Here is a 61,569-nt window from a genome sequence, read left to right on the forward strand (position 1 = left end):
AAAACAGTGGCTGTTTAAAACCACAAGGATTCCTGTTGCCTGCTGTCCAGACAACTCACTTAGCCATCACAGCTCTAACTTCACTCACTGACTAACAAAACTAAAAGGCTGGCTCATTTCATAACAATCAATTCTAAAAGTACTTGCACATTTTGCTTCATAACTTTCTTTCTAGGAAGGCTAGAGGCTTACATTTCTTTTCTTTTTAAAAAAAATGAAAGTTCATAGTCTGAGGGCCCTACACGGGGGTGCTAATCATAGGAACCAACTCCTAGGGGCTGAGATCCCTTCGTCACCCCTTAAAATATTTGATACACACACACAGAGACACACACACACACCCCCAAGTTAATGGGTATTGCCATTCAAATGCTGTGTGCATGCCACGACTTGTGATCAGTTATGGGGGACAGGGCTTACTTGCCCTCCCAATATTTTATTCAAGTTGGCACCCCTAGTGCTAATGAAGGCCTTTGCAGGCAGTGTGTATAAGGTTACTTTTATATCAAGCATTATTGAATTCATCTCAATCAATGGGACTTGCCCAATAGAAATGCATGGCAAATTGTGCCCTTGATTTATAATTCTAAACACACTAAGTGATGAGTAGTACCACTGAACGCAGATATCCCTAAGTAAAAATGTCTAGCATTGTTCTGTCAAGGGAAGGGTTAATTAGGAGTTATAAATAAGAAACTACTCTGTTTCCTTTACATATCTGAGGCTAAGACATGTTTAAGATGTTGCAGTAATTACATATATTTTGCACTATTGTCAGTTGTCAGATGTTTATGAGTCATGTTATTTCTTATCTGTTTTTTAATCCCAGGGGTCTTTGAATAATGCAATTTCAAAACTCCCATTTTTTCGGAAATCTCTGTAGTCAGCCTGAAAAAATGTATGGGGGAGGTAACTTCAGCAGAAAAGACAGCAGGAATATATTAGATTAGCCACTCGTCGTCCTTTGGGAGCACTTCAAAACTATTTTGGTCTATCTGTCTATCTTCTTTATTTAGCCAAATGGAATTAGTATCTACTTTCAGATTTTTAAAGGGCCTCCCTCCCTCCCTCCTTCCCCTCCGCCTCTCTCTCCATCTTTAGCAGAATTTTTTTTTAATGTAGAGATTTAAGAAAAAATTTAAAAAAAATTAAAATGGAGCACTAATACTGTAACTATAAAGGTCTCTACATTTTAATAATAAGAATGATGTAACTCTTAATTTACACACCAAGCATATCTTGTCTTGCATATATTAAAAAAAAAAAGTCCAGTGAATTCCGCTGAGATAATGTCATTAACCACCAGTATAAATAGTCTGGGTTGTATGTTGTAATACGATAATGTGAAAGCCCAAAGGAAATCATTCCCAGGCTACATCAGAAAAGGTACTAAATAAGCAGCTGGGACAGACAATGACAGTGTGAATTAAGCAAGCAAAGCTTTAAAGTGTGTTGCTTAATATAGAACAGCTTTAAAGACGAGATTTTTAAAAAAAGGAAAAAAAGAAAATGACTATTCATGTTTTACTGTCATATGAGTTGACCCAGGAGAATCCATGTGTATCAAAAGAGCAATAGATCCACAAACCTCATGGGTTGCTGTTCTAGGCGAATGCAAGTCATGCAATTGTGCTGTTAACAAAGTTTTATGGTCCAGAATTGTGATTTTTCTGCAGAGGTCAGGAATTCATATACTTTTGAATTTGCGCAGCAATGGTGTGGTGCTGTGATATGCTATGCTATGCTATGCTATTATTTTTTGCAGTCTTAGCTACACATGCCCCCATATGTTACCAACTTCCATAGAATTAAAGAGTTGGAAGGGACCCTGAGAATTATCCTGTCCAACCCCCTGCAATGCAGGAATATGCAGCTGTCCCTTACAGGAATCCAACCTGCAACCCTGGCATTATCAGCACCACACTCTAACCAACTGAGGCTGGATCTAGACACATCAAAGAAGTGCTTCAGTTAAATGCGTCATAAACTTTGTATGAGAAATTGGGTTGGCAAAAACAGAACTCCACAGCACCATCTGGTGTCACAGTGTTATAATGCATATACAACACATATAAAGCACTTTTTCTTTGCCTATGTAGCTAAGTCCTGGAGCTATCCCTCTAGAACTTAGAAGTAAATGGTTTCAAATAGCACTCCTGCAAATCTTGGGGCTCCCCCAATCCTGTTGATACCTCTCTCTTTTGCGTGGCTGTTGTCATCTTGGCTACAGAATGACTTGCTCTTGGATAATGAGTTTGCTATCAGTATACAGCATGACTAGTGGAAGTGCATTTTATTTTCTACTTTTATTTGTATTCTAAAATGGGTATTAAAAGAGAACATCTCTCAGCACCCTTAGTAAACTACAGTGGTACCTCGGGTTACATACGCTTCAGGTTACACATGCTTCAGGTTACACACCCCACTAACCCAGAAATAGTGCTTCAGGTTAAGAACTTTGCTTCAGGATAAGAACAGAAATTGAGCTCCGGTGGCGCGGCGGCAGCAGGAGGCCCCATTAGCTAAAGTGGTACTTCAGGTTAAGAAAAGTTTCAGGTTAAGAACGGACCTCCAGAATGAATTAAGTACATAACCAGAGGTACCACTGTACATCTTACCAGGATTTGGGAAACCCAGTGCTGTTGAAAGTGGTGTGATACTGTATGATGCAAGTGGGAGCCATAGACATGAGAGACGGGTTAGCTGCTATATACATTTTACCCGAACCTTAAAAAAAATTAAAAGGTGATGTTTCCCAGGAATTGAAAAGAGGAAGTTAAACCTCAGCATGCTAAATAATTACATTGCCACGAGGTTGCTGGAAACACGAGGAAGCTTTTGCTACACCCAACAAACCCCATACGTCATGTTTACCTTTCAAAAACCCTTCCAACTTTTAAAATTATTATTTCCTATCCTTGACATACCTGCGTCAGGTCTTGGGTTGGGCAGAAGCGTAATTACTTGAACACAGGTGTACCGTGATGTTGCAAACTTTTGTGCTGAAATTTCTCAGCTTCCCAAGTTATTTTCTATGCCATAAGAATGTTTCAAGGCTGGGAGTGTTTTAAGCGATCCAAAACACAGTAGTGAGCTGAAAGAGATTGGTTTGTTCTTGACAACAGCAGTAAAACCAGGCAGTTTTGTTTCCAACTCCGCATTAAAAAGTGATGAGGGAACATTCTTTCAAAGGTTTCTTGTGGAATACTGAACTGAATGTGGAACCAGCTCTTGCTTACCGTTCTGCTTTTGAGGATTTCTTTTCTTTTAAAAAAAGAGAAAGGTATAAAACTCTCAGATGAAAAGAAAAAGACACCAGCAACTGGGATTAAACAGAACATGTTCATTAAGGGAACATATCATTCAAATTATCAGCAAAGACCAGTGTTGGTGGATGTCATGGGCTGTCTGGATGCAGAAGAGTGGCAGGAGGCACCAACTGAGGAACCCCCGGGGGAAGAAGGATCAGAGCCTGGGGACTGGTGGTGGGACAACAATGATTGGCCAGAGGAAGAACAAGGAGCAGACTGGGAGGAGGAGGTGTTGGAAGCAGAAGAGGTAACAGAGTTTAATGAGCAGGAAGAGGCTGTGGCAGAGAGCAGTTCAGACTCCGAGGCTGAAGCAGAGGCTGGAGAGGACGTTGGCCAAGAGGCAGAGTTGAGACAGGCTGCTGAAGAATCCAGGAAGCCTCTCCCTCCTGCTGCGACCTGCTCCTCTCCCCCCATGTCTCTTAGAACATGCAGATAAATGAAAAGCACAGAGATTGGTTGTGCACAGACACGGTTTGTGACTGTTAAACCTTGGAGAGGAGGAGCCTTAGAGAGTGGTGGGAAGGCGGACAACTTCAGTCCTCACAACTGCCTCATTGGGGCAAAACCTACAGGGAAGAGTTGCTGGGACCACTAGGCCTGCACTGTTTTGGTTTCTTTGAACTGACACCGTGTTTGTATTGCTGACCTACACTTGACTCAGGATTCTGACAATGGGTATAAATTTTTAGCCTCTCCCCACAGGATCTTCAGAGAGATAGCCAAATGCAAAATGACCCCATCCCTGGTCCCACTATTCCCCTTGGAGAGAGAAGCAATCTTCTCTGCTTAGACTATTGTTTTAGAATGCCAATTCATCCTACAATAATTTCACCTTTCATTCGCTTTCTTTGGCAGGGATTTATATATTATTTTGTCACTGCTTGTACATACTGCCAGCGATTCACAATGACATCATGGTGAACACTGGGGATGAACCATAGCTTGGTGGTAAAGCACATTTTTTTCATGCAGAAGGTCCGTGGTTTAATCTCTGGCATCCCCAGGTAGGACTTTCACAGCATACAGAAGCAATCTACATATACATTTGATATTTTTTTTAAAAAAATTAAGCCAGTCCCCTCCATACTAAAGGAGAAGCATTATTATTTTGCTTGAAAACTAGGCTTCCCCCAAAAAAATCCCCATGCCGTTTAAAATTGGGAAGAAAAAGACTGATGGAAACATTGTGTCAAGCACAAAGACTTCAGACCAAGACAAAAACAAAAAAGCCACAGAAGACAATAGTCACTTCTTTTCACTCTGAAAGAGGAGAATTAATCAAAATGTTTCTTAAAGCCAGATAAAATCTTACTTTAAAATGACGTGCTGAGTTTTAAAAATACTTAGAAAGCATTTTATCCTGATTTGGCTGCGAACGCCTGAACAGAAAACTAACAGAAAGTCCACTTGCCAGTAAGGTTTATCTCCTGCTTCAAATTAGTATTCATGTCATTTTACAAAGCACACATTCGTATCTCCATTTTTCAGCTGTACTGCATGACAATAACAAACACACAGAGAGAAATGTTAAACAAATGCACTCCTACAGCAACAGACACCCTAACCAAACATTGCAGCCATTGGCAACTATAGAAAAATCTCTCTCACTTGCTTGCACACACACACACACACACACACACACACACACACTATAGGAAAATTCAGGCAATGACCTGTTGATTTTATTGTTCAAACCAGGGATGGGGAACTTGTGGTCCTCCAAATGTTGTTGAACCACAACTCCCATCACTCCTGACCATAGGCCATGTTGGCTGGAGCTGATGGGAGTTGGAGTCCAACAACATCTAGAGGATTGTATCTTGGAGTCCCTGTTGCCCATTCCTGACTTAAAAGACTACCGCCATACTGCAGTCAGACTGTGCTTGAATGGTTGCTTTGCATCTGTCGCAGTCGTATCAGTTGTGTTAAATGACCAGTGTGCCTAACCCAAAGAGAATTCCTGTCAAGTGTGGACTAGCCCTTCTGCTAACCAGCTGATCCTTCGGCAGGCAAGAAGGCTGAAGGTCAGCCTTCGAGATTTCATCTGAGGGGTGGCTACATGCTGACCTTTATTAAAAGAGGCCCCCGCAGCAGCAGGGCTGAATCTGGCAGCAGCTGTGGATCACAGGTCAAGTCATTGTGGAGGGATAGGAAGAACAGAAAATGAAAAGCCAGGCTCTGAGAATCACAATTTTATTCTAGCTGAAGGAATGGTGTGCATATTATAAACCAGCTGGCACGAAAACTGTTACCTTCAACTGTGTGCACTCTCGTACCTGAAGGCCAGTTCACTTTTCCCACGAAGAATTTCACTGTCATCTCACCCCACTCCATTCCTTACAACAAGCAAATGTGGTGCCCTAAGGAACCACGGCTGCTTTTCATGAACACAGGACAGGACAAAAGCAGCAGTACAGCAGGCAGGTTAATGGAACAGGAGTTGTTGTTTTTTCAATTGCGGTTTAAGAAAGGTATCATGTGGAGATTCTGTGAGGATTGTTTTCCCTGTACATTGGGTGTGGGGAACCTTCTTCAGCCTGAGGACCACATTCACTCCTAGGCAACCTTCCAGGAGCCATATGACAAAAGTGGACAGAACACAATGTAAATGTGACTTTTTGATTTCCGCATACACTCACACAGCCCTCTATCATATATCCAAGACAAGCAGGAGGCATTATCAAGGACACGTTCCAACTAGGCCAAAACAATCTGGATGCAAAGGAGAGCCGGTGTGTCCTGAGGAGAGTTTCTAGGTCCTAACAGAAGCCAGTGGGTGCATTCAGCCCCTGGTGCTGAGGTTCTCCACTCCTGCTCTACATTAACTAATCCAGACAAAAAGATTAATAAGGCATAAATACGACATTATGAGTTCTGGATCCCACCATCACCAATATCCAGGAAATGTACTTATTCAGCACTGCCTATGGGGCAGTCACAGCAGAGAACAGCACGTAGTGCAATACTAGATAATTTATAAATTGATGATAATGCAGTGATTACATTCAGCCAATAGAAAAAGGGAAAACATCCTAATACTTTAAGGGTGGAATTTTCCATGGGTAATCACTGTCACGACCCGTACCTTTAAGGAAACTGCTAGCAGAACTTGCATAACTGTGTCAATAGACCAACATCCAGGGAGTTTTAAATAATGTCTTTTGAATAGTTACCTTAGTTACTATATTAAGTTTCAAGGGCAGCAAATTTAGAAGAAGACAGAATACTCAGGCATTTAACATTCACTGTGAAAATGCAGGTTTGAAAATCAGCAGAAGATTGAACAGACTATTTCTCCACTGTAAGTAAAGAGATTTTTGTCACTCTTATAATTCAGCACCAGTCCCTTTTGAAATGTTTATTTTCAGAGATTAATGTTTTCCTCCCCTTTAGTGTCTGCTTTCTGCTTGTCACTCAAGATAATATTATTGAACAAATGTGCCAGTACTTCCTACAGTATTATGGTTTGGTAAAATTTCACATCCCAGCAGAGCATTTGAGGACAAGAAAGTCTCTTCTATTTTCATTTGAAATACAGCCACGATACAAAACATTGCTCTCTGAATTAGTCTTTTGTTTTACCACTATTATTATTAGGAGGTGCTGAAAGCAAACAACACTGAATGAATAGGAAGGCTTATGATTTCTAGTCTAGAGGGGCTGGCAGATATTTGATCCATTTTAGTCAAAGGGGGACTCATGGATGACTGCAAAGATGGGGAAATAATGCAGTGAACTAGTTCATGCTCATTGTATATATTCACTAGAAACAATGGTTGATCCCTTATAGTACTACTTAGAGATTCTTACTGTATGATTAAGCAGTACAGAAATTTTATACAAACACACATTCTATACTGAGAATTATTTAACAGCTTGTTGGAATAAAATCTAACCCACCAACTGGAAGGGTGCTAAAAGCCTATAAAGGTAAAGGTAAAGGGACCCCTGACCATTAGGTCCAGTCGTGGCCGACTCTGGGGTTGCGGCGCACATCTCGCTTTATTGGCCAAGGGAGCCGGCGTACAGCTTCTGGGTCATGTGGCCAGCATGACTAAGCCGCTTCTGGCGAACCAGAGCAGCCCACGGAAACACCGTTTACCTTCCCACCAGAGTGGTACCTATTTATCTACTTGCACTTTGATGTGCTTTTGAACTGCTAGGTTGGCAGGAAAAGCCTATACGGCATTGTTAATTGTATAGACACCTCTCTAGTCTCCTGACTTGTATAAGGACCACACACATACTATACATTTAAAGCACACTGAACGCAAAGATGCAATTTAAATGTATGGTGTGGCTATGGCCTAGGTTACTGCAGGACTGGCCCTACCGTTAAGCAGCCTCAGGCAGCCAATGTTGAGTGTCATGAAAAAGTAGCAAATTGTTCATAATTTAGTTTATTATTACTATCTGTATTTTGACTTGGGTGCAAAACATGGCTAGCCTTGGGTATCTTGACATGGGTAGGGGTATCATCTCCTGGTCTGCTTCAGGCAGCAAAACGTATTGGGATGACCCTAGTTTACTGGTTCCCTAGGTTACTCATGACTATTTGCACATTCGCATTGGTTTAAATTGGTTCATTAAGTGATTGCAATGGTGGCAATGGTGGCAATTTCCATCTGAAATCACTTCTGTGTTCTAGCCCTGTACATTAACATCATTGGCACATGGCGCTCTTTGGCATCATACACAACAATGGCCTCAGTGTGGTTTCCTGTGTCATTTCTAGGAACAAAGGCATATGTGTCTGACATTGCCTCACTGAATGAAATCTGGTCCATTCTTTCCAGCCCAGGAATCTGCAGGAAACCAAAACATTACATTCAGGAAGACCAAAGACAATTGCTTACAGAGAGCAATGGTGCCATTTGTGAACAAGCGCAGACCCACCAAGTATCCCTATTTTCCAGTGACGTCCCAGATTTACAGAAGCCGTCCTGGTTTCTGATTTGATCCTAGAATGTCCCCCTTTTCCTTAGGACATCCCTATTTTCATTGGAGAAATGTTGGGGGGCATGGTAGGATGTCTCTATTTTATCGGAGAAATGTTGGAGGGCATGGAGTTAGCCAACCCCCGAGCCATCTGGAAGCAGCCTTGTATAGGGAAGTTTTAAAATGTTTAATGTTTTATTATGTTGGAAGTCACCCAGAGTAGCAACCCAGTCAGATGGGTGGGGTAGGAACAGTAAGATTCTTATTCTTATTGAATAGGATGTCCCTTTTTTCATCTGATAATGTTGAAGGGTATGCAAGTGTTGGTGACAACAACTGACCGATCATCTATGCCAGGGCAAATTCAGGACCAAAGTATGCATTATGTGGGAGTTCCATGATGGAAATCCCTGCGCTGAACAGTGGGTTGCAGATCATTTCCAAGGTCCCGACCAATTCCAAAATTCTAGGATTCTGTGAACTTTTATTTGAATGCAGCCACAAGTGGTGGAGGCATCAAATTTGATCTGTGTGGTGGCATTAGGTTTCACCTGTATAAAAGCTTCCTAGAAATACCTAGAAATACTTCCTAGAAATAAGTGAGAATGATGTCAAATCAATTTTTATGTTGTTGTTGTTGTTTTAATTGCCTTTTAACCACCATTTCAAGGCAATTTACACATAAGATCATTATAAACGCTTTGAAACACATAAACAACAAATACAATTAAAACTAAACTAAAGCCTAACAAGTGCACACTTGTGGGAAAGACCCATTTAGCCAGCTAGGGATGCCTGTCAGAACAAAAACATCTTCAGTTGTTTCCGGAAGTCCAAATTAGTTGGTGCCTGTTGTACCCTGACAGGAATGCTATTCCACAGAATGCGTCTTCGAAAAAGAAAAAGAAAAAGCATGCCATTGGTCATCTATACATCTGCATTGACTGGTATTTTCTTTTGCCTTTTAATCCTGCCTCCATCTGTACACTTTTGTGAAAGCAAAAACAAAAAAATGATTGGAACAGCAAATGCATATAATTCCCAAAAGATTAGGATAAAAGCAATCTAATAGAAGTTTGCAAAAATTGGCTCAGACTACGAAATCAAAGGAAGATGGGTAGGAAGAACAAATAAATTGTTTCGTACTTTAAATGCTTTTTTTTCCCAGAGTAGTATTCATTACCTTTGCCAAATATTTTATCTGCAGCATGGGACTTTCATGTTATATTAAATAAGAGGCAGGCAAAATCATGTTAAACTCAAAACTGAGATTTGTCCTCTTTTACTGAATATCTCCACAATACTCAACCTAGTGTGACACTAATCCTGCATCTTAGCATTCAACGTACTACTACCCAACTTCTGGCAAGTCATTTACACGGCATTGCTATGCATGCCTACTCATTAAGTCCCATTGTATTCAGTGGGGCTTATTCCTATTCAAGAAGTTACAGTGTTAAGTATTACATATGTGGCTGCCTTATACGAACTTTGGTTAATCTCCCTCAGCATTGTCTACACCGATTGGTAGCAGTTCTCCAGACTTTCAAACAGGAGTGCTTCCCAGTCCCAACTGGAGATAATGTGGGTTGTTTCTGGGATATTCTGCATATAAACATGTGCTCTGTGACTGAGCTATTGCCCCCATGCCATCACATGCTCTCATCAAAAGCTCTTGTCTGAATGATGCACACACCAGTGTTTCCTAAATAAGAACAGACTGTCAGGCCTCGGGGAATCCCTTCCCTCCCATGGGGGCAGCCCAGAATCAGAGAAACCATAATAGAGTTCTTACCAAGCAATTTATTCAATAATTCACAGAGAATGATGAAGGAATGCAACCTTCCTAATAATGGTGTTGCTCCAAGTAAAGTCCCATCCCTCTATGTCCCCCTTATTCGATGTCATTCCTGCATCAGTTGATCTGAGCTTTCTGTCTCTGAGCTCTCTGTTCTAATACCCTCAATGCCCACCTGGTCAGGGGGGGTCAGGAATGCTTTCGAAGGACACTGAGTCTGTCAGCTGCCTCTCCTCCAGCTTCCTGTTGTTCCTCTTCCAGTATTTCCCAGCTTCTCCTCTCTGCAGCCTCTGAACTATGACCTTCTGCAAACCACTGTTCTAAATCTATACTGTTCTCCTGTTCTCAGGAAGGTTCAAGAGAAGGGGAGACAGCGCCCACCATTCCTCCTCAGTCTGACCCCTGGCACTGACTTGGTGAATCAAGCTGATAGGCATCAGCATTAAACATTCAGCATTGTTTCCAAAAGTAACCAAATAAATGTCTGCGGAAGACTCTTAAGCAGGGCATGAAGGCAGCCCCAGACTGGCTTTCCTGATGTCTGTCCCCTCTATTACTCAGAGATATGTGCCCAGCTCTGAACACTGAGCTTCTACAATAGTCATTCATTAATCTGCCTTTCATTAATTTCTATAGGTAAAGGTAAAAGGACCCCTGACCATTAGGTCCAGTAGCGGACAACTCTGGGGTTGCGGCGCTCATCTCGTTTTATTGGCCGAGAGAGCCGGCGTACAGCTTCCGGGTCATGTGGCCAGCATGACTAAGCCACTTCTGGTGAACCAGAGCAGTGCACGGAAATGCCATTTACCTTCCCACCGGAGCAGTACCTAATTATCTACTTGGACTTCATGCTTTCGAACTGCTAGGTTGGCAGGAGCAGGGACCGAGCAATGGGAGCTCATCCCGTCGCGGGATTCGAACCACCGACCTTCTGATCGGCAAGCCCTAGGCTCCGTGGTTTAACCCACAGTGCCACACATGTCCCTTATTAATTTCTATAGTCCTTCTTTAAAACCGTCTAAACTGATGGTTATTATCACTCTGGTTTTGTCCACTCCACATGCAATTTTATGAACCAGGGATTGTACACACAGATCTGCCCCCCCCCCCCGAAAGCTACAAGACTCCTCCACTTGTCTGGGGGATCTGTGGGCAATTTGCCCACCTGGATAATACTACTTCTACCTATCAGGTTGAGCTCTGCTCCAGCTCGTCACAATTTCCCACATCCCCTGTCAACATGTCCAAACACTTAATGACGATCATTGCTCAGAGCCCACCCAGTTTCCTCCCCTCCCCTTCAAGAGCCAATCAGATTCCAGAGGCCTCTGCTTAACCCTGCAACAAAGGTGACTCATCCAACTTACAAAAAGGTTCAACAAGGGGGAGATGAACACTGAGCTGCCTGCAAGATTGGCTGTGGAGAGTGTTGCTTACAGGTCAACTCTTTCAGGAGAGGGAAAGGAATATGGCATATTCCCATTATCCTGCTCTGCCCCTATTCAGAGCATCACTGCAGCTATGTCATCACTCAAAATAGATACTATTATAATCACTATGGTCTGATAGGCTCAATCCGTATGCTGGAATTCAAGCATTTGGCTCTTCAGCTGGAACTCTCAAATGACATATGGACAATGTGAAGGACAATTTTCCAGGGGAGTGTTTTCAGTCACTATATGGGGCTTCATTTAAGTTGGTTTGAAGTGAGATGTCATATATTAAAAGGTTCCATCATGATGACACACACACACACACACACACCGTAAAATGTAGGATCGCTTCTATGTACATAGAATTGGCCAGCATGACAACCAAAATTAGAGACCAGGGAGAAACACAGCTAAGGGAGGAATGGGAACCATTTATAAATTATCTAAAGAGTCATAATAACCAAATGAATCTACAAGTAGGAATTGACATATAAGCAGAGTAGTTACAAACTAGGATAATCAACAGAATGATAACAGGTGGTAATTTGTTGTTGAGGATACACAGCATAAAAAGGAAAAATAGGAAGCCACAGTGGAGTGGGGTGGGAAGCCTAAAGGGAATAGATGGGGGAAATATGTAGAATATGTATGTATTGAAACTCTGGAAAACCATTTTTTTAATAAAAAAAATATGTAGGATTGCTTACCCCATATCCTGACGTCATTGCGACTTGCATTTCCCCAAACTACATCATTTGTTGTTGGAGACGTGATGTAGTCATGTCAAGTCATTGGGTAACTGGCCCGACAGATTAGGACCTGTAGACCCACAGATGTTGTTGGATTGCAACCCCCATCTCCCGCTGCCAGTATGAACAATGGTCAGGGATCATGAGAGTTGCAGTCCAACAGCATAAGAAGAGCCACGCATTGCCCATACCTGTCTTAGGGGAATGTCTGCAAAGGCATGCCATTTTCACAGTACAGTGGTACCTCGGGTTACATACGCTTCAGGTTACATACGCTTCAGGTTACAGACTCCGCTAACCCAGAAATAGTGCTTCAGGTTAAGAACTTTGCTTCAGGATGAGAACAGAAATCGTGCTCCGGCAGCATGGTAGCAGCAGGAGGCCCCATTAGCTAAAGTGGTGCTTCAGGTTAAGAACAGTTTCAGGTTAAGTATGGACCTCCGGAACGAATTAAATACTTAACCCGAGGTACCACTGTAGTCTAACACTATCTTAAATTCTCTTGTTGCCTTTCTTCCCACGCAGTCAAACCCTTGAAATAATCCAAAACAGTATACAAAATAATGTTTAGTAGAAAATAAAGCAAGCAATGTATTTTTGATTTTGATTTTGATTTTTAGCAGGGGGAGGGTAGAATATCTCTGCTCTGATTACATAGCAGAACCCAAAAGCATGCACATGGACACACATGTGTACCTCTGCCTCAAACACTGCAATATCAAAGGATAGAGCAAATCCAGTTTCGTTAGAAATGAATCCAGTAAATCCTTCTCCCAGATGCATGATGAATCCTGTTCCCATGGAGCGTAACTTGGCTCTGACTGACTGATGCAAATTAAAGGAGATCAAACAAACATTCTCATTGCCTATCAAAATTAAACTATCTATTTCCATGGCCTGAGAGTTATGGATATCTCAAAGGCATGCAACTGTTGTCATAGCACATGCTCCGCAGGCAAAGAATGGGAGAGGAGGCCAAAGCTAGCTTCCTCCAGGACTCCAGAAACACGTCAAGGGCCAAGCATCACAGTCTTTCAGGGGTGTTGTTCTTGAAGGATTTAAGCAAACTTTCCAATACATTTCTTGAGCATGAAAGAAAATACAAGGCGGGCAAGCTCTGCCAGGGCATGTGGCTTTTGATCCATAAAAGCATTGATTTAGCAAATGTATAACACTTTGACTGTACCCATGGACTGCAAGAAGATCAAACCTATCCATTCTGAAAGAAATCAGCCCTGAGTGCTCACTAGAAGGACAGATCGTGAAGCTAAGGCTCCAATACTTTGGCCACCTCATGAGAAGAGCAGACTCCCTGGAAAAAACCCTGATGTTGGGAAAGATGGAGGGCACAAGGAGAAGGGGACGACGGAGGACGAGATGGTTGGACAGTGTTCTCGAAGCTACCAGCATGAGTTTGACCAAACTGCGGGAGGCAATGGAAGACAGGAGTGCCTGGCGTGCTCTCGTCCATGGGGTCACGAAGAGTCAGACACGACTGGACAACTAAACAACAACATAACACTTTGATCTCCTTACCTACCACATACAAGTCTAGGCTGAAGCATGTACAAATGTTTGTAGGAGAAGGGCCAAATACTGTCCACTTTCTACACATACAAAATTAAATATGGTTTTTCTCTGAAAAGATCAGAGCTCAAAAGGCTTGTTGAAAGGTGAAGCTCTTCAATAGGCAGCAAAAAGACAAGAGATCATGTCTGTCTGTTATTGGCATCTGTCTGTCTCAAGAGACCATGAAGTGTGCCTCGGGGGGTGAATCAAACCACTGCATTAGCATCTCCAAAGTGGCCTCCATGGGGCACAAGCCTGGGCAGAGTGTATGGAGGTCCTGGGTTGCCCAGATGACAAGATCTGCCTCTCGGCTTCACTGGTGTGGTCCAAAGGAAAGCAGAGAAATGTCTTTGGTACCAGCTTGGCTGCAGGAGTTGCCGAAAGGAGGCATATAAGGTGCTATTCCACCATCTTAGAGACAGTGACAGACCTTGGTGTCTCAAATTTCAGAGGTACCCTATGTGACACCAAATTTGGTGACAGCCCCCACCCACTTCTTGCCTTCCATTCAACACCATAGCTGTGGCATCCCTTGCTGCACCTCCAAGGCTCTGTGCTCAGTGTGATGGAAAGGATCATGTTCTGCTAAATCTACCCCAGTTAGGAATTCCATTCTGGATTTATGTAGAGTTTACTCTTTAGCCTTTTATTCTCTTCTCCTGAAGATATCCTGCAATGCAGCAGAAGTTTAGGACCAGAGTTTTCCTTCTCATAGATAATAATAATAATAATAATAATAATAATAATAATAATAATAATAAATTTTATTTATACCCCGACCTCCCCGGCCAGAGCCAGGCTCACGGTAGCTAACACCAGTAAAATTACAATAAATGAGCTATCTTCCCACATTGATGAAACCCATTTGCCCCTCACTTACTGGTGTCTATCTAATATTCATGTGTGTGTGTCTGTGTCTGTGTGTCTGTGTGTCTGTGATTATCACCAACATAAGTCATAGAGCAGAACAGAAAGAAAGAAATTCAGCTAAATCTGTGTCTTTCCTAGCCAACATCCAATATATGACTTGTCCTTTCCTACCCTATACACCTTCCCAGGTGGTCTGCCATCCTGGCACTGATTTTTTCCCCAAAACCTCTGAGATTTAGAAAGAGTGACCTCTCAAACAGCTAACCATTTTTTTTAAAAAAGTCTGCAATAATACAAGCACTCCAAAACAACCAATTATGAAAACAACCAACCCAAGCAATGCAATGCAGAACAATGTTACGTAGGTTATTCAATTAATTGAGCAAAGCTTTCTTATTTCCCTGGACACACACCGCAGCCTAAGCCAGCCTGTTGTTGTTTCCCCCCATTAGCACTGTAAGATGTCAAGTTCAATTTCAAAGGCTGCAATTAAAATATGGGGCGTTTTTTAAAACATTTTTGTTTATCATGTGTTTTTGGATTTATTCATGATGGCTTTGCAGAATTACCTTTTGATATGTGGCAAATTAGAATTTCAAAATGAAAAGTGGGGAGCCATGGAAAATATCGCTGTCAGGAGGAGGGAGAGTTTGCTGGCATCCCTCCCCTGCACAATCTTTAAAATGGCACGAGGCCATTCCCCATCATTGTATGGGTTTATATATTTCGCTTGGAGAACAGGACCGCGGACTAGATGGGCCATTGGCCTGATCCACCATATAATGCTATGTATTGGTCTCACTTGGCATCAGACAGCTTCGGTGTTTTACCTCCCAGCTCCAATCAGCTGCACAGCCGTGGCTGCCGGAGGACCACTGGGTCATGTGATCTCATGGTTCCCAGGTATCCCCGGGGTTTGCTGTGACTTAAGCTGGCTGCACTTGCATTGGTGGTAGGCTGTGTCAGCCCAGCAGGGCCCCTTGGATGGGACACAGAAGTGTGCTGCATGGCAGAAAGCACAGATGCAAGAGTGGGGAAAGGAAGCAAACAAAGGCAACAATGGATAAGCTTGTGCAGAATTAGGGAGTGAACAAAGGAGTTTGAGGAGGAAACAAGGCATGGAGAGGCTTTTTGGGTCAAGGCCAAGGTCAGCAAGTTCCACTTACATTAGAGAAACAGGCATCAAAGTCTTCAGAGCCAAGGTCATCACAAGCTTTGTCTTTAGGGTATTATACAGATAAATTCAATAATGATGAGAGTCAAGGATAAAATAATTGTGATAACTAATCCACAGTGCGGCAGCTAGACTGGTGACTGGGAGTAGCCAACAGGAACATATAACACTGGTCCTAAAGGATCTTCATTGGCTTCCAGTACATTTCCGAGCACAATTCAAAGTGTTGGTGCTGACCTCCCTAAACAGCCTTGGCCTGGCATAGGTGTCAGCTCCCTGGGGCCCCAGGTGCCTGAGCACCCACAAAATTCCCCATGAAGGGTCCAGGCACCCACATTTTTCGGCACCAAGGCCATGCACGCTGCATGGCACCAACAGCACTGGGCACCCACAGTCACAGAGCCAAGCTGGCATTTCTGTGGAGTGTCTCCACCCCATCATTCAGCCCAGGCACTGAGGTCTAGCTCCGAGGGCCTTCTGGCAGTTCCCTCATTGTGATAAGTGTGGTTACAGGGCCTTCTCAGCAGTGGCTCACCCCCTGTGGAATGCCCTCCCGTCAGATGTCAAGGAGATAAATAACTATACAACTTTTAGAAGACAACTTTTAGAAGACATCTGAAGGCAGCACTGTATGGGGGAGTTTTTAATGTTTGGTTATGCCAACCTAGCAGTTCTGCCAACCTAGCAGTTCGAAAGCACGTCAAAGTGCAAGTAGATAAATATGTACCGCTCCAGCGGGAAGGTAAACGGTGTTCCTGTGCGCTGCTCTGGTTCACCAGAAGTGGCTTAGTCATGCTGGCCACATGACTCGGAAGCTGTCTGCGGACAAACGCCGGCCCCCTCAGCCAATAAAGCGAGATGAGCGCCGCAACCCCAGAGTCGGTCACGACTGGACCTAATGGTCAGGGGTCCCTTTACCTTATGCTTTTATATTTGCTGGAAGCTGACCAAAGTGGCTGGGGCAACCCAGTCAGATGGGCAGGATACAAATAATGTTGTTGTTGCAAGATTGATCTGTGCTTTTTAAGCCATGCTTATAAAAGTCCTATATTTACATACTTTCCATTTCCTAATCATTCTTGTCACGAAAAATACTAAAGCTGCCTGGAACTTCAAAGGATATTTACTCAGACGTAAGCCCTATTTAACTCAGTGGAACTTACTCCAGAGTAAGGGTGCCAATGATTTCTTCCTTTAGCAGATCACTTCCGAAGAAAAAAACCTAAGTAATCATTTAAATCACTCCTGAAGACAGGAGTGCCTGGTGTGCTCTGGTCCTGGTCCATGGGGTCACAAAGAGTCGGACACGACTAAACGACTAAACAACAACAACCATTTAAATATAGGGGGGAAATTAGGGATATATCAAAGGACACACACACACACACACACACACACACACCTTACTATTGCATTTATACCCTGCCTTTCGTTCAAGGAACTCAAGGTGGCGTACATGGTTCCTCCCCCTCCTGATTTTATGCTCACAACAACAACAAACAATGACTATCCCATGATCTAGTGAACTTCATGGTTTTACATTCCTCAAGAAGTGCATTGGCATTTTTTACAAAGAGAGTGTCCTGTGCAGACAGAGCCTAATAGGAAAATTAAATATGTTTGCTTAGTTACGCTGAATGAATCCTAAACTAAAAATCAAGATAATATCTAACTTGAAAACAACTGTCTTGAATCAAGTCTTAAGCTGAACCCAAAGACTTGTGAGTTAACAATTCTATGACTGTGTCCTGGTATCTTTGCAGTAATAATAGGTGTGATTTTGAGCATATGCAAAGTGTCTTGCCATCAAGAAGCTGCAATCAGCCCCTGTAATTTGCAGTTAAGTGGGTAGACACCATTTATTTCTAGTTGTGCTTGAGACCCAACGTCTCTCATCTTAGAAATTAAACACTGGTTTTGAGTGAGTAAATAAAACAAACATTCCTTTCTAGCTTCGTGGACTGTAACCGTTTTGCAAATACTCCCAAGGCAGTACAACGTATGCTTCATTCATAAATCATTAACAGAGTTCTCATTTTCCAGGTTCGCTTGCGTCTATGCGGTTTCATCAACCAGACTCTTGCAAAATGTAATCCGGATGAAAGGTCTCTGCACCCTCTTATTAGCCTATTAAACAACTTTCGCTTCTCTTATGCAACTATTCAAACCTACTCCAAGGCTTCCTTTCGTGTGCAACAATTAACAAAGAGCTAAGTGTTAAGAGCACAATGGCACAAAGGGCACAATAGCAGAGAATTGTTTCCCTGTGAGTAGTGGAGAATCTGCTCATTCATAATGAGCCTCCACCCTTCAGATGCTGATCTCTGATTGTGCGGATTGTTGTCATAATTTAGTCACTTGACTGCAGCATGGTGCAATGTTTTGGAGTGCAAGAAAGTGCTTGGTAAACTGCTTAAACCTTACATACGTCCCACACACAGGTGCTAAAAAGTGGTTGTGTAAACTTGTTGATATGCCAAGAACTTAAGAAGCTGCCGCCTACCACGTCAGACTTTTTTTTTGTTCATCTTGCTTTGTACTGTGTCCTCTGCCAAGCTGCAACTCTCCAGGATGTCAGATCAGGAGTTGGATTTGCATCCAAAGGCAAATCAGCCTGAATCACACTTTCCAACACAACCTGAAAACTGAAACACAGCTGACCTTCAAAATTTGCACTTCTCCGAATTTTGAAGTGCAGTTCTCCAGCCAAGTAATGTATTCCAAAACTCATATGCTGGAGTAAAGTGTGCTTAAAAATGTATATAATACTGAAAACAAAAATGCATTATATTAGAGGAAATTACTTTGGGGGGAAACCCTATATATTAAGCAAAATTGCATAGAAACATGTGTGTATTTGGAGAAATTCTCACTGAAATGCTAATGAAAGGGGGATTCACGAACTGATATGGAAATGTGAACAACTGAATTTAAGAATAGAAAAATGAGAGAGTGAGAGAAATCAGAATCTACAAATTCAGTGATACCTGCTCTCAGAGTTATGTTTAACAGGATATGGCAGGTGCTGAACCTACTGCAGGCAAAAGATGAACTCTAACATATCTATGGCCCCTCTCTGAAAACAGGGGCTACTAAATATAATTGTTGAAGTGTTTGTGCCCTTAATATTGAACTATTTGCTCATGTTTACGCTGGTAGCCCCAATCATAAATTCAAATCAACCCAGGTCTCAGAGTCCATCAATGCACAACAGCAATCTGTTTCTGTGGGCTGATTCACATGTACTTCCAGTACGATGGGTTTTTCGTTTTTGTTTTCAAAGAGAGAGAGAGAATCCTCTGAGACTTTTATTGCAAATAGTAAACAGAAATATATACCCGGTACCTAGTGTAGTTCATTTAGTAACGTTCCAGAATTAGTCACCTGATATAAGGAGTGGCGGGGGGGGGGAGGCACAGGAAATGTTGTGTATTTCTGGGAAACAGGCAACTGAAGGGACTTACTGGGAGTCCAATTTACTTCACTTCAAAATAAATAAAGCTATTCCCTTTTACTGTTAGTTTAACTGGAAGATCTGACCAAGAAAATCCCTATCTTCCATTTGCCCAAATGGACCGTTTTCCACTGCCAATCCAAATCACTCAATTAATTATATGGTTTTCCCCAGGATATACCGGTACTGTCCCAGGGGAAACCAATTCCTGGGAGGTATTTTCCAAAGAATACTCCAGTTGGTCCTTGTCAGGGCATGAAGGACAGATCCCATGGGAGTTGCACAACTTTGCTGCAAGTGAAGAATGTTGTAGCTGTGAGATTTCTCACCGAAGTCAAAAAAGAAATTGAGGAGAATATTTCAGAGGTATCTCTGTCCAGACATGACTTATTTCCAAACCTGTCTGCTCCCAAAGTCCTGCCATTTCATGAATCGACATGTGTCTGTGATTCAGAAGAAATGAAGGCTGTGCAATCCGTCTCATGGAATTTCAGGACCATGAATCGGAGAGAGGTGATTTTATCATCACAGGTAAAATGGGGGGGGGGGAACCCTATCAGAATGGTTTTCTACAATTTTAGACACAAAGGAGATGGGAAGAGTTTCAAAGTGCCATTTAAACCAATGCCTTGCCATGAAGCAGGATTCATTTTTGTGCGTTTTTGTTTTTTTAAAAAAAAAATGCCATCAAAGGCTCAACATTTCACTGTTAGATGTCCAGGTGGGTAAATAAAAAGCTCAAACACTTCTCTGAATCCTGAGAGCCAACATCCTGGGCCTCACTGTTTCATGATGTGCATTTATCAAAGGAAAAACCCTGCAACATCCCACAGTTGATTGGTGGCTCTCTTGAGGAGTGAGGTTCTGTCACTCCTCAGAGAAAAATAATGTTCATCCTGGGAGGCAATAAGTTTATAACTGCAGCAATTTTGTTAAAAAGTTGAATTCCCTTATTACATTTTAGTGAATCTTAGATATCTAATCAAGTCAAGATGGGTCTTGCTGATAAAAGACAGCTACTAAGCAGTACCATACTGCTTTAATAGCCATGGCTTCCCTCCAAAGAATTCTGAAAAATGTAGTTTGTTAAGGATGCTGAGAGTTGTTAGAGGATCTCTCATTGAGCTACAATTCCCAGCACCCTTAGTAAACTAGTTAGAGGAGATAGATAGATAGATAGATAGATAGATAGATAGATAGATAGATAGATATCAGGAGGAGCCATGGCTATCAAACAGGGATATGAAAAGAATATGTGAAAGAATATGTAAGTTGAATGAAACCAACTGGCCTAAAAATGCTTACTGCTCTGCTGAAATGCTGCTGAAGTGTTGCATCAGACTTGAGCTCCTCAGCCTAACCAAGCAATGCCTGAAACTGTGCTGAAAGCAAAACCAATAAAACTAAGTCAGTACAATATTTGGATTTCCTAGGAATGCATTCCTTCAAAAAGCGATAAAACAATAAATCCAGACACCTCTGTGCTAAAGTCTGGCATTGGCAATGCGAACTATGAGCTGGTCTGTTTTAGGTTGTTGCTATTAGCCATATGTGTTTTTCCTTCCATGGCTAACAAGTGCTTCAAGTGGGTTATAATAAGAGAATAGCCATAGTCAGAGAATAGTCAGAGGTGGTTTTAGGGGAGCAAGACCAGTTTGGCCACACTGCAGGGATGGAGCGTGAGAGGTGAGGGTGCAGAATTTTAGTGTTGCACAGGGCACCGCTAAAATTTGAGAGCCCAAAGTCCACCACTGTCCAAGTGCAAGTTTGGTGAGTTTCCCGGGGGGAGGGGCAAGGATGGGGAAAGATCACATCTCTGCTCACAGTTTTCTCCAGCCTCTGTCCGGTCTACTCCAGCTGCTTCCAATTTAAAGGACATAATAGACAGGCAGGTCCATTTCCAAAAGCGTAGCCTGTGTGGACTGTCATAAATGAGTTTTCCAGCACTGCAGCAATGGCCCCAGCACACCTACAGGCACACTTCCTCCTATATAACGCAAAGCACCAACAGCCCCATCTGTGTTTTAGTACACACCCTGATGTGTAATCAGCCTAGATGTTCTCTCGCACAAGTAGAAGAAAAATACAGCCAAGCTGAGTTACTGTGTAAATTCCTTTACTCGCATTATTCAGTCAGACAAATGAGCTCAGTTGGAGAAAAGACCATTCTGTCAGGCATTGTTCTTGCCTTAGTGATGGCTGCCATTATAGTGCCCTACAAACTGTGTATGAACCCTTAAAAACAAATAGTCCCTCAGCAAAATTAATGTACGCCCTGGACTTTAAAAGTGGAGAAGTGTGGGAGGCATGCATTTCTCTTCACTTTTCTGATCCTGCAAAGTTCTGACTACAGTGGTACCTTGGGTTAAGTACTTAATTCGTTCCGGAGGTCTGTTCTTAACCTGAAACTGTTCTTAACCTGAAGCAACACTTTAGCTAATGGGGCCTCCTGCTGCTGCCACACCGCCGGAGCACGATTTCTATTCTCATCCTGAAGCAAAGTTCTTAACCTGAAGCACGATTTCTGGGTTAGCGCAGTCTGTAACCTGAAGCGTATGTAACCTGAGGTACCACTGTACTTTCAGAAGTATGCAAGGAAGCTCATACACTATCCAGTCTTGCAACCCTATGCATAGGTAGCCACTCTGTGGGGACCAGGAGAGAGCAAACCTAGGCCTACGTTTGTGTGCCTCTTCCTCTACTTGCATGCAGCTGGCAAGGAGAGGTAAATGGAGGTGCTGGAAAGGGAGTATAAAAGAGGTGGTATCACTCATTTAGACTCCAGCCCTGTCCTCTGCCAATATGCAGCCCCTGACGTACTACCCCTGAAACATCCCTGAACAGAAAATAAAAAGGTAGCCCTGCCCTGTTGCAGATCCTAAAGGTAAAGGTAAAGGGACCCCTGACCATTAGGTCCAGTCGTGGCCGACTCTGGGGTTGCAGCACTCATCTCGCTTTATTAGCCGAGGGAGCCGGTGTACAGCTTCCGGGTCATGTGGCCAGCATGACTAAGCCACTTCTGGCGAACCAGAGCAGCGCACGGAAACGCTATTTACCTTCCCGCTGGAGTGGTACCTATTTATCTACTTGCACTTTGACGTGCTTTCGAACTGCTAGGTTGGCAGGAGCTGGGACCAAGCAACAGGAGCTCACCCCGTCACGGGGATTCGAACCGCTGACCTTCTGATCAGCAAGTCCTAGGCTTTGTGGTTTAACCCACAGCGCCACCCGCACCTCTCAACCTTCCTCACCTCCCTAGCCCCTCTCCAATAGGATCTGCTCGCAAAATGATTCAGGAATTGTTTTCAAGCTGTTGTCAACTAGCTCGTGGTGGCAAATGTTTTCTGTACAAAGGGCAGAAGCATGGACAGCTAATGCATGCATGTTAAAAGTCCATTGATTCCTGTCACATCATAATGATCTAGCTCTTTATAAAAGAGAATAAACCTATGAGGGATTAATGCATTGCATATCAGAAATGTCTGGCTACATTCCTCTTCCACAGAAATGCACTTGGCGCCTAGGGTATTAACTTTCAGACTTTGTTTCTTTTTACTGAACATTCAATCACAGTTATGCGAACAAATTGGATGCTCTAAGAAAACAAGCCCTACTTCCTCTCTCTTTCTCTCTCTCTCTCTCTCTCTCTCTCTCTCTCTTTCTCTCTCTCTCTTCCTCTCTCTCTCTCTCTCTTCCTCTCTCTCTCTTGGTTAAGTGATGTGTAAATGTGGCTTCTCAGATGAGGTTCGAAATTCCAAATAAAAGACATTTGTTTACATTCCTTCCAGACCAAAATGCTGTCCTTCTAATGTTTCCCTTTACTACTGGAAGACCTCTATAGTGTTGCTGCCATAAGAATAGGCATCATTTCAAAAGCTCCTCTCTTCAGAAACAAAAAAGGGAAAGTTGTAAACAGTTTCACTGTCAGAACAGTGGGAAGTGACAATCTCAAGTCCTTTGTAGGAAATGGACGTCTATTTCCCACTTAGATGCTATTGTACACAAGTTAAATAGTGGGGTTATATGGGCATCAGTTGTGACAACAAAACCCAGATGTCAAATACAGTGGTACCTCAGGTTAAGAACTTAATTAATTCCGGAGGTCCGTTCTTAATGTGAAACTGTTCTTAACCTGAGGTACCACTTTAGCTAATGGGGCCTTTCGCTGCAGCCACATGATTTCTGTTCTCATCCTGAAGCAAAGTTCTTAACCCTAGGTATTATTTCTGGGTTAGCGGAGTCTGTAACCTGAAGCATCTGTAACCTGAAGTGTCTATAACCCGAGGTACCACTGTACTCAGTTGCTAGATTTTGTGCTGCTATGATGGACATCCGTCGAAAGATAATGCTGCTGCACATTCCCACTTTTAACTGCTTGTCTTTTGTTTCTTTCTGTTTTAAAGTTTATGTGAGTTATAATCACTTTTACCTATTAGCTTTTATCCCTTTCTTCTTTATATCTTCTGTGTTTTTCTCACATTTTTATCTTATGCTGGTCTGCGACCATAACAAAGTTTGATGATGAATTATGACAACATATTCCATGAGATGCTTCTCATTCACACAATAGTCATAAGCCCAAGGTCTACATATACACATCACAAAGAACAGTAAAAGTACTTTTGAGCAGGTCTTCTGACCAACTTTTCACAATCACAACTGACATAGGAGCAATGCTCTGTGATGCCAAGTCAAAATAATTTGCATTCCCAGTAGTATTTAATCTAAGGACATGTCTGCATACTAGTTAAATGGCCTCAACCTGCTTTAAGGAAAACTGGTTCCGCAGCATGGATATAGCTTTTTTGTTGACCTGTCACTTATCTCATCCTGTCTTAGAAAAGTAAACATGGGTTGTGCCTTTGGAAACTGACCCATTTGTCCATTCTGTCCTTTCACTTGCATGGATCAGAGACTCCCTGTTTGTCATTCACCTCTTTATGCCTCTCCATCACTTTGTTTGTATTTGAGTAAAGACTTCCCCTCCTCCAAATGTTCAGAGGTTGCGTCCACTGCTTTCTCTGTTGCATCATAACCATGCTGGCAACTTGCTCCATAATTCCTAATGGTGAAATGAACAAAATGAGCAAAACATTGGAGGTGTGTGTGTGCGCGCTGTACTGACTGTGGGCAGTACAGTGGTACCTAAGGTTAAGTACTTAATTCGTTCCGGAGGTCTGTTCTTAACCTGAAACTGTTCTTAACCTGAAGCACCACTTTAGCTAATGGGGCCTCCTGCTGCCACCGCGCCGCCGGAGCATGATTTCTGTTCTCATCCTGAAGCAAAGTTCTTAACCTGAAGCACTATTTCTGGGTTAGCGGAGTCTGTAACCTGAAGCGTACGTAACCTGAAGCGCATGTAACCCGAGGTACCACTGTAGTAAGATAATAAAAAAGCTAGATGAGAAATGAATACCATGTCTACACAGCATGTGAAGCTACTTACACACACAAAAAGAATCCACATCACAAAGAACAGTAAAAGCACTTTTGACTAGCTTTTCAAAATAAACTTCTGACCAACTCTTTACAATCATTCACTTCAACCAACTTAACACTGGAGTCTCCAAGCAGTGCACAGTCAGATTTAAAAGACAAAACATCAGTGAAAACCAACCACAAAATAAGGAATCTTCCTAAAATGCTTGCTAAAATAAAAAGGTATTCCTTCCCTAGGTGCTGGGAATTCAGTTAGGAGGAGGCCTGTCTGATCTCAGCTGGGAGGATGCAGAGTGCTGCTGTTCTGAGTTCTAGCTAGCTATGCCCTTTCCCAGGATATTCCATTCCATTACCCCCCTGGTTTTCAGGTTGGGTCCCTTGCCCTATCAGTCTACATTCTACATACATCAAACAAAGTCAGTTCTCATACAGCTGTTTTAGAGTTTTCTTTTCTTTCTTTCTTTTGAAGTTTACTTCTGCAAATGTTGGGGATTTCCCAAGCCCACTGATACTTCCCTCTTCTGCTTGGATGGTACAATTATGGCTACGTAAGAATCTGCACTTGGATAATGGGCTTGTTATTGTTATTGATGTTCCTGTTACAGAGACAGGAAACCTGTGGCCATCCAAATGTTGCTGGACCACAGCTCCCATCACTGCTCATCATTGGCTGTGTCTAGGGCCAGATTTAGGTTTGATGAGGCCCTAAGCTACTGAAGGTAATGGGGCCCTTTATATGTCCAGCTGTCAACAACAAATTGTCGCTGTTTTTGTGTTGAATATATGCTATATGGTAATTTATGGACCTAATAGGTATCTAAAGCACATGTTGTCATGCAGCCGGTCCATGCAGAATGTAGGCACCCTATATATAGAAAGGAGCAAACCAGTGATATTTTAGGGAGCAGGCTAGCAGGCGGGGCACATTGCTTACATCATAGGAGCCTACACAACACAAAACACTGTTGCTCTTATGTAGGTTTTATTTTATTTGTTTTTTATCTTATATTTTGGAAACGTACATCCATGGGTTTTTCCCTTTAAATTTTTTTGGAGCCCCCAAGAGAGTGGGGCCCTAAGCTATAGCTTGTTTAGCTTATACGTAAATCTGGCACTGGCCGTGCTGACTGGGGCTGATGGAGACTGCAGTCCAGGAAAGCCTCAGATTCTCCACTCCTGGGACATAGGCTATAACCCTAGCTTCTCTTCCAATAATACACTGTTGCAATGTTCACTAAGCTAAATACCGTATTCACCTACTGCGTACTAGAAAATACCAATCCTTTCCAATTCATTTTGTTACAATGATATCATGTAAAACTGCAACTAAAATGGTGTATAATCGTCCCAGTGGGGGTCTGTTAGTGATAGATTGTAAAAGCGATGTGAAGAGCAGAATGTCCCAAATCTTGGTTTGTGAGTAAACCTTATAGGTACTGGCTACTATCCCAGAAACAGGCATGCTTAAATCCCACGGAAATCAACAGAAGTTATGTGCAGGTATCACATTGCAGCCTTATGCTCTCATTCCTTCATCCATTCATGCATCTTTAACCAGCCTGACTTAATGAGACTAGGCATGTGTAACTCTGCCTTGTGGTGTGATCTAGAGCTGTTTTATTTTGTTTTGCGGTTTTGTTTTGGTTTTTTGTACATATCTCCAGATTACACTTCAGAGACACTTTGATCTTCAAAAATTATACAATGGCAAAGACTCTGCCAACTTGTGTTTGTGCGGAATATAAGGTCAGGGTTCGATGAGATTAAGAATACTGTACAGAGCACCCAATTCTTTGCTATGTTAGGGAGCCCACTTTGACAGTAGGCAAAATAAAATCCTAAACAGGTTTGCTTTTTTCGAATATATTTACCATGAGACATAATGCCATCAAATGAGAAATTGCCTAGACATAAAAACACACACCCTACAATATGCAAAAATCTTACAATCAAATACATGTTTTTATTTATTTTCATTTGTTTTATAGAGTTGTTCAACACCTTTCCAAAAACATACTTTTCCCTAAGGAAGTATTGTAAAGTTGATGCAATATTGTATTTTTGTGTCTGGTAAGGTGTAGCTTGGTCCGTCTTTGACGTACTAGAAAAAACAACCCTGTGTGTATAGTAAAAAAAGGGGTGGGAGCATTACATAACTGAATTCTTATATTACTACACTTCCTTTGCTTTCACTCAGTTATTAGGACTTTTTGTACTCAAAGCATTTACTGTACACATACTTCGCTTATGAATCATTTCCTGCAATTAAAAAAAAATTTAAAGTGGCCTGGCGTTTACAACACCATGTGCTCTGCTTTTCACACACCTTTCTCTTCCTTTTTTGAAATACATATTTCTTTAACTTAAGCACTTAACCAGTATCGGCTGCTTCCTCTTGAAAAGGGGTGTGTTTTGAGAGTTTGTATAAAATCCCCCCCAGCTGAGCACTGGTGTGAACTGGGCCATTCCATTTTATTTTAGTTTTCATGGTATGTTTGTCTGCTACAGGGTGCACACTACAAGAAAAATAACAAAGCTTCTGCTGGGTTAAAAGGCTACAACCTTATTGCAATGATTCGCTAAGAGCCTTGGGGAACAAAACAGTGTCAAAATTGCCTGCTGGGTCCAGGTGACCTGATAGCAGACCAATGTGATTGCTGAGGGGGAATATAAACACAATGATTCTCCTGCCGACCGAGCAACTGGATTCAGTGTTTTGTGTAGTAAGTTGGAGCCAGCTGATACCATGATAAAAATATTTTGATTCTTTCTTATGCTGTTCCTTGTGCCATTAGTGAAGAAAGCTGGAAACTGCTGTAAGCCAACAACTAATGTTTTATTTAGTTTTAACATAGGCCACATTCACACCATGTAAATGTACCATCTGTCAGGGATTTTTCAGCTGTGATTCTTGTGCTGTAGGAAGTTAAGCTAGGTGGCCCTTGGGGTCTCTTCCAACTCCACAATGTTATGTTTCTGTGGTCACATTCACACCATATATTTAAGGCTCTAAGAAGCCGCTCAAAACAGTCATGGCTTCCCCCGGATAATTCTGGGAGCTGCAGTTTGTTAGGAGACTCCTCTTTTCTCTAACAGAGCTACAATTCCCAGAGTTCCTTGGAAGGAGGAATGGATTGTTAAACCACTCTGGGAATCATTTCTTGGGTGAGAGGTTTCCTAATAACTCTCAGTACCCCTAACAAGGGACGCGGGTGGCGCTGTGGGTTAAACCATAGAGCCAAGGACTTGCTGATCAGAAGGTAGGTGGTTCGAATCCCCATGACAGGGTGAGCTCCCATTGTTCGGTCCGTGCTCCTGCCAACCTAGCAGTTCAAAAGCACGTCAAAGTGCAAGTAAATAGGTACCGCTCCAGCGGGAAGGTAAATGGTGTTTCCGTGCACTGCTCTGGTTCGCCAGAAGCGGCTTAGTCATGCTGGCCACATGACTCAGAAGCTGTATGCCGGCTCCCTCGGCCAATAAAGCGAGATGAGCGCCGCAACCCCAGAGTCAGTCACGACTGGACCCTTTACCTTTTTATCCCTAACAAACTACAGATTCCAGAATTCTCTGGGGGAAGCCGTGACTGCTTCAAACGGCATCACAGCAGTTTACATGTATTGTGTGAATGTGGCAGCAGAAGACCTCTATCACAATCAACCTTACATCTTTTGCTGTTTCTGCTCTGTCCAAACCCCTTCACTCCTTCCTTAATCCTTCCAGCCCAGCTCTTTCTTAGATGAGCCTTACTCTCACACTTCCTTATCAAATTGCATAGGAGCAAACTTAGGGTTGTCATATTTTGAAGAGCAAAAAAGAGGATGCATTTGCTGACTTCTACTTCTAACTATGGATCACTATGATGACTACCCATGAAAAAGAGGGCACATCCTGGAAAAAGAGGGCATATGGCAACCATAGACGATTGATCCATCTAGTTCAGTATTGTCTACACTGAGTAGCAGTGGCTCTCCAGGTTTTCAGGCAGGAAACTTTCTCAAAACAACCTAGAGATGCTGGGGATGGAATCTGGGTGCTTCTTCTGCATGTGAGACAGATGCTGTGCCACTGAACTAAAGCCCTTCCCTTTGGGTCTGCATTATGCTGCATACAACATGTTTTGCAATATTGCGCTGCTCCAACATCCCACTTGAAACTGACAGCCTCTTAACAACAAGCAAGGCAGGGGAACGAGACACTGCTCAAACTTCTAAAAGCAAACATCACTAAACAAACCATTGTTTAATACTTTGCTCATACAAAGCAATTATAGGTAGTTAAGTCCAGCAGATAAACTCTTCTGGCTGAACTTAAAATGTTGTTGTTGTTTAGTCGTTTAGTCGTGTCCAACTCTTCGTGACCCCATGGACCAGAGCACACCAGGCACTTCTGTCTTCCACTGCCTCCCGCAGTTTGGTCAGACTCATGCTGGTAGCTTCGAGAACACTGTCCAACCATCTCGTCCTCTGTCGCCCCCTTCTCCTTGTGTCCTCAGTCTTTCCCAACATCAGGGTCTTTTCCAGGAAGTCTTCTCTTCTCATGAGGTGGCCAAAGTATTGGAGCCTCAGCTTCACAATCTGTCCTTCTAGTGAGCACTCAGGGCTGATTTCCTTAAGAATGGAGAGGTTTGATCTTCTTGCAGTCCATGGAACTCCATGGACAAAGAACTTAAAATAGCTGCGTTCAAAACCCAGCTCTCCCCTGTTCCATAGCAGCAAGTTACAATATATCAGACTCATGTTCCCATCTGCAAAATAGAAACTTTAAGCAGGGTTCTGTCTATAATGTAAGTGTAGTTTTCAAGCTCAGAAACTGATATTGGATGCATCTTTATTAGAAAATTTCGTGCAAAATTCCAATGCACAATAAACTCTTAAGGTTGTCGGTGCATAACCCAATACATGTAGACAATGAGTGCACAAATATGGCAAGCTGAAAGGAACCTTTGACCATTATAAAAGCATGGAAGCAAATGAAGTGATACCAGACTGGTTAGAGGTCTACCTGCAAAGCAGGTATGACTTTACAATTAGAGTGCAGTTCACTGTGGAATTTGTCATCTATTAAACTCCATGGTTATGTAGACATGATTTTGTATATTCATTTCAGTAAATGGATAGCTAGTTAAATGAACTTGACCACTTCCTTTTCTTACACCGGACTGCAAAGTTCCCCAACACAAGAAGTGCCTTATTTTAGAAAATTAAATATAGTTTGTGGGTGATATCGAATGTCACACCATACGGCCTAGTGAGATACCACTCAAAGATTTTGTGTCTACATTATAAAGAACCAAAACCCAATTCCCCCCTGCTTCCCTCACAAGTTTATATTTATACTATTAAATGATGTCATAAAATACCAAGCTGGTTTGCTCTTTGCTTATCTGTTTACTTAAAATACTTTCTTCTGGAATATGATTTCCTTACTCTGATGAGCCAATCCAATGAAATTCAGCCCAGCCAAAATTGGGCATTAAAGATGAATGCTTAAGGTATGAACACTCATTTTTCTGCAAAACTGAATGCAATGAAATCTCCCACTCTGCATGTAATCTGCTAATTGCGATTTAGATTTTTCAATTGTACCATTTGAATATTTGTTTTTTTTAAGATATGTGTGCGTGTATGCACTCAATGTGTATGAACATGTAAAATGCCTGTGATGATATCTACTGACTTATACTGAGACTGAGCCACAGACTGATTCTAGTAAATATCCCTTTTGGAATCCAACAGTCTACCAAAATTTTGTAGAACCCTTTACTCCAGCTATCAAATGGGACAGATTACTGTGCGAAATTCCCTTGGCTGAGTCCACCCATTTCTTGTCTATATTAAGCAGTGGATCAGCCATGGAAAAACAGAGTGTAGATTTATGGGATAAGCAGTATGTTCTATGGAACATGATGTTCTGGAATAAGGACATATATAGCATGTAATCAAACAAACCTAACTGCTCTAACTACCCCCAAATTCCCACAAGACCAAAGCATGCAGGAAATGACTGGCCAATTGTGCAACAGAGTCAGTATATATCTCACTGATTGTATTTTACAGTTCTATGTTCTTACACTTTGGGCGAGTCCAAACATTTTCACTCATTACTTTCGGCAAGGTATTGACACATTTCCTTGTCTAGATCTCTATTGCCAGCCTTTGAATTTATGATATTTAATCCCCAAAGAAATAACCTCCCTGCTGTTCTCACCCGACTCCTTCCCTGTTGTTCCTCTGAGGAGCCTTCACAATGTTGTTGATTTGCATGTTCACCACAAATTTTCAGTTTTTATTTGACATCCATGCTAACCCCTCCCCTGCTATCTCCTCCCTGTCATATGGAGTAGCACTGGGTTCCCCAAACTGTGGTCCACAGACCACCAGTGATCTGCAAGCTTCATTCAGGTGGCCCGCAACAAGTCTGTAGATTTCTGGCTGAAGATGGGAGACGTCACATCCACTGTGTTAAACATTCAGATGGACTGTTAATTGTATTTTAATTGCTTTTTTTATTCCTTATATTGTCTCCTGTCTATCCTGCCAGCCTAGATAGCTCAGTTGGTTAGAGCGTGCTGTTGATGATGCCAAGGTTGCAAGTTCAATCCCCTATGGGACAGCTGCATATTCCTGCATTGCAGGGGGTTGGACTAGATGATCCTCAGGGTCCCTTCCAACGCTACATTTCTAAGTATTCTATGAAATTCAATATATAAGTGGGAAAGAAGCAATAAAACACAATTAAAAATTGGGGGTTGGACTAGGTGACTCTTGGGGTCCTTTCCAACTCTACAGTTCTCTGATTCCTACAGCGTCCAGCAAGGCACATTGCAATTGCTACAATGGGCAGAAAAACCTGGAAGTGGCCCACCACAACCCACAGCAATGTTTGAGTGATTTATGATGGGTGGTGGGTTAATATCCCCTGGACTATGAGAGACAGTGTAGACTGGTTACATACCTGGGCAAACCATGTCACCTGAAACCACCTCATGGTCTAGCCCAGGCAGAGGCAAACTCGGACCTCCAGATGTTTTGAGACTACAATTCCCATCATCCCTGACCACTGGTCCTGTTAGCTAGGGATGATGGGAGTTGTAGTCCCAAAACATCTGGAGGTCCGAGTTTGCCTATGCCTGGTCTAGCCTGCAAAGAAAGGTGCTCTGCATGTAAGAAAAGCATAAACATAGGAAGCAGTCCTAAGATACCCCCAGTGTAAACACATAAATAACAGTTGTGCAAATAGATATATTTTTTCCTGTTACATAATCTCTTTTTAACCTCATGTGCAGGTCATGACCTTATCACCCCTGCATACTATTGATAATGACTGGAAGTAGCATAGAGCTCAGTATCCCTGACACACAGCTTTCCCCTAACAGCCTCCATGGTCTTTCTAGATAGAATCTCCACAAAGTCTGAACTATACAGCTTTAAAAGGTGATGTTCAAACACTACACAAACTCTACAGTAGTCCAATGCTCTTCATACATTGGAGATGCTTTCTGTACCAGCACATCAAAGGATCAATATTCCCACTGTTATTTCTGCAGAGTATATCAGCATTAACATCCATATGATTCTGTTCTTCTGTAAAAAATATTATTTATGTTAGTACATTTCTCTTCGACTATTCCTCTGCTCTTTCCTCTAACATAACCCATTGTGCATTTTATTTTATTTTTAATTGCTATCTCAAACCCTTAAAAACTAAAAATAGAAATAAATAATCCCTACACTAAAGAGGTTTAATAGGTGGGGAAAGGATGTATATAAAAGGGAGATCATTCATTTAATAACAAGGTGAATCACAAGCACTTTATAAAGTTATAATGTTATTTTGTTTATGTTTTGTTTATGTTTTGTTTGATATACTTGATCAGGAAATCTACCTGCTGCTGGATAGCTCAATCAGTTGCTGGATAGCTCTGTCAGCAGAGCATGACACTCTTAATGAGATTCTTAATCTCAGGGTTGTGGGTTCAAGCCCCATGTTGGGCAAAAAATTCCTGCATTGCAGAGTGTTAGACTAGATGACCTTTGTGGTCCCTTCCAACTCTACAACTCTATCTACCCACTGCTGTAGAATATTCACTCTTTCTCCTATTAAGGAGTATTATCTATGAAAACAATCCTTCCTGATGATCTCAAGAGGGAAATGGGGGGTTATGTTCCTTATACTGCCCTGTAAATCCTCAGTATAAATTACATGCTGGCATCATAAACCAGAAAATTATCAGACAGGTATAATAATAATAATAATAATAATAATAATAATAATAATAATAATTTATTATTTATACCCCACCCATCTGGCTGGGCCTCCCCAGCCACTCTGGGTGGCTTCCAACAAAATATTAAAATACAGTAATCATTAAACATTAAAAGCTTCCCTAAACAGGGCTGCCTTCAGATGTCTTCTAAAAGTCTGGTAGTTGTTGTTCTCTTTGACATCTGGTGGGAGGGCGTTCCACAGGGCGGGTGCCACTACCGAGAAGGCCCTCTGCCTGGTTCCCTGTATATAACAGCAGGCAATTTTGCTAGGGTGGAACAACTAATCTGAATAGCATGTGAGTGAGAAGAGAACTAAACTACACATTACAGTATTTAAACGTACAGAATAATTGCAAACTATTTCTTTTTTGTGCATACATGAATGTGACTATTCAAAGGTATTATATCATTAACATAGCCTTGTGTCTTCATATTCTTTTGCAGTTTCATTTTTGTTTATCTTACTTATAATGCTCAACCAAAGAACGATGTCATGTCAGCTTGCTTCTCTCATGTTCAGTGCAGTCGATATATTTTTTTTGCTGAGTAATACTGTGGGTGGAGCACAACTTAACGAGGACAAAGCATGACACAGCAACTGTAGAAATAGTTAGAAGTACAGTAGTATAAACAGGAAAAGAGGCCAGTCAACCTTTATTATATCCATGCTCCCGTTGTAAAACGAAGTTAGGTCTTGTATAGCCAAAATAAATAATTAACTGAAAAAACAGAAGAAGGCTTCCAGCTTCATCACAGTGACATAGCTAAATCTCTTAACTGGCACTGAAGTCAAGGTGACTGTTTTAAGTATGCTGGGGGAGCAGAGGTTAGAGAAATCCTGTTTGCATAACTGGGAGTCTGTTGTGCAAGCAGAAAGCCACAACTGGATATCACGCTATATATCAACAGTTCCCAAACAGCAGTGGTCCACAAGCTTCATTCAGGTGGTCCATAGCTTGTGCTCATTGATCACTGATTTTTAATTGTATTTTTATTGCTTTGTTTATTTCTCCTGCCATCGCATTACAATATGAATTCTGTGAAATGCAGGTTGCAATGCAATAAAATACAATACACAAGAAATAAAAGGAACAATGAGAATAAGAATTAAAATCATACTGTGACTAGCACAGCATGTTATAATTGCTACAACTGGCAGAAAAATCGTTAAGTGGTTCGCCAAAATCATCAGGAATTTTCAAGTGGTCTGGGCTGAGAGGGAGTTTGGGAACCACTGCTTTATATTTTACTGTTGCAGCAGGTAAAATATGTAACATGTCTGCTCAGTAAACCCCACTGAGTTGAACTGGGCTTACTCCCAAGCAGGATTGCAGTGCAAAAAAACAAAACAAAAAAAAACCAGAAACCTATTTACTAGGACCATTATTTCTCCATAAACATTGGGTAATATGAAACTAAATTTTACAGAGCATACCCACTGAAATAAATGAATATGACTAAGTTAGGTCCATGAAATATAGTAAAAGGTAAAAGGTAAAGGACCCCTTCTATTTGCCAGGAGGTGATGGGACCAGTGGCCATGATCTTAGTTTTTTTGATGTTGAGATTCAGACCATGCTTTGTGCTCTCCTCTTTCACCCTCATTAAAAGGTTCTTTCATTCCTCCTCACTTTCTGCCATCAAGGTTGTGTCATCTGCATACCTGAGGTTGCTGATATTTCTTCCAGCAATCTTAATGCCGACAAAGTTATAGTTAAAGCTATGGTTTAGTTAAAGCTATGGTTTTCCCAGTAGTCATGTATGGAAGTGAGAGCTGGACCATAAAGAAGGCTGATCGCCGAAGAATTGATGCTTTTGAATTATGGTGTTGGAGGAGACTCTTGAGAGTCCCATGGACTGCAAGAAGATCAAACCTATCCATTCTTAAGGAAATCAGCCCTGAGTGCTCATTGGAAGGACAGATCCTGAAGCTGAGGCTCCAATACCACATCATGAGAATAGAAGACTCTCTGGAAAAGACCCTAATGTTGGGAAAGATTGAGGGCACAAGGAGAAGGGGACGATAGAAGACGAGATAGTTGGACAGTGTTCTCGAAGCTACCAACGTGAGTTTGACCAAACTGTGGGAGGCAGTGGAAGACAGGAGTGCCTGGCGTGCTCTGGTTCATGGGGTCACGAAGAGTTGGACACGACTAAGCGACTAAACAACAACAACAACAAAGGACCCCTGGATGGTTAAAGTCCAGTCAAAGGCAACTATGGGATTGTGGCACCCATCTTGCTTTCAGGCCGAGGGAGCCAGCATTTGCCCACAAACAGCTTTCTGGATCATGTGGCCAGCGTGAGTGAACTGCTTCTGGCGCAACGGAACACTGTGATGGACACCAGAGTGCATGGAAACGACGTTTACCTTCCCGTCACAGCGATACCTGTTTATCTACTTTCACTGGCATGCTTTCGAACTGCTAGTTTGGCAGGAGCTGGGACAGAGCAACAGGAGCTCACCGCATCACAGGGATTTAAACTGCCGACCTTCTGATTGGCAAGCCCAAGAGGCTCAGTGGTTTGGACCACAGCGCCACCTGCATCCCCATGAAATACAGTATGTCCACTCTGAGTAGAATTTAGTTGACTACCACCCAAGACCCGTGAAAGGTTCTCTGTTTCATCCAATTCACAGGCAAATACTTAGCTCCCACACTACCCAAACGGCACTACTAGGCTCACTCAGTTCCATTTACAGTTCAATTGAATTGAAATTTACCAGTATACTTGCAAGTATACTGGTAAGTTCCAGTGCATCCGCTTGCAAGTTTCTGAGAAGCAAAATAAGGGCATGTTGAAAACAGCAGGCCACAGGCATTTATATCCCAGATGCATCCTTCCAGAGGATAGGACCTTTCTCCAAAAAGGCACCATTTATACTTAATTATTCTTATTACTAGTTCTATCACAGCACTCATGCATATCTAAGCAAACAGGTCAGCCTGACCAGACTTACATGAAATAAGAGTAATTTGCTCAAAATGAGAGTGCCTGGAAAAAGCAAGATTTTGGACCACAGTTAACAACAAGTTCCAAAATTAGTATTAACACCCATTAAATTTCAGTGGACCTTATTCCCAGGTAAATAGGTTCAGGACTGCAGCCTAAGATGCTAATTCGTGTATTCTGATTTGTGCAGCCAAAGTTATGAAATATAGATATGCCTTGTGTTTATTCATATTTGTTCAGCTGACTTCATGAAACATCTTTACTGTTTTATTCCCTTGTACTCATGCAAATCCTAAATATGAGACAATATACACAGCCTCTACCCTCATCCATCAATTGTGAAAAAGATCTCAGATTTCTTCATTTTTTAAAAAGGCACTGGTTAATAACAAGCTTGTCTGGAGACTTAAGCACATGTTAGGCTAATTTCATGGCTCACAGCCATGCAAGGGGATTTTAAACATTTAATCCTAGGCACAGGAGGGGCAATGTGTGTTACTGAGTGTATGGCATTTTCTTGATGGTCAACCATATAAAACTATTTCCATCTTGACCACAGCACAAAGATAAGTTTCAGCTTTTGCTCCCCAGTCACCATCCTGATGGAATATCCTCTGCCCTGCAATTAATGTCAGTAAAGAGCTCTCATTAGTCTCAATGGAATTTGCGCACACCTCTAAGATTTAATTGTTCAAATCCCCTGATGTGGCTGTGAGCCATGCGATTAATATAACATTAGTTATTTAGGTCTTCGGCTTATTTACTAATTTAAGAAATGTAATCGTCGCCGTTCGAAATAAAAGCTTCCCAAGCTCCAGAGCCCAGACTGAAGGAGATGATGAACTCTAGACAACCTAAGCCCTCTTCCCATGTTACTTGTGTGTATGCATAATTGTGTTAATGGAAGAAACGGCCAACATTTAGCCCCACCCATAATGCCATGGCTTACTGCCTGCCCCTGCCTTTGCTGTTACTTACAGTCCTTGATAATTAGGGTTGTTAATCACACTGGAAGCCTCCATATGTAAAGACACGTCAAAGTAGACATTATCTTGAACATAGTAACAGATGGTAAATATAGGGACAGGAGAAGCAGATTGTGGCGGATTATGACTGCTAGGAATTTTTTTTGGGGGGGGGGAGATTTGGAGGTGGGTAAAGAAAACACTGAAAGAGGGAAACAGGCTAATTTCTCACAAAAATAATAATGTCTGCACATTTTCATCTTGCATCTCAGGTTCTACAAATGCTAGAAACTTTTAATGAAACGTGTGCAGATGAGGAAAACCAAGATGATCAAAGGTCTAGATACCAAGCCTTATGAGGAATGGTTGAGGGAACTGGGTATGTTTAGCCTGGAAAAGAGAAGACTGAGGAGATATGATAGCCATCTTCAAATATCTCAAGGATTCACTGCCACATGGAAGAAGAAACACACTTATTTTCTCCCGCTGTGGAGGGTAGGACTCGCAATCAATGGCTTAAAATTAGAAGAAAGGAGTTTCCCACTAAACGGTAATCGTTGTTGGGCAGTGGAAAGGTCGCCCCTGAGATTTTGTAGACTCTCCTTCCTTGGAGGTTTATAAGCAGAGGCTGGATGACCATCTGTCATGGATCCTTTAGCTGAGATTCCTGCATTGCAGGGGGTTGGACTAGATGACCCTTGGGGTCCCTTCCAACTCTAGGATTCTGTGATTCTTGACACTATAAAATCTGAGGGTTATGGTTCATGGAGTGGGGAGCAATTGCCCCCTTACCCTCTCCCCCCACCTCAAGATGTCCAGGACGAGAGAAGAGGGAATCAATAGTGGGGCAGCAACTAAATTCTCAGTGATGAAACGCGCCTCGCATACAACCGCATTGTTATGCATTTCAAACATATCCTATTTCCATCACACATCATGTGTCTTCCGTATCTTGATCGGCTTCAATCCTTTTCCTACACAGGATGTGTGCAGAGAAATGCAGCTTTATTGTGGGCAAAGCCAACCCAGCGCACAAACATGCCGGAGCTCGCTTCTTCTCGCCATTGTAACATCCACTGCATTGTGTCCCGGGCTGTGTTTGCTCCGGCTTCGGCGCGGATGCTTTGAACCAACCTGCCCTGCCTGCCCCGCCCTGGGCGAAGAGAGGTGACTAAACGCCTCGTCATGTGACCGGGAGGGGCGGCGGCTACGCGCTCCGCTATCAGGGCAGCAGCAGCAGTGGAAAATTTTCAGTCTTTTCGGGGATGCGCGCGCAGCTGAGGACACGCCGCTATCACTTCTCTATCTCTAGAACATTCCCGTCAAGCGGTGACGGGGGGGGGGGGGGCGGAGATACTTCCGGAGCGGCTCCTGGAGCCATAACACAGCGGTGCCTCAAAGGGGTGGGGTTGGCGCCTTTCCAGTGAGCGCCCTTGTACTTGGTAGGGCTTACTTCCGAGTAAACCACGCCGAATAACGTGGGGAGCTGCTGAGGGCTTTCTGTTTTGGAAGCGCGCGGCATGGCTTTCCCCAGGCGAGGGAGGGCCGCTTGAAACCAATGAAGGCGCCAAAAAGAGCGAGGCGCGCGCGCCCGAGTGCGCGGTAGGGGCTGTTGCAAAGGCATCCCCCCCACACACACACACACCCCCGCCAAGCTGTGGGGAAAGACCGGCATCTCTCTCGTGCTGTGTCTCCTCCTCTCACCCACCCAAGCGGGGCTGCTTGGCGCCGTAGCTTCTGTCCCGCACTTTGCACAAAAACGGCGGGAAACAAAACCCCCTCCTTGAAATGCACAGAACGGGGTCTCCTCTGGACCGCGCAAAAAGAGCCCTTCAGGAGCAAAAACGTGTGTGCCGTGTGTCATGCGATCGATTATGCGAGGTGGGGCATTACCTGCCCCCCTCGAGTATTTTATTCAAGTTGGCACCCTTGGGGTCGGATGCCTACCCCACCCCCAATCAAGTGAAATAAATGAAGATGCTTAACTGAAAGTAAAAATTGTAGAAAGATTTCGACAAGTTTTTCTGAGCACTTGGAGTCAAAACAAAGTAATTTAAAACAACTGTTGTTGAGACATGTCCTGCTGGACAGAGCCAGGCAGAGGATGGGGACAGGTGGGTGCCCTGCTCTCCCCACAACATAAATCCCATGCTCCTACCTGTGAGACTAATCCATAAAATCCTGGCTTTCATTTGAAAATAGAAACCCCAAATGGGTTTCGAGCATTGATAGCACCTGGGATATGTGGCAAAATATACAGACGTTATTCTCATTATTTTCGAGTGGTTTCCTCCTTTCAGTGTTCTGTTGACTGTTTTGTTCTGTTGAAAAACTCCTACAGGTGGGGCGAGAGATATCTTACCAATGAAAGCCCACCACAGATGCATGGTCACGCACACCACCCCAGTTTTTCAAGATGGCTCACAGCGCGATCCTATCCATGCCTATACAGTGGTCAGTCCCATTTTCAATTACTCCCATATATATATGCCTGCAGCCTCAGTCTGCAGAGTTCCTGGAATATGCTCTCTCAGAAGTAATTCAAGGTGTGAAGAGTCAATGGGGTTCTATTGGGGTGGTGGTAAGAAGTAAATAATGACTTGTACACTGAAACATCTGAGATATCTATATGCAGGGTGAGCTGTGGAATAGAGTGCACCATGAGGTGAGAAATATAAGGGCAAGAGAGATTCAGATGGACCTGATGGTTAGCTGGTGGTATAGCATAGCATAGCATAGCAGGATGTCAAACTAGGTCTACTGAAACCCATCTTTGAATTCTACTCAGCCTTGAATATCACTGGGGGGTGTTGGACCAATCGCTCTCTCAGACTAACCTATCTCACAGAGTTGGTGTGAGAATAAAATGTAGCAAAACCCTATCTATATTGAACTTCCTGGCAGGAAAAGAGTTTACATGTAATAGATACTAGTAGCTAAGAGAACAAAAAGAAAGAGGCATCTCATATCTACAGAGGGGGGAAAACAAAAAGAGAGGGCGCCGTAAACCTTTATGTTTGTGGCACAGCATGGTTATTTGTGTTTTTAAGTAGGGTAAAGGTGGTGAACTAACTTCTAGCAATGTGCCCTTTTTGTACACATTACGTTTCTATGTATGATTGAATTCCATTTAGTTACAATGTTGGCAGAAACTCTCTGCAGGAATGTAAGTAAACTCAATATAAAAGATGTGCAAGTTGCCACAAGACTAAACCTGGTTATTAGCTGCTTCCCAAGTCCTTATTTCTATGAAAGTTTGATGCAGCTGAATTAGCTGGAACTGAAGTTTATAAGCCCCTGCATCTCAAAATAAGGCTTTGGGCTACTTTGTTTCAGGTATTACAATGACTGTGGGAATGATATCTTCCAAGATGCACAATCATTCTCTCCAATCAAAATCACTGGTTTTGTGCAGCACTTTTATGTGCAGTGATTCCGAAGAACCCTTACAGATAAGGAACTGTGCATCCCAAACTGAATTTTGGGCTGCTACAAATAATCCATCCACACCTCCAGGAGAGTGTCCTGTTCAAGAAGCCCCATTCATGTCTATCTGAATACTTCATTTTGGTGCAACACATTGTGAAGCTCCTGCCCCATGCCAGTAATCAAGATACAAATAAAGCATGCATCCATTCCTTAAAGTGTGTCCTCTATGAGGAATTTTAGCATCACATTTGACCCAACACTTTTCTTTTGCTCAATTCACTATCAAGGCCCCTGGCCCCCCGACAATTGCTTAATGAATAATGAACTGTGTATGTGTGTGTGCCAGACTAAGATTTGGGCTACAACAAAATACACACCTAGAATTCCAGGAGTGTGTCACCTTCTACATGTTGACCTAACATTGCATCCAGCCTAACACTTTGGTTGTGGTGCAAGGCAGCACCAAACTTATTGTTTCCATGCCAATAACACATTGATAGATTTTTGTATGGGGCAGTATGCTTTAGACTGAGCATCCTACAGCAAAGGAAGGCAGTGGACTGCAGCTAATGCTAGGGTGTCTCAATGAGGGCACTCTTCAATATACTATTTAGGATGGCCCGAAACGTATCCATTTTGACATAAATCGCCAATTATTGCTGTGGGCTCAGTGCACTTGATGGCATTTTGCATATAAACAAAGCACTGGTTCCTTTTTGAGACTGCTTTCATGGAAGTTTGGATTATAGAACTAAGAACGTCTAACTAATTTCAGCCTCATTAAGTGAACCTCAGAGTGATTTGAAATGTGCATCCCCGCTCTCACTCAAGTTTTCATTTGTTCTGCACAGAGCACATTTTATCCATTAAACAGTTCAAACACTACGTGTAACACCCACACATTATGGAAACATTGTCCCATTACAACTACCATTATATCAGTGAGAAATGAAATTTATTCATAGTTCAAGGGGGACTGGAATATTTTCAGCCTTGGTTGGGCTACCCCAGGGTGGGCAGAAGGTGCATATTCAATAAGGTTCAACAAGGTTTCTGACTCCCAGTTAATTTGCAATGGCAACAACAAAAAGGCACATACAAACACACTCCAAATCTGGCTGCTAGGTAATGGGAGGAAGGAACTGGGAGTGTGGTTTTTTGTGATAGGACTATGAATTCAGTTCTGGGAATAAAAACTGGGCTGAGCAAGTGCTCAGATATACCCTGGGTCCTTATTCTAAGGGGGTGTTGCCTGCCTCCACCATCCCAGCCACTATTTTGCACCTGACTCTGCTTAGAGGGCTTTGGGATTCTAGTGAAAGCAAAACAAAGTGGACCCTGCAGGACTGAAGTCTGCCTTCCCCTGAAGAAACATCTTGCATTCTGTAAATAAATGTGTCTTCCTTGTAGTTGCCAAGTAGAATTTCTCCTTCCCCAATTTGAAGATTGTTCAAAGCATTTGAAAGGGGAACTTGCACACCCCTCCACTGTGTTGAAATTTATTTTAAGACTTCCTTTTCAGACATTACAGTTCTTTCTACTTCTCCAATCCAAGCTTGGTTTGAGAGTGTGAAAAGTGAATGGCCACACAGCATACATTTCATTGGTTGTTCTCCAGTGGGTTGTGGATTCTATGTCCTGAACTGAAAGTTCCATTTTCATATTATCCAAGCATTTAGGTTGTGTGGAACTACATGTATGCCAAATCTTCATTTTTGTATCTGTTCATCATCATCTTTACTGCTGAGATTTGTCTTGGCAGAAACCAGTTTGAGAAGTCAATGAAAAACTTAGGCTGCAATCTTATACCCCTAATGTGAACTCAATGGGACTGACTTCTGAATAGGCATGCATAGGGTGGCACTTAGTGTTTCATATCCCAATAAGATGGTGTCTTCATGCTCAACATGATCCTAGGCAGTTTTTGTTGTAAAGTGACTACAGCTCCTGGAACTACATCAATTTAATACTGCTTTAATACTGAAATGGTTATAATAAGTGTTGTTTGTGTTTTTTTCTGTGGGACTCAAGTGGGACTTATTCCCATGTGAGTGAACACAGGATCACCAAATAAGGCTACCCCACCTACCTGGGAATAAACCCAATTAAATTAACCATGCTGTTACTCATCTCTTTCAATCATGCTATTATGAGCTCTAATATTTGGGAGTCAAGTCAGGACTGGTCCTGCCATTAGAAACAGTGAGACAACCCCAGCTGGCAGAAGTTGGAGGCAGCATTCTCTGACTGTTTCTCCTGAGCTTCTCAGCTATTTCCCTCTGTTGCCACATGACCACTCCTAGGTCCCCTAATCTGGCCTGCAGTCTCAGGTGTGGTGGATGCTATCCTGTCACAAGCAATTAAAATAAGATTCAAGAGCTTGTCCAGCCAGCTTTTGTACATGGAATAGGTAAGGGGCATATGTCAAGCTGCAAAATGTCTTGACTTGTCCCTGGTTCGGTTACAAATCCAAAGAGTGTTGCTCCAGGATAGCTATTTGTATTCAAGAATGAGACTAGCTTTCATGCTGTCACCAAGCACAGCTGACACTGCTGTTTACAACTGGGCAGAAACTAGGGGCACCTGCAAGAAAATGTTGAGGGGTCCAGGCAGCCAGCCATGCTTTTTTCCTCTCTGGGTTCCCCTCCTATCAATGTGGTGTCGTGTGTGTGTGTGTGTGTGTGTGCGCGCTTCTGCTAACTTTGGGGCTCCCCCAAGCCTGCTGGTCCAATTTCAGCTACATATGGAGCCGCACTCAGAGAATCTGTTCTCCATTAGCACAGGGTGTAGTCCTTGTTGTTGTTTAGTCGTTTAGCCGTGTCCAACTCTTCGTGACCCCATGGACCAGAGCACGCCAGGCACTCCTGTCTTCCACTGCCTCCCGCAGTTTGGTCAAACTCATGCTGGTAGCTTTGAGAACACTGTCCAACCATCTTGTCCTCTGCCTTCCCCTTCTCCTTGTACCCTCAATCTTTCCCAACATCAGGGTCTTTTCCAGGGAGTCTTCTCTTCTCATGAGGTGGCCAAAGTATTGGAGCCTCAGCTTCAGGATCTGTCCTTCCAGTGAGCACTCAGGGCTGATTTCCTTAAGAATGGATAGGTTTGATCTTCTTGCAGTCCATGGGACTCTCAAGAGTCTCCTCCAACACCATAATTCAAAAGCATCAATTCTTCAGAGATCAGCCTTCTTTATGGTCCAGCTCTCACTTCCATACATCACTACTGGGAAAACCGTAGTCCTAGGAATCAAAATAGTCAAGTCAGGAAGAGAACTGACACTTACTAAATTGCTCTCAAAGAGTTTCCCAAATGTACTTTTCAGCCCTCCTTCAAAAGAAAAACATGCCACTTACAGAAAGCATTGGCAGATGTCAAAGCTTCCAAACAATACAGGAGCAAAACAAAGAAATGAACTACAGCAAACTTTGGGGGGGGGGGGGACATATTCCAATATAATAGAATCACTTGTGATCTTACTACTATGCTGCCTAGATTACGTTTGTGGGAAGCACAAAGGTTACTGAAGCACGGTTGTTTGCCTCTGTTCTCAAAACCCTCTATCCCTTTCCTGAATCTTTCATTAATGGATGGGTTGGCTCAGAGGAAAATTTTAAAAATACAATATTTATTTTTGTATTTAAAAGGCTGGGGATGGGGAGCTAAAAAAAACACACACACACTAGAGCATAGAAACACACTCATGGAATGAAATTTATTTATTTATAGATATTTCTTTTATATGTTTGTGTTTATTTCTTCCTAACCCAATGCAAGGAGTTGAAAGAAAATCTTGCTTTTCCCAGGGTGAAAGAATTGTAAAATACATCTATGAATTAAAAATGTATGTCAGGCTTGGGAAGATTCTGTTACTTGGTTATTCTGTTTAATTCTGGCAGAGTTTCCATAAAGTGTATCTATAAATGCCCAGCACCACAGTTACATAAGGAATGAGTAATACTCATTAAAGGCATGCACACAAGTCAGGGCAGTTCATATAATTTTCCTCCTGGATATGTTATATCATTATCATGTGATATTAACAGTATCCTAGACTTAACTGGAAATTGTGACTTAGGTGGTTAATAATACAGAATGACTCCTGAGTCCTGAATTCATACCCTCAAAATCTAATACAGTACCGTATACCATAAGCAGAATTTTTGTTCTTATTAGACAAAAGTTTTAGCAGCCTTGGTGGTACAAGAAAACATGAGTTAAATAAGGTTGGAAATGTTTTGTTTTGGTTTTATTGAGTCACACAAAATCTTCAGATGCAGTGTTCCCACGGTGGAAATCTTCCTTTTGGCACCATTTTCACCCATACCCCATCTCATCTAAGCATTTTAAAACCATAGGCTTTATCAATCAGTTTTGGTAACATCTGAGGACTTAGGAGATGCTGTGGTTGTATACATATGATCAGTGCTTTTTTCTTTAAAAATGTTTAGGGGTACTCTCATTTTCCTACTCATATTGAAATACTGCCCCTCAATGAGGGCAAACTTAATTTCACAAAATGTTTAGGAGTATGTGCACCCCTGCGTACCCCCATGGAAAAAAGCACTGCATATGATAATTCAGTGATGTTACATTTATCTATGAAATCAGCAACTGGTGGACCAAAAATTAGACTAGTGAGCTGTGGTGGCATTTCAGAAAACATTACCGTGTCCAGAGGGTGTTCTGTACAATTTAGTATAATTTACAATTTGGTTTGATTTGTGTTGGGGGCAGAAGGACACCCACCTGTCATCATCCTCTGTCTGGCTCTGTTTAGCAGATTTGGAATGAAATGTTTCAACAACTTGAATAGCTTCTTCAGCTAATACATAAATCCGGCACTGCAAACGAGACTGTGTTGTTCTGGTTTTGCAGATGGGGAAACTGAGGCCGAAGGCATCCACGGGACCCAGAAAAAAAAAAACCTTAGGATCCAAAAGCAAAGCCCTGCCCCCATTGTAATCTGAAGCCTCCATCATTTCGAAGAATCGCCGGCGTCGAGTTTCGCCCGGCTGCTAAGTAACAGCCTCGTGATCCGCTTCTTGTGCGGGAAAGAGTTGGCTCCTCCCGAGGGTTAAACAGCGTCCCCGGAGCTGCCTCGTAAGGCGGAGTCGGAAGAGCTCCCGGGGCGGAGCGACGGAGCTCCGTGTTGGTATACAAAGAGCGGTTGCACGTTGTCGAGGGGAAGCCGCGCCCTGTTCTTCCGCCGCTCCCCCTTCTCTGACGTCGCCGCATTCCGCCCTCAAAAGCAGAGGCATCGCCAGACATTCCCAGACCTGAGCGCGACGTTCCGCGAGAGCTGATGCTGCGACTGCTGCTCGGCGGCTCACAATAGAGGAAAACACAAAAAACCAACCACCTCGCTAAGCGTCCAAGCCGCATACCTCACTCTCCGCCTCCAGAATTTTCGTCGTGATTCTTCTTGCTTTATTTAATAAAAGAACCATAAATTATTATTTTATACCGGCTTTTTTTTTACGAAACAATTTAAAACAAAACCTATTGCTGATATTTTAATTTTGTGTATATATATATATATACATATATACATATATATATACATATATATATATATATTTCTTACTGGGCCTTTTAATTGTTAATATCTGAGGGTTTTTGTCGTCGTTTTTTGCTTCCGTTGAAGAAGCGAATTAAATCGCGGAGATCTCAGATTTTTTTTTTGAATTTTAATTTTTGTGGGGTGGAAAGGAGATCCGGAATATCCAAGGCTTCACTGATCGAGGTAAAAAAAAATCTTCTTGGGCTTTTTCAGGGGGGTGGGGGGGGGAAATCTGTGATCATGGGGAGGGGGCTGGTTTGCTGCTGTGGTAGCGAAGGCATGGCAACAGCACAAAACCCCCCAAATCGTTCCTTTACGTAAGATTGGGTGTTAAAAAAAAGACATACCCCAGCCAGCGTTACTGCATCTTTGGAGAGCTTGGGCTGGGGAAGACCTACTAGAAAACAGGCGCTGCTGGTGCAGTCTTGTGACTGATTTGCATTTTTCCCATTTTAAAAATGCAGGGACCCCTCTTTATTATTATTATTATTATTATTATTATTATTATTATGAGAAAGGGTGGAAGGGAATGGCCAAGGAAAGGATAACCAGCAAGGCAGGGTGGTTAATGTACTGAAAGGGAATGTGACAATCGCTCGACGGGGTTGCATCATTTTCCGTTCCGATGGGGTGGAGTTGGCTGGCCGCCCAAACCTGTACAGAGGTTTGTGTGTGTCCGTGTGTCATTTCTGGTTTGACACAAGTCGATTTTCGTGAACCTTCAACTAGCCTTTGCAACTTCGGGTTTTTCCTGGTTTAGTCTACCCTTTAAGAAGTCAACCCTTATTATTAAAATGACTACCTTTAAATGTCTTGCGGGGGGTGGGGGGTGAGTGGAGAGCAAGTGATGTATAGGTCGAAATGGATTGTTGGGCAGATATGTGTTGTTGTGTTGTGTTGCGTTGTGTTGTGTTGTGTTGTGTTGCCTTTCACACGCAGATCTTCCCCACTGGCGGGGGCTGCCGTGTCGAAGCTGGAGATTATCTTTGTTCTACTCTCTTGTACTTTTCCTTCCCTTGCCATCTCCCTCCTCCCTCCCATCTCTGCTGGTACTTTTCCACTCGCCTGGCTGCCTATGAATCAGCCGCGGTGAGCAGAAGCGGCGGCGGCTGCTGCTCACGTGACCCAATTCGGGAGGACTACTGCAGTATTGACGTTTCCCCCCCTTTTTTTTTTACCTTCACAGACAAGGCAAGTCCAGCAGCCAAGGACAAAAGATCAAGAGGAGCCCAGGCTTGCTGCCACTATCCCAAATAGTTGATTTGCCTGCTTTTAATCCGGTACCCCCAAAAAAGGCATCCTGGATCCCATCATGACCAAAGCTGAAATGGGCAAGCTCAACACTACTCCTGATGAGGACAGCAGCAGCTACAGTTCCAACAGCAATGACTTCAACTACCCTTACCCAACCAAACCAGCTGCTATGAAGAGGTCAGAGATGTTTCTGTGCATTGCTTTAATAATAATAATAATAATAAATCATACACAGTCCAGTTCCTCTTCAAATCAATGACAAATCTCTGATTGATTTTGACGGAAGTGGATTTCAACCTTCATCCCCCAATTTTTAAAAAAAATGTCGTAAGAATGGCCAGTATCTGTTTGTACGTACAGCAGCAAAAAACCGAACCTTTCCCAGACCAAATCTTATTTTAAAATAAGCCCATTTGAAATCGGTGGATTACGCAATAAAAAAAACAACCACCCCAATGTTGTTTTATGTTGCTTTTTTTAAAAAAAGTGATAATACTGAAGTTGCTTTGTTTTCCTTCTTTTCCCCCTCTCACAGCCATTATGTAGACATGGATCCAGAAAACCAAAACTTTTTACTTGAATCCAATCCTGGGAAGAAGAAATATGAAACTGAATATGTAAGCATGCATCACTTATCTTTTTAGCATTGAGTACATAAGTGAAGACTAGGCTCCCCCCCCCCCTGCAAATTAAAACCATTTGCAAATAATTGTTTCTGAACAAATTATTAACCACCTCCACCACACTTTTCTCTTATTCACAGCGTCCAGGTACTACTTCCTTTGGAATGTCAGTATTTAATCTGAGCAATGCTATTGTGGGCAGTGGCATCCTTGGGCTTTCTTATGCCATGGCAAACACTGGAATTGCTCTCTTTGTGTAAGTATTTGAATGCAGCAGAATTGCAGCATTATATTGTTGATGTTTGTGCATGCTAATATTTTCCATTTGCCATTTTAAAATGTAACTATGCCTAAAATGTAACCATGGAAAGGAAACTCGGGCTCAGTTGCCAAGTGAATGAACACACATTAGAACTCCCAGACTATCTGAACATAAACCAGTTTAATCCCACTGAGACCAGGAATGGATCCTAAGCATCTACCCATTTGGAAACAAGCTCTGTGGAGCTTGTTTCTCAGTGAACCATGCTGGAGATCAGGCTAAAATTAAGCATCCTTGAGAGCCTCAGTTGATGATTTCAGCCGAGAAGTTAAGCACATGTTTAAATCTCTCCTGTTAAAATAAATGGACTCGAAACAGTTTGTTGGGTTTTTTGCTGGATTTCACCTGTCCTACCCTGCCTTAGCATCTTTCAAAAATAGTTGTAAGGGGAAAGAAATATTTTTATTCATTCTAAGGAAGAAATTACATTACATGTGCATTTTCCAGTGCATTAAGGACTAAGTGTTTTCCAGTGCTTTTAAGTATTCCAGTTTCGGTTATTACCCATTACTGCCATTCATAAATGCATGCTTTCTCCAGTTTAAATGTCACTGCATGCTTCTCCAGCTCATGTGAAACCTCACTTATCCATCCTGATTCCTGGCCCATAGCTAGACTTGCATATATAATATCACAAGACATTTTTGTTCCTAGCAGCACAAAGTGCTTGTCAATTTCATCTCTACACTCTCTTGTCAATTTCCCCCCTTAAATTACTGTTTGCCTCAGCCTTGGGATACACACTAATATACCTTTCAGGTTAAAAATTGTATATATTCATAGTCCTTGATAATTAAGAAATTGGAGAATAATTTTCTAGGCAAATAGGTTTGTAACTACGTGCTCGCTGGCATGGAAAACAAGGAGATCGCTTGCCTGTATTTAATACATGCATATTGTGTACAGTATATGTTTCCTGTAGAGGGCAGTGTATATTGAGAACATGTATCCTTGGAAAAGCAAAGCCAGTGAGAGATGGTCATAGTAGCATCTATTACAGTGGAACTCTTAGAGCAGGCATAGGCAAGCTCCGACCCTCCAGATGTTTGGGACTACAATTCCCATGATCCCTAGCTAACAGGACCAGTGGTCAGGGATCATGGGAATTGTAGTCCCAAACATCTGGAGGGCCAGAGTTTGCCTATGTCTGTCTTAGTGGGGCAAAAATACGGAGATCTAATTTTCTGATTTTTACACTATGAAGCCTTAATAGGAACCAAAGAAATTGCTCCATCCCAGGAGGAATGGTTTAAAATAATATTTATAAAGTTATGTCCCAGTGTGTACAACTATGTGTAAAAAATGATAGGCGCAGGGCTAAATATACACTTCAGACAGAATACTTCTAGGTGAAACATCTTGGGGATTTTTGTGATGGATTCATCCATCATTAGAAATTAATTTAAGAATCCTATGCAAGTACATTTAAAGTTGCATTTCTGTCTCACACAGGCACTCCCAACAGTGAGAGAGGTTCAAAAGCACTTTAAGGCCACCTTCCTATGCACACTTGTGTGTGTGTAAAGTCCCATTGGACTTGATAGGATTGCACTATAGGGCATACTTATGTTAAAGCTAGTGGCAGAGAACTTTGTAACGTGAAATCAGTAAATGTGCCTTATGTTGTATGTTTTTTTAAGTGGATGCAATGTTATCTTTAAACTCCTTTTTATGTGGCTCAACTTATTTACTTCTAAGCAGAACTTTAAGCATATTCAGAGTCTTTCAACTTACGTTTCTGTCTTCTCTGGTCCTTCAAAATGACTCTCTGACAGTCATTTAGAGATGACCCAAAATGCAGTATGCTGGTAATGTTGCTGTTGCCACCAAAACCAGCTTTAGTGGAAGCACATTTTGGTCTATGGCAGTTGATTCATTTTATATATCTCCCCGTATTGAACTCAAATGGGCTTTGCATTACATTTTGCCTTGCAGTGTGTACCACTGGCATGCATTATGCTGATGGCATTGTAACCAACACAAAGCTGTCCTTTCGGTATGTGTGCATACTGAATCCAGTGTGTTGTTTTATCAGACAAAGTTTTAAGTTTTATTTATTTTCCATGGAAAACTTAATTTCTCCGAAATGTACTTTAAGGCGGAGTCCTAAGTGCAGAGTAGGTTTCATGGGTGCTGGACTTGCTTCCGAATAAGCATGTTAAGTCTTGTGCTGCTAGTTTTATGCACATCTACATGTGAGCAACTCCACTTAAACACAGGGGAACTTCTGAGTAAATCTGCCTTTGATTGGGCTATTAGTTTAAAGTCTTAAATAGCTCAGTTTTGGTTTGGAACAATTTAATTATCAGTGGCATCTTAAAAGGAAGAACAAGTTCCCACTAATATGCCTTTTTGCTATAGAGCAGTTGCTTTGTAGATTTCACGTTGGATGAAGAACAGATCTATATTTTTGCATAGATTTTGTGTATATGTTTAATGGTATTCAAGTATACAATCCCAGAAGCAAGCATATTAGCTTCCACTTGAATTTTCAAACATCTCCTATATAGTTTACCTTGATTTTTATCTAGATAGCTGTATTTTTGTTGATTATAATGATGAAGTTCTTATTGGTAGAATTTTTTTGTCTTCTGTAAAGACTCTGCAACAATGGGCATTCACGTTAACATAGCCATGAAGCCAAGTCTAATTGGGGGCAATCTGTAATCAGTTTGTCTATTTAGTTCAGCGGAGTGCGACTCCTTAGATCACTGGGATTTAAGCATGTGCTGGATTGCATCCATTTTATGAAAGGAAGTTCAATTCAAATAACTGAACTATGTGCATTGCTTGTATCTATGATCAGATTGGGCATTCCCATAAATCAACATGAGTATTGGATTGAGATGCTGGCATTTTATCATTATGGCTCCACTGCAGGAGATGCCAGTGTTTAATATTCTGATTAAAAAACCCAAAACTATAACCATTTTTGATTGTCTAAACTTAAGAGTCATGATCTCCATTTATTTTTGTAAGTACTAAAATGAACAGAAAAGAAAGGGAAGTAACATTTTGCTTCCCCTTTCAATATCTCAGATGCGGAGAACTGTTTGCATAGAAAGGGCTTGTGGTTAGCCCAGCGTGAGTCTGAACTAGCTTAAAGGCAGGTACCTTTAGAGACATGTCAATGGGATCATATGTAATCCTTGTTGGGATGGTTTCTTATAACCTCCACAATAAAGAGCACCGCTGTTCTTATTACATTTATTTTTAGAATTATTTCAATATTTTCTTCAGGAATTATACGACCGCCTTTAAAACCAGTTATCATTTTATCACTTGTAAATGAAACTGGTCTCAATTAAAAAGTCAAGTGTGTACTTACATCTTCCCGGCTGAAATCACTGGGAAGTGCATCACTTTGGCAGAACTGAGCCTGATTTTGTTACCTTTTCTTGTTGCAGTTTAGATGCTTATTTCAGCCAAAGTAAAAGTTGTTTGTTTATGTGTGTTTTTTTAAAGAATTCTTCTGTTCTTCGTGTCAATATTTTCTTTATACTCCGTTCATCTCCTCTTGAAGACTGCCAATGAAGGAGGTATGTTAACGTCTACTTGTGACTAAGAAATTCACCTCCCTACACTTTATACATTAAAAACATGTAACTGTAAATTACACTCTAGCAACTGCTCTGTTTCTTGTTGCTGTAGGGTCTCTGCTATATGAACAACTGGGAATGAAGGCCTTTGGCATGGCTGGGAAACTGGCAGCATCTGGATCTATTACCATGCAGAACATTGGAGGTGAGGTTTTTCAGATAAACGTCCCTTTTTACACTTTATAACAGTTTTCTTCTTTGTTCTGATGAGATGAGCTTGTCACACAACATGTTTCCATTAGCAACCTAAAAGCGACACCAAGAAACATGTTTCTGTGGCTCTTATGTGCCATGCTCTCTATATGCATTGATGTACAATATCATTCACCTGCAGCTATGTCCAGCTACCTCTACATTGTGAAATATGAGTTACCAATCGTCATCAAGGCATTTTTGAACGTCAAAGAGAGCACAGGGTAAGTCTTCGAACTGCTCGGCAGAGAAACTGTTAGCAGGAACAGAAATAGGCATTGTAGAAATTTTATCTGATGTCTTCCGTTGAAACGTGTAAGAAGAGATCATGGTTGAGCTCCAGTTATACTGACCTACTTATTGAGTGGTCTGTTTGACATATGATACGGCCTATAGGAAAGGGGTTAGAAAAAAGCCTTGTTGTTTGACAAAATAGCAGGACATGTAAACAGGATCAGTGTTCACTGAATGGCCAGTCCAATTACTTCTTTGTTCTGAAAATGTAATCAAGCTGTAATTCCAACATGTTCTTAGAAGCCAGCATGTGTATGGTAGTTTTTTAACACTGCCTTCATACAAAATACTGCAGTGATGTTACTCTTGAATCAGAAGTAAATATTTGGGCTCAAGCATTCAGGGGCATGAGTTGTGTTTCTACAGGAATTCTAATACCATGATTAGAGTATGAGATTCCCCCATATTTTAGTGGAGACAATGCTTGCGACCCATTGAAAGTTTGCAATACCTAAACCTCATTGTATTCCTTAGACTGCAATCAGACTGCTAAGCCACATCCAACTCAATGGTGCTTAGATTCATGTAGCTTTCTCTGAACTATGCTCATTGTATTTTTGAATAGCTATAAAGATAATAATTATTAATTTCTTTGGAAATAACCCTTTCCCATGTGGTTTCTCTGCCCACATAAAGAGGGCTTTCCACTGGGCATAGCAGTGCTCTTCCTTGGCATGTTTTGAATACCCATGTGCATGCAAGTACAACTTCATCCCATTAAAGTGTGTGTAAGGCCTCCTATATTCGCCCCCCCCCCCGAGTCCTGTGCCATACCACTTAGGAAGTAAACTCCCATTGGACTCAGACTTGCTTCTGAGTAAGCATATTTTGGTTTAGGCTGCCAGGCCTTCTGAAGGTGTTAACTGGAGCTCAGTCTCACTGATATCTGTGGTACTTAATCCAATGTAGTTGCTGTGACCCAGCATAGCACAATCACTTGTGCACGAGAGGGTCTTTCCTATTGACAGCTGTAGAAAAGTACTCCCAAAAGACAGAAACGTAGCCATTAATGGGAACTCATTTGCATTAGGTACTCTGAACCAGTATTGCTGTCCTGTGTTTCTCTATTGCACTGTGATAACAATATAATATTTTTAAATTATAGATGTGATGACCACACAGTTTTTCAACAAAGATGTATTTCTTTTCTTACAGAGAATGGTACCTCAACGGTGATTATTTGGTTATATTGGTATCCTTGTGGCTCATTCTTCCTTTGTCACTGTTGAAAAATTTAGGTAAGTAGGCACAAGAGATACAGATGAAACTAGGGTGAACAAATTGGGAAATAATGGCAATCCTCTTTGTGATTAACATGGTACCTGTAATATGGAAGCCACTTCTACATTCTGCTCGGTTTTACTGTGCATGGAGAGCTAAGTTGTCACAGCAGTTTCCTAAGCCCTCCTAGTTGATGAAATACAGATATATGCCAATATGAAGGCAATATACTTGAGCATCAATTTTATATCCATTTGCCTGGTTGTAAGTTTTATTAAAGTTGGGGGGGGGCTAAGAAAGTATGAAAGAGCAGGATGACACCACCACATTAAATCTAATAGTGTTCTTATTGGATGTGTTGATTTGGGATAATAGAATGGATAGGAAATCCCAGATAATGGCTAAAACAAAGGTGTGCGCTTTCTAATTGTTCAGTGATATTGAATCAATATATTAACAATATCAATTCCTGTAAATCTGTTCTCTTGGAAACTCACTTTTGAGTTGTGCAGACCATGCTACTGAATGTGCCATCTCCCAAATGTGTTACAAGGACTAACTTAAAGCATTTTTGTGTTACAGGTTATCTGGGTTACACCAGTGGATTTTCCTTGTTGTGCATGGTCTTCTTCCTTATTGTCGTAAGTGCAACATTTTCTATGCATACATTTAAGTGCTTAGGATATTTAATTCAAGTGAGATTGCTAGTGACTTCTGATTATGTCCAGTCATTATTTTATAGAACAAATGTATCCCGTGAAAGTAACAGGCAGTACTCTTTGTCATTCTTTGTTAGGTCATTTGCAAGAAATTTCAAATTCCATGTGGACTGGAAAGTGACTTGATTAATGCAACTCTGAATACCACCCTAGAACATCTGTCAACCACTGCACCTTTTCATGTATCAGAAGTAAATATAACCAGTGATGACCAATGCACACCAAAATATTTCATCTTCAACTCACAGGTAAATATTAATATAAGAGGGGGTGGGAGAAAATAATTGGCTATACTAATTAGAAATTTAATTGTGACTATTTTAAAGCCTCATTGACTGCTGAAAAATCCTTTTTCTCTTACAAGAGCACTGTGTACTTGTAGCAAGGTTCAGTGCTTCTTGAAATGTCCTTATGTTAAACAGGATATGACCGTAAGCTGGAGAACATTTTTGTCTTGGGCACAAGGCTGCCAATAACTTAAGTACACTGCTGGCTTTTAACAACCTGAACAATCCGATCCCTATTTAGCAAATGCCTGTGTTTTGAATTTTTGTCGTGCAAAACAGCTATCTGGCCTATTGCCTATAAAGATGCATTGTGGGTTCTGAAGCTGTTGAAAGGCCCCCACTCCACTCAATGGAGCTTACTTTCAGGAAACTGTGCATAGGCTTGTAAGATGCATGACTGGTCCTGCTCCAGTCCAAGAACAATTTGTTTGGGGCTTTACCCCGGCTATTGTGAAGGCAGGCAGAGGCCAATTGGTAGGGGTGCCCACCCAGTCGTAGCGCTCTCTAGCAGTCTGGACTGGAGGTTAGGATTACAGCCTTTCTGTGCAATCTTGCGCATGTTGATTTAGGTGTAAATCCCACTTTTTAAAAAATGAAGCTAGCTCCCTCATAAATCCTTCCCCAGTCTGATGCATCCCTCTACTGTGGACTATAACTTCCATAAGATCTAGCTAGTATAGACAACTGCCAGGGGTGGGAATTTTAACCCAAAATACCTGGAGTGTGCTTACTAGCACTGCAGCCTTAGCTAATGAAGAAATATACTTACAAGTTAATATTACAGAAATATTCATAAGTGCATTTTTTTTTTTTTTGGTGCTTTTCAGACTGTCTACGCTGTACCAATCTTAACATTTTCCTTTGTCTGCCATCCGGCTGTTCTTCCTATTTATGAAGAACTGAAAGGGTAAGTAAGACTTGCACATGTTACACTTCAGCTATTTTATAGAAACAGGAATGGTGGAAGCACATAATTTCAGAATTGATAATACATTTTGTTCCTTTGAACAGGCGAAGCCGCAGAAGAATGATGAAAGTCTCCAATGTTTCATTTTTTGCCATGTTCCTCATGTATCTTCTGGCTGCTGTCTTCGGCTACCTGACATTTTATGGTGAGCAACTTCTCTTCTATTTCTGTTTCCTTTTTTTTGTACCTAAACGTTCTGCACACGTTTTGGCCAGACACAAACCAACCAAAATAAACCACCCTTAACGTTAATTTTGGTGGGAGAGGTCTAGTAATGTCCGACTGAAACCAGTGGGGCTTTAAAAGTGTTGAAAGTGCATGCGTGCTCTTTGCATCTTACGACTATGAATTTAATCTCAGATGAGATCCATGATGAACTTGTTCTCTAAATTCCAGTTAACTTATTTGAATATCATTTCTGAGTAATTTATTCAAAGGAGTGCAGACTCGCAATTTGAAATGCACTGCTAATAAGAAGCAAGTCTCATTAGATTCAGGAGGGCTTGCTTCTAAGTAGAGATGCTTAGGATCATGTTGCAAGGGGAGTGAATGGTCTTCGAAATGTGAGTGATGGCAAAACATAGCTCTCTGGTTTTATATGAGAACCAATACATGTAAATCAGTAGAACAAGTAGGGTTTAGAAGCATAATTGGAAAACTCCATTTGAGAATCAATTTGATATGTATTTAAACAGAGCACAGGGATTTTCCTGTTATATATATATATTGCCATCTACAGTAATTAACATTCTATTAAAACACAATTTTCTTTGCAGGAAATGTTGAGCCAGAGTTGCTTCATACTTACGCTGAAGTCCTGGGAGCTGATGTTCTTCTCCTTATTGTTCGTCTGGCAGTCCTGATGGCAGTGACACTTACTGTGCCAGTTGTGATTTTCCCAGTAAGTGACTTAAGGTTTTTTCCCCCAGCTTCAACAGTAATTTGGAAATCAAGCTGATTTAGAACTTGTCTGCTAATTTCCAGTTGTGATTAAAAAAATTAATAAATAAATCAAACATCATTTTCTGCTATTTCACCTTTCTGCATCAGTTTTTGTTCAGTGTGAAAGGCAAAGAGATCTATTCCCACGGCTGTTAAATTGAAGCATTTTAGCTTTAAGCTGGTAGACTTTGAAAGAGAAGCAGCCTAAAAGTAGGAATCACAAGGAAAATTAACATTGGGAAGTTCACAGAAGGAAAGCTTCCTGCTCCATCTTTCCCTATGCAACCATCTGTGTGACCCCCACCCCACCCCCCCAACCAATCTTCTGCCAAAGCCTCTCCGAAGAATTGGAAGGCCCTCTTGAACAAGTTGAGATGGAAAGAGGAGGAAATTGTGAACTTTCCTTCTGCAAATTTTCTTAATTCAAACTTACCTTAGGATCCAACCTGAAACCTTTGGCTATCTATAGGTAAAGGTAAAGCGACCCGTGACCATTAGGTCCAGTCATGACCGACTGGGGTTGCGGCACTCATCTCGCTTTATTGGCCGAAGGAGCCGGTGTACAGCTTCTGGGTCATGTGGCCAGCATGACTAAGCCGCTCCTGGTGAACCAGAGCAGCACACGGAAACGCCGTTTACCTTCCCACTAGAGCGGTACCTATTTATCTGCTTGCACTTTGACGTGCTTTCAAACTGCTAGGTTGGCAGGAGCAGGGACCGAACAACGGGACCTCACCCCGTCGTGGGGATTTGAACCGCCGACCTTCTGATCAGCAAGTTCTAGGCTCTGTGGTTTAACCCACGGCGCCACCCGCGTCCCGTTGGCTATCTATAAGGGCTAGGAAAAATTCAAAATGGATTTTCCCCACAGGCTATCCCTCTCACTCATTGTTACAATGTTGTAAACATTTCCAAAAGTTTGAAAAATGTACTTTGAATGTGATTTTAAGGTGTTGTTTTTTTAAAAAAATGATTTTAATAAACTTTCATTTATTTTACAGATCCGCAGCTCTATCACACAGTTGTTGTGTTCAGGGAAAGAATTTAGTTGGTGGCGCCATACTGCAATTACAATGGCTCTTTTGGTATTCACCAACATTCTCGTGATCTTTGTTCCCACAATTCGAGATATATTTGGATTCATTGGTAAGGATTCTGTTGTTCTCGGTTCTTCTTGCTGTCATTTTCTAAAGCTTTTTTTAAAATAATAATAATCAGAATACTGTAATAGAAATGTTGACCATTTGTATTCACACAGGTGCCTCCGCTGCTGCCATGCTGATCTTTATACTACCATCTGCTTTCTACATTAAGCTAGTGAAGAAAGAACCAATGAAATCTGTTCAGAAGATTGGGGTGAGTAAAGAGAAGTGCCCATTATTATCATACTTGTCTAGCTCGATCAGTAGAATCGAAAAACGGCAAGAGCTATTTGGCTGCATGAGCAGAGTGACTATCAAGCATGCTAGTCATGAAAGAACAATATTGAAACATTTATGCATTTATGGAGAATTAGGTTGCTGGAAATGTACAGCTAATATAAGACGACTAAGGGAGTTCTTGAGTTCTTAACTAGCAGCAGACATTTTATCACGGATTCAAAGGGAATAACCATCAGTGTGTAAAGGAACTGTACAATAAGCCCGAGTTCCTTGATAGGTTTTCACAGCTACATCTCCCACAACAGAGAAGGCAAGATGTGTTTAAAGTTTTGTTGTCTTGGTTTTGGGAAATGCAGCACTGGAGAGAAGACTGTGAGCCCCAGCTGTGTATACAAGTTCCCTTATGTGTGCATAATTGGCCCTTTTCTTTAGCAAGTTCTATTCGTTTCTGGCAAAATCCTTCAATTTTTTTTATATAATGTCTTTGTAGGCTCTTCTTTTCCTGATCAGTGGCATATTTGTGATGACTGGAAGTATGACCTTGATCATTCTGGATTGGACCAGCAATGCTGCTTCTAATGGCCATTAGCTATCTGCTTTGGACTCCAGTGCTTACAGAACCATCTACTGGAAAAAAACAACAGAACTTCTTACCCACGTTTGCAATTCTGCTTCCTTTCGAAATGCAGATTCTTTGATGCTGGTTCTTCTGAATGGAGAATAGGTGAACTTTTTTTAAAAAAAGATACTATTCTGCACTATGGGAATCAATACTAACATCAAACCACCTGAATCTTTGGCTGAGGGAAGTGACTATTTATTCCATTCCAGAGAATGGACAGCTCTCTCTGTAAAATTTTATCAAGCCATGTTTGGCTTTTGTCATTGTTACTTGGATATTTTATTGTTTTACTTGAATGTGCCTAATGGAAACAATTGATGTGAGAAATAAGTTAGTTTACATCAGGAGGGTAAGCTAACCATTGAAAGTGAATGAGAAAAACACTATTATTTTTGTACCAAAAATTTTATGGACCTCAAAAGCACTATTTTGACTTTAAGAAAATGTTTTGTAAGTTGATGATCCAAATAAGGGTAAAAAGAAATCCGTAAAACTGTTTAAGCAGAGTTCTAAATTCAACATGTTTTGCCTGCCTATAGAGGCATATCCTTAAAAGTATATTTTTGGCCATATGAAATTATTTTTGAAACCTATTATGTGAAAGGTTGATTAATTTGAAAGACTCAAAACTGTTTAATGATTTCTACACATAACTTAGTTATTCTAACCTAAAACCAAACAAAAATATGTTAAGACAACCCCATGGCAATATTTCTAATCCAACCAACATAAACCACCACACTCTTTCAAGTAGCTATTTACTCAAATTGTCATGTTTTAAAAAAGATTTCATACCATTAGAATGGATGATGTATTAAAACAATTTATATGTAGCAAATGTAGCATCCAATCCAATTAGTGCTACAACCAAACAAGACCCTTGAAATTAATGAGGGATGCATAGGAGCAGTATTTGGCAAATTACTGAAAGTACAATCCTAAGCATTTTTCTTCTTGAGGTACTCAATAGTGCAGTTATATTAAACAAGTGGGCTATTATTATTATTATTCAGTTGCAGGTACCAACCAAATCATGTTGGGTCATTTGCCATTAATGTGGAGTTCACATGATCCAGCGACAATTTTACACATTTTAGCTTTCGTTTTTGTTTTTTTGAAACAAGTAAAAATGAGGTCCTACTATCGTTTACTAGCAGTATAACAGTATTCACACACTGTATGATGTTTTTCAATAACCAGTTTTCATCCATTGTTGGATTTTAAATTATTTTATGTTTTTGTTCCTCTCTGACAATGTGATATTCCTAATTGCATATAGTACGCCAGGATTTGGTGTATATGGCAAAAGCTCTCTTCATAAGGCAACTGGGATTCCTAATGCAACGGATATTGTACAGCAGTCTTTTAAAATTACTATTATTATTATTAAGACTTGATGGGACTACACTGTCATCTCATATTTTTCTGATATAGGCATGTGCTGTTTGAGCCTTAAGTAGTTTGCTTTGAAAAGGAGGTGGTAATTCTGTGGTCACTGAGTGCTTGATCCTTCCCTGTTTGCAAAGAGATCACCATAGAGCATTAAAGAGCCCTTCCTCTGTGTGCATTTGGCATACTGGGACATTACAGGAAATGGAAATTCTTCCATGTACTTACCATATCCCGTCCAGCCCCTCTAAACTGGGTCAGGGTATACAAGAAGAACATGGTACGCATATACAGACCAGTGGGGCCAGGGCTTCACACCCAGTGCAACCGAACCAGTCGTGCCCCCCTAAATTCAACTCTGTACAGACTTTCCGTTCCCCATCTTGCCCTACAAGTATATCGCTGGGCAGCACTTTTGCTGAGTGGGGAGAATAACTCTGCTCTTATTAACACTCCATGGTGATAAATCTGTGTGTCGGTACTACACACCTGCATAGGTAAGGATCATACACTGCTCAGTTACTATGCATGTTCCCAGGCTGAAGAGATGATATACTTTCATTAGAGCACATTCAGCACCACTTAACAGACACAGATGCTGCTCTAAAGGACGGTCTGAAAGAATAAAGACAGGCAGAGTTTTAACAGCGAAGTCCTTAGTAGACGGCTTTCCGCTATGTTCATTTGGCATAATAGTTTAGAAATCTAATTTAGCTGATTTCAAGCAGTAGTTGAGTTATAAGGGTCAAATCGTGGCATGCAATTAGCTAAACAACACTGGCTTTTTTCCTTTTTCTTTGGAAAAAAAAAGGTTTTTTTAATAGTTGGCAGATTACTACCACTCTGTCCCAGGTTTTTACAATCTGCCAATGCATACCTTTTTGTTTTGTATTTCTGCATGGCAACTGCCATCCCCTAAGGCTGCAATCTTGATTCCATGGAGGTCACTATCAAGAGAAACCTGCCTTACTGAAAAGTGTCTACTTTTTTTCCCTTTACAAGTTACAAATGGCTTGACATTTTGAACTCAAGCCATTGTCCTGGGCAGGGCAATACGAACTGTACTTGAATAACAGTCCCGATAATCTCTTTTGTTAGAGAAACCATGTAACCAACAGCCACACCCATATGTGAAACTTTGCTTTGGTCTGTACATAAAACACCCAAACAGAGACCATCTTTGAGTTTTCAAAAATCAATCATTTTCAAAGCAATGGCTTGGTATAATGTCAGATGCTATTTTTATTGGTTTATATCTCAGAACCACCACTGGCTTCGGTGTAATCCATTATACATCTGTGCATGGTATAATGAAAATGACATCTCTCTTTCCCTGCAAATTAGTCTAGTGGTACTTGGCTTTCATATTTTGCATACTTCTGAAAGCTGATAAGATGAGCCTCTGTTAAAATGGCAGCTCTTCCAATTTAACCATTCATGTGGTTCTTGTAAAAAATACTAGGATTCCCAAGTACCGTCAAGATATCAGAATGGTACAGGGAACAAATGACCATTTTTTCCAAACACCCTTGAGAGCGTTTGTAACCAAGAAGCTAAGTTCATTGGTTCATCTCAACAGCTGGAAGAGTGGCAAAAGTAACAGAAATTACATGACTGTACTAACTGTTTGCATTTCAAAGGAGTCATTGCTGGATCAGAGATACCTCGACAGTACACTGTGAATCATGCAGTTTAGTGTCATTCAGTAACTAAAGAGGTCTCCTGCCTGACCTTGCTGTGTACCACTAGGCTATATTGATTTCTAGTGTCTGTTGTAAACCTGTCTCTTTAGAGGTTTCATCGAAGCTCACAGTTTCAGTATTAAATTAAAACACTGTTTGTCAC

At 41.7% G+C, this 61,569-nt stretch overlaps 1 protein-coding gene and 1 long non-coding RNA gene across 2 annotated transcripts; both read left to right on the plus strand.

Annotated features, from left to right (window-relative positions):
- Positions 1 to 38,278: 38,278 nt before the first annotated feature.
- Positions 38,279 to 40,635, plus strand: LOC308486094. The gene is made up of 3 exons (XR_013990946.1): positions 38,279 to 38,364; positions 39,264 to 39,376; positions 40,259 to 40,635. It is a non-coding gene; the product is annotated as an uncharacterized lncRNA (long non-coding RNA).
- A 5,331-nt stretch (positions 40,636 to 45,966) lies between these two features.
- On the plus strand, positions 45,967 to 60,376 carry SLC38A2 (solute carrier family 38 member 2). The gene is made up of 16 exons (XM_081022364.1): positions 45,967 to 46,094; positions 47,098 to 47,342; positions 47,701 to 47,782; positions 47,929 to 48,044; positions 51,576 to 51,649; positions 51,762 to 51,854; positions 52,044 to 52,125; positions 53,351 to 53,433; positions 53,999 to 54,057; positions 54,213 to 54,383; positions 55,250 to 55,329; positions 55,434 to 55,534; positions 56,166 to 56,290; positions 57,333 to 57,477; positions 57,590 to 57,687; positions 58,204 to 60,376. Exons 2-16 carry the CDS (start codon positions 47,224 to 47,226, stop codon positions 58,300 to 58,302), a joined length of 1,527 nt encoding a protein of 508 aa, XP_080878490.1. The 5' UTR covers positions 45,967 to 46,094; positions 47,098 to 47,223; the 3' UTR covers positions 58,303 to 60,376.
- Positions 60,377 to 61,569: the final 1,193 nt, after the last annotated feature.

This window comes from Podarcis pityusensis, assembly GCF_964106645.2.
Source record: "Podarcis pityusensis genome assembly, chromosome: 10".
In the NCBI taxonomy this organism is placed as follows: Eukaryota; Metazoa; Chordata; class Lepidosauria; order Squamata; family Lacertidae; genus Podarcis; species Podarcis pityusensis.

Excerpts from the sequence above, each read along its gene's own strand:
- SLC38A2 (XM_081022364.1), top strand. The coding sequence starts at position 47,224 with ATGACCAAAGCTGAAATGGGCAAGCTCAACACTACTCCTGATGAGGAC. Across the intron at positions 47,343-47,700 it reads AAACCAGCTGCTATGAAGAG|CCATTATGTAGACATGGATC; the intron begins GTCAGAGATGTT and ends CCCCTCTCACAG. Across the intron at positions 51,650-51,761 it reads GAAGACTGCCAATGAAGGAG|GGTCTCTGCTATATGAACAA; the intron begins GTATGTTAACGT and ends TTGTTGCTGTAG.